We start from the raw sequence: 72,089 nt of genomic DNA, 5'->3' as shown, positions 1-72,089 counted from the left end.
CCCGCGTGAAGATTTAGACAGGGCTTACGCGCCCCGCCTGGGAGTCCAGATCAAAAAATAAGTTTCAGAAATGACAGTTTAGGTCCCTGTTGTGGTTTAAGGCCATTTCCGACACGTTTAAGGCCCCTTAAGCCATCTTTAAGGCCCTAAAATGATGCCTAAACATTGAGGACATGAAACATGCTCAAAAATATGTCGGATGTTGGTTCTTTTGGCCGTACGATCGCGATGTTCTGTTAATTACGACGGAATGCGCATAAGCGCGAAAAACGATCCAAATGACGCGACGAAAGGATTTTTCTCATGCCAAACACTAAGGCATAATATAAGGATGCTTACATGAATTTTTGGATGTCCGGATGTATTCAGAACATAAGTTATGCGCGAAAGTGCAAACTTGTGCACTTTTTGACGCTTTTAGTCCCTGAATGACCCAAAAGTTTATTTTAGCACACCGAACACCTCAAAGCCTATTTCTAAGCTTTGTAAAGGATATTTAAGGTGTGTTTAACTTATGGTCATGTTACGGAATGTTTGTTACAGTTCAAATTGGCATACTTTCGCAGTTTGTCAAGTTTAGTCCCTGTAAGCGAATTAACTTGTTTTTACCATACCTAAGCCTTCAAAACTTATTTCTAAGTTATGTATAGGTTATTTAAGGTATGTTGAGTATATTTTGATGTTCCGGAGTATTTGTCGCATTAAACTGGTTATATTTACGCATCAGTGCGCGTATAACCTTCTAGAAAGCGATTTAGAGCCCGAAATCGAACAAGACTTGATATGTGCAAATGATACACATATTTGTACAAATCCCAAGTACGAAATACAATATCTCATTGGTTTGGTATTTGTTTGATGGTCGTAGTGACCCAGGTGTCACAATTAATAAGTTTATTCATGTTATTGGTTCTCAAAGATCCAGATAACAGTTCGCCCATAACCAAAGCAACCACCTTCTTCACTACAAAACAGAAATTCAAAAGAATGCAACAACTCTAATCATCATCATATTATTGTACTGTCAGTACTCCAACAAACAAATTGGTGAACTATACATCTGCAGAACAAAGAACTGATTATCAAAATTGTGTTCTATTCTATCACAGAGAAGAAGAAGAAAAGTGTACCAAGAAGAAGATGAAGAAATCGTTTGATGGTTGGGTTGATTGGCATCCAATATCTACATGCGGATTACATTCAATCACGATTCTTGAAAATATTTTCACAAAAACATCACAAACGATTCTTGAAGATGATGATCCAAATATCACAAATATTTTCACAAAAAACATGAAGATGATGAAGATGAAGAGATACAGATAAGATGATGATCCAAACAATATTTTCACAAAAACATCACAAATATCAAAAACATATACAAATAAGATGATGATCCAAACCTCTGTTTTGAAGATGAAGATGAAGATGAAGATGAAGATGATGAAGATGAAGATAATGATGATGATCGGTGTTGGGAATTGGGAGAAGAGATTTCGAGATCTTTTTGAGAAGTGTGATGGTTCTGATCATTCATATGTGATATTAAGAGTAGGTATAAAGGACATTTCACAATTGTCAAACAGTCAAACAGACGGAACACTGACGGAGGGACTCAAACTGTTATGAATTCATAAGCTCAGGGGCTCAAAAAACCAAAAAATGAATTTAGGGGCTCAGATTGATGTTTCACACAAACCACAGGGACGTAAATTGCATTTTTCTCTATGTTTAATATATTTAATATTAAGATATATATATTCAACCTATAAACCGTTTATGAAAATGTGATAAAAGTAATTGTTGCTTCAAAATGTAAAGAAAGAATCTTCCTATACTAATAAACGAAAATCTTTTGTACACGTGTCACTCTCTGGTGTCTCCTCCCTTTTAATAATAGTATTACATATTAATTTTATATACAAAATATAATATAATATTAATTAATATAGTTAGAGATAAACGTTTAAATTCAAATTTAATTAATAATTATCTATAACAAATATATATGTATCAAATAATATAATAAGTATAATATTATTTAATATAGTTAGAGATCAAACATATAATTTCAAATTTAATTAATAGTAAATTACTTTTTGAGTCCATATGTTTTAGTGGTTTTAACCAGTTGAATTCAAAACAAAAAAGTTTAACACTTTGAGTCTCTAACCGCACATTCACACGCTCTGTAAAAAATTTAAAAAACCTTTTGTAAGGTTGAGTTCTCTAAGAGCATTCACATCCACTCCATCATCTTTAACCCTTTAATTTAACAAAAAGTCACTACTTTTTAAAATTTACCTCCCATTTTAAAAAACCCTCTACATCCTATCCCTTATATTTATCTCTATATTCTTTTTTTATTAATTTTTTCTCTTTCTTTCATTTACAATCTTAACTACCCACTATTTTGACTCATCCGAAAGGGTCCAATGAATTAAGCAAAAGGATCAAACAATAATAAGAACCACGGTCAGGCGTGTTGAAAGTCATCCGAATTACATTGAGATGTATGAAAACATCCAAAATCGCTTCATTAGAAAACATTCAGATGTATGAAAGCATCTAAAATCGCTTCTTGAAAATTAAACCCAAAACATTAAATTAAACATGACTGGATCTTTATATATAATTATAATTATATCATAACTAAAAGTCTTGAAACTATGATCACAATATTTTTATTCCGTTCATATAGAATAATACTACTTGAAATTCACTATGATATTCACCACAGTTTATTTATTCTCACTTACAATAAAGAAAGACAAGATGTTTGCTAGCTAGATCAAGACAACAATATTCATTAACAAACAGCAACAACCCATTTTGACACACATTGAATAACCCATTGTTTTGTCTTGAACCCATTTTGGCCAATTATTTAACTCACCCAACAGACTTATGTTGCCACCTCTGCCAATCAGTAAGTGAGAATGCATGGGAAAAATACCTTTTTCTCAGCAGGTTTCTCAGGCAACCTCCTCTTCCCATTTGCTGTAATTGCTTCATTTGCATTATCTGAATATATTTTAACAGGGGCATCAACATTTGATTTCATATTAGTGTTGATGTCTTATTTAACAAAGGCATCATCAGCTCCAATCGTAAGAAAAAGTTCTTTTTTTTGCTAAAACTCCTCCTCGCTATCTGGCGGAGATGAAGGTCTCCCGTCATCAGCAGCAACCTCGTTGTTTATAACCTCCACCTCTGCGCTTTTCACCCCGGGTTGGCCAAAAAACTGCAGTTTTTCAGCAAAAAACGCAGGCAACATAAAAACAAGCAGCCGCAACTTGTCGTGTTGTACGTCCTCTTGTAAACCCACGCTCAACGGCTATCTACAATTATGAAGGAATCAAAAACTACCATTCTCAATAAGTGTATGCTAATATATATGATAAGCACAAACCTGGTAATACTTGGTAATCACTTGGCACTGGTCTGAGCAAGCATTCGGACAAACATGGTACTAGGTGGCCTGTTCAAAGATTCTGCACATTATAATATATATTCACTTGGAAAACAATAATGATCAAATCAAATATCATACCATCCATTTTCACTAACATCAGACTACAAACAACAGTTTAAGATAACAGTTTAAGATCAATACCAAATCATGCCAAGTTTGACCTATTTAACAGCCTACACAATGGATTTACACGTAACACCAAAAACACATAAGTATGAGGTTAGACAAAGCTACAAAATATGTGTAGTAATACTTCCTTTTAACACCAAAATATAGATGGTAATATTTCCGTGTAGCACCCCAAAAACGCGCTAATGTTCAGTTCAAAGATTTCCGTGGTTTCTTTATGTTGCTGAAAGTACTCAAAGATTTTTTCCCATAACTGAGAGTATTTCTGATCCGTTCCTTGAATGGCATCAAGGCTATGATTAAGCCAGGCGGAGACAAGTAGCTTGTCTTCTTCCGGGATGAAATTCACACCCCTTGTTGATTTCTTAACGCTGATTGGATTAGTGGGTAAGAGTGGAGAGTCTTCAAGGCTTACAATAGAGTTTCCATGAAGAAGGTTGGTGTAGTACATACCTTGGTCTTGTGAATCCATATTCAAAGCTACAATAGAATACAAAGATCATTTATTTAATGTTTATACTAGACTTAAAAAGCATATTTACTTGCAAATCAATACTAGTACCTATAGATAGAAAAGAACAAAACTGATTAAGTAATTAGAAAAAATCGCATTTTACCAAAAAAACCGAACCGAACCGTACACAACCCAACTAAAGGTAGCACAATATATACTTAACACATTCTCTGTGATAGTTTGTGAAAAAGTAAAGAAATAATATAGCTAATTAAGTAATTAGAAAAATTGCATGCAAAAACTATATAATTTTTGTAGCGGATACGTTTAGCACTAACTTGTATGATACATGAACCAACAATTAACAATTGTTATTTTGTTCTTATGGTACCATCTAATTATTTACAGCTAACATTTAATAGCATGAACATGGCAAGTTGGCAACATGCCCATTTTTAACTAGGTGCCGAAATGTAGCGCAGGGAAGCACATCGCCTGGACAAGCGCAGATTCAGACGATCATGCTCAGCTTCCGGAGTAAAATCGTCTGTTTTTGCCGGTGAAAGTGTTTCTCTCAGCACCTTGTGCCTTTTTAAACCAAGCAAACATTAGATAACACCAATCATACTCTATATTAGTTTTTCAAAAAGAAGAGAACTTTCAATTCCATCAATAGAGATTATCACAGCCTAAGTAGCAGAAGGATCATTCAAAACTAGATGGTCAATTTCAAATGCCAAACAACCTAACTAAGCAACTTTCATACATGAAATAGAAATTTAATATCTCTAAATCAAATCATAACAATTCAATCAGAAACACACATACATGAAACAATCGAATCATTAAGAGGTTAATTTCACAACAATACATGAGAATTTCAAACACATAATTTACAAAATACAATCAGCACATAAGTTTCATGATAAATTAAAACAGTGAAGTATATTAATTAAAATGAAAGAAAAGTGGTCACGGAATGAAAAGGAAGGAGGAGGAGATGAAATTACCTGTGCGAGAATAGGGAAAAGAAAGATGGGTTTCTCTCAGCCTGGTGTTTGCTTTCTTCAGTTCATTGTAATTCTTCTCAACAAAAGCCCTAATGAATTTGGGGTTAGGGCAAGATGAAATTGTAAACCATACCTGTGGAAAGGAAAGGAAAAGAATGAGCGCGGGAGAAGATGAGATAGGCGGGAGAAGATATGATATGGGCGGGAGTAGATGAGATGGGCGGGTGGTTGAAGATGAGGGGGCTACAGTAGCTTTTCATACATGAAAAGTTACTGTATAGTCTTTTTAGAATTTAGGGTTAGAGAGAAGAAATAGGGGATAGGATGGAGTGAACTTTTAGAAGATTTTTTTAAATTTTAGAGGTAGGGGTTGAGATGGTGGATTGGATGTGAATGCTCTAAGTTCTCACAACTCGTAGAAGTTTTCATTTTACCCTAACCATATATATTTGTTAAGATAAAATATATTATTTGGATATAAACAATAATTACTAATAAAGTATCAAATCACATGTACAAGTAACGAAAATATAACTGTTTTTTATTTTTACTAATTTATCTAAATAAGTCATTTAATTAATAAGGATTATATACAAGTTTATAATTTACATTTTTCGTCACTCAGTCCAACCCGTGTAATACACGGGGTTGTAAGCTAGTAGCTAATGAATATACATCAATATCAAATATTGTTGCTCGCAAGTTGAAACACATCATTCTACTTGGCTAACCATAAAGACAAGATAATCCATTTGTAGTCAAATGATAAGTTGTGGAAAACTAATTTCATAAAAGAAAAACATGCATAATAACAAAAACATTAGAGATGAACACTCGACTTTAATTTGGGTTTTGATTTTCATTTTCATTACTGATGGTGCTGACAAGACTATGGATGTTGTTGGGTCAGTTGGCGATGGTGCTCAAACCATTAAGCTCTAAAAAAATAGTAAATTCGGGATTCTAAGGTTTTTCTTTTTTTAAAAAGAGATTGTTTTTTCTTGCTATTCGAGTTCTCATCCAGGTTTGTTATTTGCATAAAAAAACATTAAAAGTCGCTTTGGAACGACGGAACGAAGCTTTGCGTATTAAAAGCATAACAAGACAAAATGAAAACCACCCACAGTTGCGAGAACCACTCTCCGTCAATCAGATAATGACAACTAAAAGGGTATTATAATCATTTAATCAAAACCATCAAATCATCTTTCTCACCTCATTAAAGTCCCATTTTAAAGTCATTTCAATTTCTCTCTTCACATTTAATCAAAACTATCAAATCATATATCTCTCCTCTTTAAAATTGTAAAAAAAAATTGTAAAAAAAAGGTTTAAAACCGTAAAAAAAGTTTTCGTAAAAAAGTTAAAAAAACGTGTGTGTAAAAAAAAATTTGTAAAAAAAAGTTTAAAAACGAGGGCGTAAAAAACGACGCGTAAAACCGGGCGTAAAAAAAACGACGCGTAAAACCGGGCGTAAAAACGGCGCGTAAAACCGTGCGTAAAAACGGCGCGTAAAATACGGGCGTAAAAAACGGCTCATAAAAAACGGCGCGTAAAAAACGACGAGTAAAAAATGGCTCGTAAAAACGGCGCATAAAAACGGCTCGTAAAAAAGTTTAAAACAACGCGTAAAAACGGGGCGCTAAAAAACGGTGCGTAAAACCGGGCGTAAAAAAACGACCCGTAAAACCGGGCGTAAAAACATCGCGTAAAACCGGGCGTAAAAAACGGCGCTAAAAAATGGGGCGTAAAAACGACACTTAAAAAAACTGTCTGGTAAAAACTTTTTCTGTAAAAAAATCCTGACAATTTTTTTTTTTTGTAAAAAAATCAGATTTTAAAATGTTTTTTTAATTAAAAAATCTGATTTTAATAAAAAACAATTAATTTAATAAGAAAAAAAAGTAATAAAAAACAATATATACAATAAGACAAAACAAACAAATTTACTAAACTGCCCTTTTAACCATTAAAATATTAAAAACATAATAAGACAAAAAGAATTTAATATTATTTTTATAACTTTTAATCTCATCCATCCATCTCCAAAGATCAATGGTTTGAAGTGGTTCTCTTAACTGGGGTGGTTTTCATTTTAACGGCCCTATATATATGTATATAGACACAAGTATATATTTTATCACACAGGAGAACGAGTATATATATTTTTACACATAAGAACTATGTTTTTTTGAGTAAACTGCCATTTGGTCCCTGTGGTTTGGGCAGTTTTGCCATTTTAGTCCAAATCTCAAACTTTTTAAATCTGGGTCCCTGTGGTTTCGTTTTTGTTGCCATTTTGGTCCAAAACTCAAAACCCCCCTTTTTTAACTGTTGAAAGCTGGTTGTTTTGTCTTTTTATGCAAGGGCATTTTTGTCCATCTCAATTTATATAAACTTTGTATTCTCTCTCTCTAACTATACACTGCAGACCCCATCTTCATCTTCATCTTAAATCCCTACCCTCCCCAAAATCACCCACTGAGATCATCTTCTCCAATGGGTTAATACACTAACACACATACATCCACATTAAAACACAATTCAACATACAGATCCAAAGCTACAAAACTTATTTTCAAACGAGATAGATCTGAAATAAGAGAACCGGAATAAGATAAGCGGAGAAAACGAAGACGGAGACGAAGAGAACGCAACCTACGAACGATAAGAACGCCCTTGATGTAGCTTAAAGCTCTCTCTCTAGAAATGTTGTTCAAAGTGGTGAAGCCAGAGAGAGAGCGGCGGTTATGGTGGTGGAGCGTTGAATCTGTTGTTCCGTTCGGGAATGGTGGTGCGAGATCTCCGATTTTGTGCTTCGTTGGGATTCGTTGCAGGGGATTCGTAAACACCCACAATCACCCAAAATCCATCTTCCATAAACACCCACAATCACCACCGATCGATCCCTGTGGTGCGAAGAAGCCGACGTGACGGACTTTGGGGTCGATGACGGTGCAGGATTGCCGACAGGGATCCATTGGTGGCAGAATGTGGTGGAGCTAGGGTTTAAAGGGTGGGGATGACGGTGGTGAGTGGAGATTTGTACGGTGAGGAGGTGGTGGTGGTGGTGGTGGTGGCGCTGGTGAGAAGGGAGAGGAGGTGGCGGTGGCGGTGGTGAAGTTCATGGTGGTGGTGGTGCTAGAGAGAGGAGAAAGTGGTGGTGGTGGTGAGAAGCAGGTATCAGTTTCTTTTAAAGAGAAAGAGGAAAAGGAGAGGGAGAGAGGGTGGGGGTGGGGTGGGTAGTTGGGCAAAATGACCAAAATGCCCCTGAGGAAAAGGACAAAAATCAGTTTTTTTTTAAATCTGATCTGATTTGAGTTTTGGACCAAAATGGCAACAAAAACGAAACCACAAGGACCCAGATTTAAAAAGTTTGAGATTTGGACTAAAATGGCAAAACTGCCCAAACCACAGGGACCAAAATGGCAGTTTACTCTTTAGACAAACTTCACAAAGTTATGTATACTATATATGTGGCTGCTTTGGATATAAAACCACTTATTTACCATCGGGTCATAACGTTAGCGAATCGATAGAGTTCGATCACACGTGAAACAACTTTACTCTAGCATTGGTTACTTATGATGTGCTAAATTATTAGGGATGTCTTGGTGAATATTTCCATGCTATGTCGGTTCGTGTCGTTGACACAATACTTTTGGATATAACACGCACCCTAAGGTGAGTTCATGGCCCCTACTCTTTTAAATGTTTTTAAAACAGAGGAGGAGAAAGCATGCGCTACATTACAGTAAAGTAATGTCACATTACGGTAAAGTAATTTCATAATGTCATGGTAAAGTAACGTTACAACTGTTAGGGTTTTTTTTGTTATAACTAGTAGGAATACCCGCGCTACGCTGCGGGGTTTCGGTCGATATCTATTTTGGTTCAGTATACCAACCGAAAGAATATGCTCAAAAGAATATCGCCACATGTTTTACATCGAATGAAAACCAATAAAATAAATTTAAATTGGACAGCAGGACGAATTGATTTTAAATTAATTGTAAATGACAACGTAAATATTATCTTAAATATAGCTCCAATGAAAAGAAACCTAAAACTAAAACATTAAACATAAAGAAAACTAAAAAATAAAAATAATAAAGTCCAGAAAAAAAATCTAGAAAGAAACAAAAAAGTTAATAGGATAAAAACACTATCCACAAAACTTGCTAATTGTAATTTGCATTAAAGCGTAGACCAACTGAAAACATACATAAAAATAAGCATGAAAACGCATTATATTTGACACATATTTCCGAAGAAAATTTACATCGAATCGTAAACCAACTTAAAGTTATACCGACGCGTGCATAAAAATAAGCACGTAAGAAAATAGTTACGGCGTGTTGTGTCGGTGTCGAAACGTAAAGTGACTTGAATTTTTAGCGTTTAATGAAAACGTATTATATTTTACTCGACGTGTTTCCGAACAAAATTTATGTCAAAACGTAGACCATTTAAACATATACATAAAAATAAGCATGAAAACGTATTCTATTTTAACCGGCTCTTTTATAGAAATTTTTTTTGCATTAAAACGTAAACCAACAGAAAATATACATAATAATAAGCATAAGGAATATTATTATATTTGACCCAGCTTATTAACGGGGAAAATTTATGTCTAAACGTAAATCAATTTAAATTTATAGAAACACGTACATAAAATAAGCATGTAAAACTTGATTACAAAATTTTTAGAAAGTTAAGAGGCTAAAATTGTTAACACTGAAAGTTAAAGGGATAAAAGTTTAAAGAAAAATAATAAAGAAAAAAAAGAAAAAATCAAAAAGCAAAAAAAAAATCTATTGTACATGTCCTTCGAAAATGTTAGGATATAGAATGTTATGGTCACAAAGTAGCATTTATCACATAAAGTCCTCACAAACCTCGGACCGTTAGTATTGGGTGGTAGGCGGGGGAATTTTGAGTAGTACTATTGGGCCCGACAAGCCCCACTCGAGCTAATCGCGCTAGCTAGACCGGTAATGGTCAACGGGTGTAGAATTGGCCTAACGTAGCGCCATGGTCAGTGATAGACCTGGCAGACAGAGGCAACAACAGTCAGCTTTGGTTTCGAATTCTTTCGTGATGTAACATAGGTTAGCTACCTACAAATATAACAAGTAACTGCTAAACACTACAATTGTATAAACCGCATTTTCTCATGAATGAGCAAACAGGAAAATTTTTAAACTCATATAGTGGTCGTTAATATGACTAATGGCTGAGATCCTGGTTTGCCACGCGCCTCGTGGTAGAACCCCGCATGTGAAATTTGAGGGTGTGACAAATAATCATATGAACAAGTCATGAATGAGCAAAGTCAAAAGCACAAATAGAATAAAGGAGAGTATTGCATGGTGTCATAGACAACCAAATATTACCGGTAGTAGGGTTACCTCCAGATGAACCTCCGGTTCCGCCGCTATGTTCGGTGCGGTTAGCCTCGTATTGGGCTATTGTTTGGGAACTACGCTCATTCAACTCTGCCTCGGTTGTCGGCAGTGGATTGGTATCGGTTCTTCTCCTAGGTGGCATTGTCCTCTGGTATAAGGTATCGAAAGAAGTTACATATATTTAATAATAAATATTGTCAACTATATATATAACGGTGTCAAGTATAGAACACCATAATATAATATATGCAACGTAGTCACATGATCATGAGTATATCTTTATATATACATAAATACACAACAATCCAGGTAAATCATGTCAACTCAACGAACAAGAGGTCACCACAACAAGATGACATCAACCACAATATCACAACCACATAAATAAAATATATAACGGTGTCGAGTATAGAACACCATAATATAATATAATATATGCAACATAGTCACATGATCGTGAGTATATCTGTAGATATACATAAATACACAACCATCCAGGTAAACATGTCAACTCAACGAACAAGAGGTCACCACAACAAGATGACATCAACCACAATATCACGACCACATAAATAAAATATAACATTGCGACATAAAGAAATACTAACTTTTATATATCATAACCAACTTGTTACATCTGATTGTGAAAGATAAAAGGACATAGGGCTACATCACCCTAGTCGTACACATTGTATAATTGATAAAAAGCAAAATCTTCTTTTGCATTGTTCCACCATAGTCCAAGTTGTCTTCGTAAGTCTTGATCTTCAAAACTCTTCGTCTTCCAAAAGTGGGTAGCCTTCCCAAAAAAATGCCTTATAACATACTACCGAGGCGAAGGGGACGGGGGTGGTGACAATGATAGTGGTGGTGGTGATGGTGGGGTGACGATGGTAGGGGTGGTAGTGGTGATGAAGGTGGTGGTGGGGCACGTGTAGCGGCCCTGACTGCGGCTAGCTCTATCTCAAGCTCTGTGATCCTACGGAAAAGTATGGTAATCTGTATCTTGGACGATCATTGTCTCTCCTTGTAACGCGCCAAAACCCGAACATTTAACTCACTAATGAGATTTCATGGAATATGAGATAAAATGTGACAAATATGTTATTTAACTTGGTCACAATACAAGTTAGATAATAGTAGTAAAGCTTTGTGACTAAACAATTACCACACTAAACTCAAGGGACTAAAGGTGACATGTCAAGAAAGCTAGATTAATAAAAATGAAATAAGAATTAAAACACACACACATCAAGTGTATGTGTGTGTGTTCAACGCCCAGAGCCAGATAAGAAGGGGAGACCCTTCTAATCACAGAAATCCAGCCAATTGAAGCCCTAATCGTGGCTGTTACTCATGCATGTCAATGATTTCTTGATCATCTAGGCCTATTAAAGCTTAAGGTAAGAAGAATTTAATAGTTTGATGATCTTGAATATGTTGGGTTTCAAGAAATTCCATGAGTTTATATGAAATTAGCATGATATTGAACTAAGATCACCATCTAGAACATTATGAATGCTTAAAATTGATTAAATCAATGTTGGGAGTGAAAACCCACTTAGAGTAGAATGAGTATGAGTTGTAAAGTGTGAAATTGGATGAGGGTATGTATGATGATTGTTTATATTGATAAATTGTTAGCTAGAACTGAATTAGAAGAGAAGTTATGTGTAATTCTATTGAATTTGATGTTCTTGATGATATTGATATGGATTGGTCGTGTTATGCAAATGATACTTGTACACTATGCTTAATTAATGGTACGCTACCAAGTGTATGATGAAATGCCTAAGTGATGATTTTTAGATGAATTGTGTATAATGATGGATGGAAATGTCTAGAATGTAATAATGAAGTGATAAACGATATGTTAACATGAGATATGCGTTTTGGTTGAAATACATATGGGTATTTAATTGATAAAAACAACTTTGATAAAAGGTATGCTTAGGAGTTGTACAACATCATATGTTGGTCTAGAGGCTTAATAGTAAATTGATATGGATGTGCACTAAAGGTAGAGGAATTTATTAGCAAAGAAGGATGTTAAGATTACGTTAAATTGTTAACTTGAATGTGCTTGACAATTGTAAGAATTATAAAAGTCATATGGTACGTAGTTAGATCAATATATGAATGTGTGATGACATGATAAATTATATGAGTTTGAAAAGATACGACTTTGAGTATATGCTTTATGTTTGTTAGAAATCGACTAATGAAAGTCAAATGTTGAGCATAGGATTAAAGTGATTCATGTTATGTGTGATCTTGTATGCTAACAAGGATATTAATGTATTGACATGTAAGGATAAATAACATGTCTACGGACTCAAGCGCGGAGGCTAACGGGTCAAAAGTAAGCATGGAACCTATGCTTGAACTTGGTCGCTTAAGGTAAGTGATTTCCGTAATCACTTCTTAGTTGTTTATGTAAAGTTATGTGTGACTTAATTAAGTATGATAATTGAGGTCAAATAGGAATGAGTTGTATGAAATCGATAAATTTCTCTAAGTAAATCAAATGGGTCAAGATGAGGTTTTATTGCATACCGGAAAGGTTGCATAAGTAACGACTTCGGTATGATAACCGGGTAATGGATAAAATTGTATGTAAGCATGCTAACCGAGAAACGGTGACGCGGGTTAATGGGCAAGAGGTTCGGTAGTAAATTATGAGTAAATGAATAAACAATTTCATAGATGGAAATTGTAATATTTAATGTTCAATTACGTAATAACGAACGAATTTAACGAATACCGGATATCGGGTGCGTAAACCCCAAGTACGACACTCCGGATAATGTAAAAGTATTATGGTCATAATGTTCATGTAAGTTTTAGGTTAAAAGGAATGAGTTATTTGATAAAAACATGAACGGGTCGAATAAATCGTAAATAAATAATAAGCCGATAGCGCGTAAGTTAAGAATTTCCTTAATCCAGATATGGGATTTCAAATTCACATGATAGAATGTCAAATTACGAGCATGTAGGAAGAAACGGAAGGTTAAACGGGTAAACGGTTCAAAAGTTATGCGCGTTTTAGTGCGTTCGGACGACAAAACGTATCTGCAGAAAAATGGAGAAACCAGGGGCCGTCGCCGACGGCATGTTTGGCTGTCGCCGACGCCATGTGTAAATGTCGTTTTTCTCCGACGCCCTAATACACTGTCTACGCGATGTTGGCCGACGCGAGGAAGCGCACGGTCGTGCGCTTGGCCGCATGATTCCGAGTAAATCATTGCACTGGCTTGTGCACTGCTAGTGCTCCCGACGTCGTAGGTTCCGCACGGTCATACGTTTGGGACGCACGACCATGCAACAGCTGCAAGTTCATCCGAATGTGCAGAATTCATCCGAAATCAGTCCCGTAACCTATAAGGAGTCCCAAAATGTATTCTAAACTCATTGTAGAGTGTTTATGAGATGCAATGAGCGTGTACGCAAGCATAAAATGGAATGAAATAAGTATAGAGGCATATGTAAGTATAAGTATGGATTTACCTACATGATTAGTGAAAGGGAATCCATGGGCAAACGCGTCTAGGAATGTATGTATGTGAGTAGGTATGTATGTATGTAGTTATGTATGTATGTATGTATGTATGTATGTATGTATGTGTGTAGGTATGTATGTAAGTACGTATGTGAAGACATAATCATGTATGTATGTAAGTAGATGCGTATGTAAGCAAGTAAAGGTATGTATGTATGTACGTAGTTATGTATGTATTGTATACGTGGTTTCAATACAATTAAGTATTGACGTTATTAACAATGTGCCTCGAGAATGAAATGTAATGCAGGTACAAGATTGAAGCCTCACCGGGGAATAGATACACGGATGAAATGCTTAAAGTTAGAAAGATAACGGGATGGAAAGTATATGTGGATAGAACGTAACAAGACTACATGATTAAGAATCTTGTTTGTATATAATGTATGCTAATGTTGTGTCACACCCCGATTTCCACGTGTATCACCGGTGGGGGATTATCGTGACGTAGTTGGCAACAATATAGTCAAACCACAATATATAAATGCACAGCGGAAGCATAAAGATAAATATAATTCAACCATTTACTGTAATATCAAATGTATCACAAGTAGTTGAATAGTATCCACAGGAGGGATCAAAAATAAATAAAAATATTGTTCAACAGATAGACATCAAGCTTGCGAGACTTCTTAAGATGCTAAGGAGCTAATGCCAGCCGACTATGTGTAGTACCTGCACTTAATCTTTTTAGGAAAATACGTCAGTTTACACTGGTAAATACATTCAACCGACACTTTTGAAAAATGTTTATTAAAATTGATTTGAATGCACGAGGCACAAACGCTTTTATAACTTGGGAGAATTATTTAAAATTATAATCTTGTGAACGAATTACATGTTCCTTCTATGCGTTCAGTAGCCCGGATCCTGTCCGGGTTAAAGATCAATAGACACACCACATTTGCGTAAAACCGAGGTGGGTAAACCATCGGCTACGTCTTTTAATAATATAGACATAATACCGGGTGTACGCCTACACCCGACTGTCAAGGTCGTGGCCATTTCTTCGAATGATGCCAAGGATATCCGAGACATGGTCATTAACCCCCCAAAGGCTTTTAAGTAACAAGACTGTTTAAATGAGCCGATCAAATTTAATACCCACTCAGCGTGGAGGATTTGATGCTCAATCAAGCGGTATATTATATACCGTAACCCAAGCCCGTATAAGGGAAAATAAGTTAAAAGTATTTACCTTTGCAATGTATATTCCTTAATCAATTAAATCACCGATATCTTTTACTGGGGCTCCTTATTCTGGAACGAAGGTTTTAAAATAACCTATTAGAATCCTAACGGGTCTTTATATTAGTCGTAGCCTAGACCGGTTAGTTTCGAGGGATAGGTACGGTTTAATCGCGTGAAAGGCGAAAACCGAGAATGGAATGTGATTCTGACCCAACAAGTTCGGAGACTTGTTTTATATGGGTTTAATATTCACACTCTGGATTTTGGGGTCAAAATGATATGGTTTGACCCGTATCGGCTAATCTATGTAAACTAGTTACATAAGCCGAACCGTGCGCGCAATAGGCGCAACGGTTAACCGTAGGAGTCCTACACTGTTTTCCTAAGTCAATATACTTTAAAGAGGTTGTGGTATCAGTAGGATACCTTCCATAATGCCCGTAACGAGTTTTAGTCCATTATACGCCCCGTAGGGGTTTTCCGGTCATTTTAAAGACTTTTAAAGGGATTTCTGAGTTCTACAGGAAACCTGAGTTTCCCGATCAGTTTGATAAGTCTAAAATATCTTATTTATTATTTAAAATCAGTAGCAACTGGAATCGGGTCAAAAGACCTTGTAGAACTCAAGTTTTGGCCGAAAAGGGCATATTCGGTATTTACCGAACCGTAGCCATAACCGCAGGTTATGAGCAGGTTAAAATTAATTAAAAATCTTTAAAAATCCCAAAATATTATTTTACTACAGCGGGTAAAAGTTTTGGTGACGAAATCTTGGTTTAGGTGGGCGTTATGCTAATTGCGCCGTTTATTACAAAAGTTTCTTATAAATGCGCTATTTAGCATAACTCCCATTCTAGACCTCGGATTGGCGTGAAATTTTAGGGACATGCTTAGAAGTTAGTAAGCAAGGTTATGGTCCCTTCACGTGTCCGAAATACTCGTTTTATTTTAAAAAGGGCGTTACGGTCAACTTTTAAGTAATTAACGGAAATGCGTAAAAGACTCGGATAAACAACGAACCGGTCACAGAGGGTGATACCATCACGTGACCTGGACCTAAGAGAGTTCTAAGGCATATCTACATTGCACTAACACGGGTCAGAACTGAAGTCAAAGCAAAAGTCAAACTTTTGCGACATTCGGCTCCGAACCGGGTCCATATAGCAAATGGTCGAATCAAACGAGTTTAGACAAGTTTATATACTTAATATCATGTTTTATGATCATCAAAACAGGTTTCATAGCATATACATTACAGATTATGTACAAAATTGCAAAATGACTTTCTGTTGACTTTTTAAGTGCACGTTTGACTCGACATTTGACATAGTTAGAGTGGTGATCAGGGGGAACCCTTTTAGAGGTTTATTACCCACCTAAATACCAACACATAACTACTTTTGATTCGAGAATTCACTGGACCATTCGTGATTTATCGCAAAGTCAATCGTTAGTTACGACGGATTGACTTTTAGGCTAAACTAAGCAAAAACAAAGCCATTGAAGGTTTGGCATACTTACAGAGACTTGATGTAAGACTTAGAATGATAGAGTAAAGCTTGAGAGCTCCAAGAATGATCAGTAGTTGAGTTTTGAGGTGTGTTCTAATAGTGAACTATGTATGCCTATTTATAGTACCCAACACGCCTCTAGATCATTACAACACACACTACAAATGAGTATGGATGATGGGCAGGTGGCCTAGAGTGCTATGGGTCGAGTAGGGGGTGCCCATGCCTCACTTATTGCTTAAATGATCGTTCACAAGTTCAAAAGGCATGCAAGTCCAAACTTTCTGCATCTGGGCGTCTCACGCGGCCCGCATGAAGGAATCATGCATCTTGGTCGCGGGCCGCCTGAGTTCTAATATCAGACGCGTACAAATAAAAGGCTCGCGGCCCGCGTTAACTTACTCCAAATCTTAACGCGGCCCGCGTGGGGTCAGATTTTTCAGGATTTTTAAATCTTTTGTAATCATTACTAGAATCTGGTAATTAATAACGAAATCTTCTGTAATTATTAACCTGGCCTTTCGGGTTTGAAGGGGTAACTTTGCGATTTGGCCCTCGATTATTTACAACTAAGGACCTCGTGTTATTTACCTGTATTGTAAGTCCCCGGTTATCTTTGTTAATTATTCGGAAAACCTTAACTTTCATTGTTGACGCTTTTAACCCTTCTCGTACGAATTTGATCATAACTTTCTCGTTTTGAAACAGAACTTCGCGGAATTTATATAGTATATTCTAGTGAGTGTATTTTACTGTTACAAAGCCTCGGGTACGTCAAAGGGTCACTCAGAGGTATAATTAAACATGTTGACACAGTTAACCCCTGCAGCTTGTAATCTCTCACTTTCTTCCGCGTTTCGCTTCCGTACGATCCATGATTTATTCGTTTGAAGGTACGAGCACCATTTAGGGTTACTATACAGTATACTTACCCTTGTTTGACATTTATAACCCTCGAATTTATATACTTTCAAGGTTTGTCAACATTAGTCCTTTATTAAATATAAAACGCCACGTGTAAACTTAAGACACGTGTCAATACATTATTGGACACAAAATTTCGAGGTGTTACATGTTGCGAATGTATGTGGTGGGTGCAGGTTGTACGAATCACAGATTATCATCACGAGGAGTAGCGATCAAAGACCGAGTCACAAGATAGATTGTACAGAATGCTTGAGTATGTAATTTGATAAACATAAGTTATGCTTTTATTTTATTAAACGAGTACAAAGAATGCATATATTGTAAAAGAGTTATTTTAAAATGAACTTTCAAGTAAGTCAAAACGTTTATAATGAAAGAAATTTTATGGTACGTATTTCCGCTGCGTCTTTTCAGTTAAAGCGTGTTAGGGTCTTATACTCCTCCATGGTAGCTGGAGGAAAGTGCGATGGATGGTAGGGATCAGATGGGCTCATGCCTGGTGGGCTCATGCCTGGTGGTGGAATCCAAGCGTGTATCCTAGGGTAGAAAGAAGTGTGTCTTGTGGTATGGGAAGGTCCGACAACATATGGATCCTTTATGAAGGTAATGTAGCCCACTCGCAACATCCATGATGATGTTGCGGCGTTTTTCCAGTCAAGAATGGAACTCTTAGATGAATCTTCATGAATCCTCAAGATGTAGCCATCAGTATCAATATTCAACACAACAAAATATAATTCGTTAAACTAAAATTAGAGAATGAGAAACAAGACACTAAAATGTAAATGCACAGTATGAGAAACATCACGAACCGAATTGAAACTTATGTTCCAAGGAGTCTTACGCTTCCAAAGAACCAACGATCTTCAGTTTTCAATCAGAAATCTTCACATATATATCACATGCCCTAAACTGGCTAAAACCGTAAAATATCCCAAAAACACAAAACTATGGAACTTGCAAGATGCAAAGCTAACACTCTCGTACCCAAGAAGTCTTACGCTTCTCCACAAACTTCAAGCTCTCATCTATATGCACATCTGTGTGTGGGATCACTAATGATTCATCAGCGAAGCACTTCTTTAGATTGCAGATGTGGAACACATTATGAATTCCATTGAGCTCTTCTGGTAAGTTCAATTGATAGGCAACTGACCCGACACGTTCGATAACCTCGAAAGGTCCTATGTATCTCGGGCTCAGTTTACCCTTCTTACCGAAACGCATCACCCCCTTCCAGGGTGATACTTTTAGTAGCACTTTTTCACCTACCTCGAAGTGAAAATCCTTACGCTTCGGATCAGCGTAGCTTTTCTGCCTATCTCGGGCAGCCTTGAGGCGTTCCCGAATCTGGACAATCTTGTCCGTTGTTTCGAAAACTATCTCTGGTCCTGATAATTGGACCTCTCCCACTTCCGCCCAACAAACAGGCGATCTACACTTCCTACCGTATAATGCCTCGAAAGGCGCAGCCTTTATGCTGGTATGGTAGTTATTGTTGTAGGAGAATTCGATTAGGGGTAGGTTCTTATCCCAGCTACCACCTAAATCGATAGCACATGCTCGCAGCATGTCTTCTAACGTTTGAATGGTACGCTCACTCTGGCCGTCTGTCTGAGGATGGTAAGCCGTACTAAAGTTCAAACGTGTGCCCAAAGATTGTTGGAAACTCTTCCAGAAATGAGACGTGGATCTAGTATCTCGATCAGAGATAATAGACACAGGTATGCCATGTAGGGCGACAATCTTATCAACGTATAACTGGGCCAATGTATCGGAGCTATAAGTCTCCTTGATGGGTAAGAAATGAGCTGACTTAGTCAGTCGATCAACTATAACCCATATTGTGTCATTTCCTTTGCTCGTTTTTGGTAACTTGGTGATAAAATCCATAGTTACACACTCCCATTTCCATTCAGGAAGTTCAGGCTGTTGTAGCAAGCCAGATGGCTTTTGATGCTCAGCCTTGACTTGCGCACAAGTTAAGCATTTGGCTACATAGGCGGCTACAGACTTTTTCAAGCCTATCCACCAATAGTTTGCCTTTAAATCCTGATACATTTTGTCTGCTCTGGGATGGACAGAATATTTGGAACTATGGGCTTCCTGGAGGATAACATCTCGTAGTCCTCCATAAATAGGAACCCATATCCGCCCATTCAATCTCAAAAGACCATCCTTGTGAAGAGTTAACTGCTCCTCAGTTACTCCCAACTTTTCCTTAGGATAATTAGCTTCTAACACAACCTCTCGTTGTGCAGCTAATATCCTTTCAATCAAGTTATTCCTTACTTCCATCCTCCTCGCATTGATTCGGATGGGTTCCATCCTTTCTTTCCGGCTCAGGGCATCAGCGACTACATTCGCCTTGCCGGGATGGTACTTGATCTCACAATCATAATCATTCAAGGTCTCCATCCAACGGCGTTGCCTCATGTTTAGCTCCTTCTGATTGAACAAATGTTGAAGGCTTTTGTGATCTGAATAGATCACAAACTTGATTCCATATAGATAATGCCTCCACAGTTTTAGTGCGAATACAACGGCACCCAGCTTCGGTGCCTTCCGGCAGCGTCAACACAGGAGCGTTGCTCAGCCTTTGTTTCAAAATATCAAAGGATTCTTGCTGCTTAGGGCCCCAAATAAACTTTTCCTTCTTCTTGGTTAGAGAAGTTAAGGGCGCAGCAATCCTTGAGAAATTCTCAATGAATCTTCTGTAGTATCCTGCCAATCCCAGGAAACTACGGATCTCTGTGGGCGTCTTTGGCTCTTGCCAATTCATGACCGCCTCTACCTTAGCGGGATCCACCTGGATACCACGCTCGCTTACGACGCGTCCAAGAAATTGGACTTCTCGTAGCCAGAATTCACATTTAGAGAATTTGGCATAGAGTTTCTCACGATGCAGCAATTCGAGAATACATCGTAGGTGTTTCTCATGGTCGGCTTTATTCCTTGAATAGATAAGAATGTCGTCGATGAATACGATGACAAATTTGTCCAAGTACGGCTTACAAACGCGATTCATGAGATCCATGAACGCAGTCGGTGCATTTGTGAGCCCAAAAGGCATCACTAGGAACTCGTAGTGACCGTAGCGAGTCCTAAATGCTGTTTTATGCACGTCTTCATCTCTGACCTTCAGCTGATGGTAGCCCGACCTTAAGTCGATCTTCGAGAAATAGCTAGCCCCTTGCAATTGATCGAACAAATCGTCGATTCTTGGCAATGGGTATCTATTCTTTATCGTGACTTTATTAAGTTCACGATAATCGATGCACAGAAGCATCGATCCGTCCTTTTTCTTTACAAATAGGACAGGTGCTCCCCAGGGAGATGAACTCGGTTTAATGAATCCTTTTGCCAACAGTTCATCTAGCTGGGTCCTCAATTCCTTCATTTCAGTCGGTGCTAGTCTGTAGGGTGCTCTAGCAATAGGAGCTGCTCCAGGGATGATATCTATTCTGAATTCCGCCTGCCTATCTGGTGGCAACCCAGGTAGGTCTTCGGGGAAAACTTCTGGATACTCCGAAATGACAGGAATGTCTTCTATCCTTGATTTGGGCTCTTCAATAATCACTTGTGCCATGTAGATGACACAGCCTCTTTTTAAACACCTTGAAGCTTTGAGCATAGATACGTTCTCGGGCAATCCATACTGCGTATCCCCTCGAATGGTGAGTGATTCACCATTCGGGGTCTTTAGCACAATTTGTTTTCTATTGCAGACGATCTGGGCCTGGTTGTGAGATAACCAGTCCATGCCCAGAACGATGTCAAAACCAGCTAGATTAAAGGGAAGTAGAGATAGAGGAAAAGAATGGTTCTTAATGGATATAATACATCCATCTAATATAGTGGAGACGGTTTCTACTGTGCCGTCTGCTAGCTCTACCTCGTATTTCACATTTAGGGTTTTGACAGGCATATTCAACAGTTTGCAAAATTTTTGGTCTACGAAGGATTTGTCAGCGCCTGAGTCAAAAAGTACTCTTGCAAATATATTATTCACGAGAAAAGTGCCTGTGATTACGTTGTCGTCTTGCAGGGCTTCCTTCACATCCATTTTGAAGACTCTAGCGTTATTCTTTTTGGTTTCTTCAGTCTTCTTGGCGAACTTGGGGCAGTTGCTCTTGATGTGCCCCTTCTCACTACAGTTGTAGCAGGTCGCGTCTTTAATCTTCTTACAATCCACAGTCTTGTGGTCTTTGGACTTGCACAGTCCACAAGTATGTGTCTTTGACTGGGACTGTGAGTTCGGCCCAAACCTGCATTTCCCAAAGTGGAATTTTTGGCAGTTCTTGCACTTGGGCTTCTCTCCGGTTTGTTGCCCTTCTTTTCTCGCCTCTTTTCCTCTCTTGCCATCACCGTTCCCACGGTGCTTCTTTCCCAACCTTCGCGAGGTATCATCCTCACGCTTCCTCTTTTCGGCCTCTTTGTTCCTCTGCGATCTCAGTCGGACCGCGTCCATCGTGAGGGACAAAGAGAGGTCAGTCACGGACCTGAAGGTCATTGGCCGAGAGGCCTTCACACTAGCCTTTATCGCGGGTTCTAACCCCCCGATAAAACGAGCAATCCTCCTTGGTTCCGGGGTTACTAGATATGGAACCAAGCGAGACATCGTATTGAAGCTCGTCAAGTAGGCCTGGCAGTCCAGATTTGTCATCACCAATGACACAAAATCGGACTCTATTTTCTCCACCTCATGCTGAGGGCAGTAGTTTTCCTTGATGAGAGAAACGAATTCCTCCCACGTCATGCTGTAAAGCACAGCTTTTCCCGAGGCCTGAACCAGCGCCCTCCACCAAGCTAGGGCCTCGCCCTGAAATGATTGCGACACAAACTTCACTACATCCCTTTCTGCGCAACCACTGATGTCCACCACTATGTCCATCTCATCCAACCATGTCATACATTCGACGGCACCCTTCTCCCCCGTAAAGTCTCGGGGTTTACAAGATACGAAGTACTTGTATGTGCAGCCCCTGGCACGGGAAGCATCAGTATACTCCCGTTCGCGACGAACACTATTTTCGTTTGACGAGTGGTTGTCGTCGTCTTTCTTGGGCTTGGACGAGTGGTTATCGTCGTCCTTCTTAGGTTTGGATAGTGGTTTGCTATGGGTTTTTGAGTGTGTCTTTGGCTTTGATGGTGGTTTGGACACTATTCTGCTTCGGGATTCTGTATATTGTCGATCCAGAGCTGCTTGCACAGCGTTGTCGACAAGAGCCTTGAGTTGAGCGCCCGTTAGATTTATTTGGGCATTATCATAATCATCTTCATTTGTATGACTACTTCCTTCATTAGGATTCGCCATAGTAGCTTGTATCTGCTGCAGAAGATAATGAAAATTCTGTTTAGGAGCTTATCATTGAATTGTCTTTTATGGAAATTCATTAACCATGGTAACGAAGACCATATCCGGTTAATTTGTTACTCACTTTTTATTTAGGATTTGAATATGCTTATCCTAATTACAATTAATATTGCTAGTGGCATAAAAGCCTAGTCGCTAGGACGTTATTATAATATTAGCCGAGATTACAAGGAATCAAGGTATGAAGGTTTGAACCGTAGTCCTTTTACTCCTTCTGACAGGGAGTCCTAAACCACCACTGTCTTTTGCCTTATCATGACAATATGTTTGGCCCGTAGGCACTACATCGCTTATGGATGTTTAACAAGTGATCATCTTTATTGATGATTTAACCCATGATTTATTATATCATTAATTTGGGCTTTGGAATCCTTTAAAGGATTCTTGTATAAGAATGACGTGTGCGACTTTAACGAATCACATCTGTCATGATTTGTTGACATGCTTACAGAGGTTAACAGGGAATCAGAATCTTTTAATTAGGTCTTACCATATTGGCCGGATCTTAAAAGACACCTGGCTAGGTTTCACTCTAAGATTCTTTATTTTGGCAGATCAAATTAAATGGTTTTGATTTATTTCATATATAGTAATCACAAAATGAAATTCATAACATAACATCCCAAAATTTTAATACGATTACACACCGCCCTAAACGGGACTTTTAAATAGTACATACCTACATAGAGGTTTAAAGTAAGTGACAAGTACACGCAGGGACTAATACAAGATAAGTGTCCATGCAAGGACTAAAAGATAAGTCCACGTAGGGACTGAAATACGATAAATGTCCACGCAGGGACTTCTTTTAAAATAAACATTACATTAGAACATACATAAGGACTAATGGTCACGTTTCTTCTTCTTGCCCTTCAGTAGGTTTGCTAAGCCCTTGAGGAATCCTCGGTGGCTCTTACGTTCTTCCTCGAATTCTCTCTCCACACGGCTCAAACGGTGGAGTATTTCTTCTTGTTCGGGAGGAGAGAAACGTGGTTGTGGCGCCTGTTGCGGAACTCGAGATCTGGGAGGTGCTGGGTACCCATGAGCTGAGTAGTCCGGTACTCCCATGTTCCCATGAGCTCCGTCGGGATAGCGTGCATTATACCTAGCCGCTACCACATATGGGTCGCGCTCATAGTTGTAGTTGTAATGTGCTTGCGATGACGGTTCGAACGGGTTGTAAGCCGTTGGACCCGTGTAAGCAGGTATTGGGTGGTCATACCCAAATGGTGGCGAAGTTGGTGCAGCTGGTGCGGAGTTCGCCTCCTGTACAGGACTTGAAGGTCCTTCTTCTTGTAGTGGCGGGTAGTGGCTACTAATAGAGTGTCGAGGGGTGCTGAAGTGGAAATCCCCTCCTCCTCGTGTGGACATACGGGCATTTGTCCTCCTACGCCTTGGCGGATCAGGCATTACTGGCTGTACCGGTGGCGGAGGTGGTGGCGTAACTGCCACGAAATGTGGATCCTCGGAGGGATCTCGCGGATGTTGCGGCTGTTGTGATGTCTGTGGCGTGTGGTACCACTCGTGTTGATTAAACAACGCCATGAAGCTATCTGGTCCCTGATAGGGTGTACCATGAAAGGATGACCAATCAGAGATTTCTATTGGATGCGTGGGCGTACCACGAGCAGGTTCTGTCGGGTCAGTATCCTCGTCCATATGATCTTCGGAGAAGTGGTCTTGTGGTCCTAACGGAACAAAGCCTGAAGGTTCCTGGATGTAGTCAGCTGGATTAAACTGACCTCTGAAGTATGGAGTAGGGTCGTCAAAATTTCGGTGCGATACCGAACGTTGTAGAGGTATGAAGGAGGGTTGCGGGTTGTTGGGGTCATTTTCTGAATTTGGCCCGAATGAGTGCCGGTATGATGGCGTCGAGCTATGCGAGGTGGAATGCCTCGCAGGTTCATAAAGGTCTCTTCGCCTTTGCGGTTCTTCACTCCTTGTGGTCGAAGGAGCTCGCGTATTTGAAGGTCCGGCTTCGTGATCGTGATGAGTAACGATCTCTCCTCTGCCTCTTCTTCCCCTTCCTCTTCCTCGGAAAATCACTGGCGGCATATTTCCTGCTTTCAAAACTTTAAATAACAGTAATAAAAGAAAAAGACAACTTTGAATAACAATTCGAATTTGTCCTATGTTCTTGTCTAGACTCAAGTATGTGCAATTGTGTCACTGAGATTAAACACATTAGGATAGTGTTTAATTCACTCAATGTTGGCTCTGATACCAACCTGTCACACCCCGATTTCCACGTGTATCACCGGTGGGCTCGGTGGGGGATTATTGTGACGTAGTTGGCAACAATATAGTCAAACCACAATATATAAATGCACAGCGGAAGCATAAATATAAATATAATTCAACCATTTACTGTAATATCAAATGTATCACAAGTAGTTGAATACGATCCACAGGAGGGATCAAAAATAAATAAAAATATTGTTCAACAGATAGACATCAAGCTTGCGAGACTTCTTAAGATGCTAAGGAGCTAATGCCAGCTGATTACGTGTAGTACCTGCACTTAATCTTTTTAGGAAAATACGTCAGTTTACACTGGTAAATACATTCAACCGACACTTTTGAAAAATGTTTATTAAAATTGATTTGAATGCACGAGGCACAAACGCTTTTATAACTTGTGAGAATTATTTAAAATTATAATCTTGCGAACGAATTACATGTTCCTTCTATGCGTTCAGTAGCCCGGATCCTGTCCGGGTTAAAGATCAATAGACACACCACATTTGCGTAAAACCGAGGTGGGTAAACCATCGGCTACGTCTTTTAATAATATAGACATAATACCGGGTGTACGCCTACACCCGACTGTCAAGGTCGTGGCCATTTCTTCGAATGATGCCAAGGATATCCGGGACATGGTCATTAACCCCCCAAAGGCTTTTAAGTAACAAGACTGTTTAAATAAGCCGATCAAATTTAATACCCACTCAGCGTGGAGGATTTGATGCTCAATCAAGCGGTATATTATATACCGTAACCCAAGCCCGTATAAGGGAAAATAAGTTAAAAGTATTTACCTTTGCAATGTATATTCCTTAATCAATTAAATCACCGATATCTTTTACTGGGGCTCCTTATTCTGGAACGAAGGTTTTAAAATAACCTATTAGAATCCTAACGCGTCTTTATATTAGCCGTAGCCTAGACCGGTTAGTTTCGAGGGATAGGTACGGTTTAATCGCGTGAAAGGCGAAAACCGAGAATGGAATGTGATTCTGACCCAACAAGTTCGGAGACTTGTTTTATATGGGTTTAATATTCACACTCTGGATTTTGGGGTCAAAATGATATGGTTTGACCCGTATCGGCTAATCTATGTAAACTAGTTACATAAGCCGAACCGTGCGCGCAATAGGCGCAACGGTTAACCGTAGGAGTCCTACACTGTTTTCCTAAGTCAATATACTTTAAAGAGGTTGTGGTATCAGTAGGATACCTTCCATAATGCCCGTAACGAGTTTTAGTCCATTATACGCCCCGTAGGGGTTTTCCGATCATTTTAAAGACTTTTAAAGGGATTTCTGAGTTCTACAGGAAACCTGAGTTTCCCGATCAGTTTGATAAGTCTAAAATATCTTATTTATTATTTAAAATCAGTAGCAACTGGAATCGGGTCAAAAGACCTTGTAGAACTCAAGTTTTGGCCGAAAAGAGCATATTCGGTATTTACCGAACCGTAGCCATAACTGCAGGTTATGAGCAGGTTAAAATTAATTAAAAATCTTTAAAAATCCCAGAATATTATTTTACTACAGCGGGTAAAAGTTTTGGTGACGAAATCTTGGTTTAGGTGGGCGTTATGCTAATTGCGCCGTTTATTACAAAAGTTTCTTATAAATGCGCTATTTAGCATAACTCCCATTCTAGACCTCGGATTGGCGTGAAATTTTAGGGACATGCTTAGAACTTAGTAAGCAAGGTTATGGTCCCTTCACGTGTCCGAAATACTCGTTTTATTTTAAAAAGGGCGTTACGGTCAACTTTTAAGTAATTAACGGAAATGCGTAAAAGACTCGGATAAACAACGAACCGGTCACAGAGGGTGATACCATCACGTGACCTGGACCTAAGAGAGTCCTAAGGCATATCTACATTGCACTAACACGAGTGACTGAAGTCAAAGCAAAAGTCAAACTTTTGCGACATTCGGCTCCGAACCGGGTCCATATAGCAAATGGCCGAATCAAACGAGTTTAGACAAGTTTATATACTTAATATCATGTTTTATGATCATCAAAACAGGTTTCATAGCATATACATTACAGATTATGTACAAAATTGCAAAATGACTTTCTGTTGACTTTTTAAGTGCACGTTTGACTCGACATTTGACATAGTTAGAGTGGTGATCAGGGGGAACCATTTTAGAGGTTTATTACCCACCTAAATACCAACACATAACTACTTTTGATTCGAGAATTCACTGGACCATTCGTGATTTATCGCAAAGTCAATCGTTAGTTACGACGGATTGACTTTTAGGCTAAACTAAGCAAAAACAAAGCCATTGAAGGTTTGGCATACTTACAGAGACTTGATGTAAGACTTAGAATGATAGAGTAAAGCTTGAGAGCTCCAAGAATGATCAGTAGTTGAGTTTTGAGGTGTGTTCTAATAGTGAACTATGTATGCCTATTTATAGTACCCAACATGCCTCTAGATCATTACAACACACACTACAAATGAGTATGGATGATGGGCAGGTGGCCTAGAGTGCTATGGGTCGAGTAGGGGGTGCCCATGCCTCACTTATTGCTTAAATGATCGTTCACAAGTTCAAAAGGCATGCAAGTCCAAACTTTCTGCATCTGGGCGTCTCACGCGGCCCGCATGAAGGAATCATGCATCTTGGTCGCGGGCCGCCTGAGTTCTAATATCAGACGCGTACAAATAAAAGGCTCGCGGCCCGCGTTAACTTACTCCAAATCTTAACGCGGCCCGCGTGGGTTCAGATTTTTCAGGATTTTTAAATCTTTTGTAATCATTACTAGAATCTGGTAATTAATAACGAAATCTTCTGTAATTATTAACCTGGCCTTTCGGATTTGAAGGGGTAACTTTGCGATTTGGCCCTCGATTATTTACAACTAAGGACCTCGTGTTATTTACATGTATTGTAAGTCCCCGGTTATCTTTGTTAATTATTCGGAAAACTTTAACTTTCATTGTTGACGCTTTTAACCCTTCTCGTACGAATTTGATCATAACTTTCTCGTTTTGAAACGGAACTTCGCGGAATTTATATAGTATATTCTAGTGAGTGTATTTTACTGTTACAAAGCCTCGGGTATGTCAAAGGGTCACTCAGAGGTATAATTAAACATGTTGACACAGTTAACCCCCGCAGCTTGTAATCTCTCACTTTCTTCCGCGTTTCGCTTCCGTACGATCCATGATTTATTCGTTTGAAGGTACGAGCACCATTTAGGGTTACTATACAGTATACTTACCCTTGTTTGACATTTATAACCCTCGAATTTATATACTTTCAAGGTTTGTCAACATTAGTCCTTTATTAAATATAAAACGCCACGTGTAAACTTAAGACACGTGTCAATACATTATTGGACACAAAATTTCGAGGTGTTACATGTTGCGAATGTATGTGGTGGGTACAGGTTGTACGAATCACAGATTATCATCACGAGGAGTAGCGATCAAAGACCGAGTCACAAGATAGATTGTACAGAATGCTTGAGTATGTAATTTGATAAACATAAGTTATGCTTTTATTTTATTAAACGAGTACAAAGAATGCATATATTATAAAAGAGTTATTTTAAAATGAACTTTCAAGTAAGTCAAAACGTTTATAATGAAAGAAATTTTATGGTACGTATTTCCGCTGCGTCTTTTCAGTTAAAGCGTGTTAGGGTCTTATACTCCTCCATGGTAGCTGCAGGAAAGTGCGATGGATGATAGGGATCAGATGGGCTCATGCCTGGTGGGCTCATGCCTGGTGGTGGAATCCAAGCGTGTATCCTAGGGTAGAAAGAAGTGTGTCTTGTGGTATGGGAAGGTCCGACAACATATGGATCCTTTATGAAGGTAATGTAGCCCACTCGCAACATCCATGATGATGTTGCGGCGTTTTTCCAGTCAAGAATGGAACTCTTAGATGAATCTTCATGAATCCTCAAGATGTAGCCATCAGTATCAATATTCAACACAACAAAATATAATTCGTTAAACTAAAATTAGAGAATGAGAAACAAGACACTAAAATGTAAATGCACAGTATGAGAAACATCACGAACCGAATTGAAACTTATGTTCCAAGGAGTCTTACGCTTCCAAAGAACCAACGATCTTCAGTTTTCAATCAGAAATCTTCACATATATATCACATGCCCTAAACTGGCTAAAACCGTAAAATATCCCAAAAACACAAAACTATGGAACTTGCAAGATGCAAAGCTAACACTCCCGTACCCAAGCAAGTATGCCTTCATATATAAAAGTATTGTAAAGGACACATATAGTTCTAGATATTAAAGTCAACCCAAACCCATCATTTACCACACTCCATCGGCCATCACTCTTACCGTATCTCAATCTTTGAAATTTCAAGTTATATTAACTAATACTTAGATATAAAAATAAAAAGTAAATGAGAACAATCATAGATTACTGTTTTTCTTCTAGTACAACACCTTTTTTTGACTTTTTCTTCAACCTCCTTCTCTAAAGAAAATAACCAGGTCACCAGAAGGAGTTTGAACTCAGATCTTTCTTCACTATCCTCTCTTTTCTATTTTCTTTTAATGTTCGCTCTACAATAATACATTTAAAGGGTTAACTTGAAAACAAATCTCCGCCGGATACTTTATAAAAAATGGTTCGCCGGAGGGGTCAATTAACCCACCCCTAACTATATTAAGCATTACACTATCCCCGGATGTGTCAAAATTACCTATTCTGGCATCTCTCGTACTCCAATTTTCTTGAAAAATGTATCAGTTACCCATGTTTGCCCCCTAACTCCCCACCTTACTCCATATGAATTTTTAAACCGAACACTAAGTCAGTTGTTATCCCGTCCGAGAAAAATCCCTGTAACTACAACAACATGAGAACTTATTTGCTGAGGTTCTAGGATCACAAAGGGATCTTCAGCAGTTGCATATTGCTCTACACGGTCTTCAATGACATTATTTAAGCGACAACCCGCTATAATAGGATATTTTGGTCCATCAGGAGCAAAATTTCTTATTAAAGCTTGCCTTATTTCTCTTCGGTCTTCAATAATGGTCAAACTTAATAGCCCATGTTTTCTAAAATCTCTATCGGATACTTTATAAAAAAATGGTTCGCCAGAGGGGTCAAGTAACCACCCCTAATTATATTAAGCATTACACTACCCGTTAGAGGTGTCAAAATTACCTATTTCAGCATCTCTAGTACTCTAATCTTCTTGAAAAAGGCATCAGTTACCCATGCGTGCCCCCTAACTCCCCACCTTACTCCATATGAATTTTTAAACCGAACACTAAGTCGGTTGTTATCCCGCCCGAGAAAAATCTCTGTAATTACAACAGCATGAGAACTGATTTGCTAAGGTTCTGGGATCACAAAAGGATCTTCAGCAGTTGCATATTGCTCTACACGGACTTCCATGACATTATTCAACCGACAACCCGCTATAATAGGATATTTTGGCCCATCAGGAGCAAAACTTCTTATTAAAGCTTGCCTTATTTCTCTTCGGTCTTCAATAATGGTCAAACTTTGAAGCCCATGTTTTCTCCAATCTGATGGTAGGTCTGGATGTTGCTGATGCATGCGTAACCATTGCTGATGTCGCATGTTATAGAGTCCTTTAGAACTCGTTAAATAGTCTGGAAGGTTTGAAATATAGTAACAACGTTCGTTGATCAACTGTTGTAGGGACATAATCAAAGATCGATAATTCTTTGGGTCTCATATTCGGTAAATCATTGTCATAAAGTGGGCAGCCGCGTATGCCACACAATACGGAGTACCTTCTTGGTCCCATACTTCCGGAAATCTATCTATTGTGTGGGTGTATGGTCGTTCCCTATAAGATTAAATTGATTGTAGGGGATTCGACCCACCATGGTTTCAGTATAAGTGGGAGTAGAAGTCTGATAATATTTTTCATTCATCACTCCATGAACTGACCAAGCCTTTCCCCACTCACTACTCTCCGTATTGCATGCTTATATCAGATCAAGAACACCATACTCTTTAGGAGGATCCGGGATCACGAGACAGAGTTGGCTTCCTTTATGAAGGTAATGTAGCCCACTCGCAACATCCAGATGATGTGGCGGCGTGTGGCGGCGTTTTTCCCGGTCAAGAATGGAACTCTTAGATGAATCTGCATGAATCATCAAGATGTAGCCATCAATAACAATATTCAACACAACAAAATATAATTCATTAAACTAACATTACAGAATGAGAAACAAGACGCTAACATGTAAATGCACAGTATGAGAAACATCACGAACCGAATTGAAACTTATATTCCAAGGAGTCTTATGCTTCCAAATAACCAACGATCTTCAGTTTTCAATCAGAAATCTTCACATACATATCACATGCCCTAAGACTATCCACATCAAGGATGTTTGTAGGTGATTAGTGGAGGGCATTTGTGAGAGGGATTGATTAGTGGGTGTTGTAGAGGATGACATGGAGGGTGTTCATTCTTAAGGATTCTTGGGGAAGAATGGTGAAGAATGGGGGAATGGTGGGTCCTTTCTTTTTTTTTATTTAGTTTAAATTTAATAAAATAATTATAATAAGGTTGTTTGTGGGAAGGATATATATGTTATTGTTGTGGGTAAAAAGTGTTTGTGGTGAGAATAAGTGAAAAGCTGATGTGGCATGCTGATTAGGCTGTTTGTAGAAATGATAGCCTTTCACTAATACGGATAGTCTAACCCAGCTAAAACCATAAAATATCCCAAAAACACAAAACTATAGAACTTGCCAGATGCACATAATAATAAGAAACTTCATAATAAACCGAATCGAAACTTATGTTCTACGAAACCGTTTCGCATAACAAATCATAAATCGTTCCAATAAACAGCTTCAAAACGACCTGATCGATTAAATATCATCTCACAGTTACAGATCTGACAATACATCTAGAATAATGATGAACTTTCAACACATACGAACGACATTGTAAGAGTTTTAGGTATTTTGGCATCAGATCAGAGTAGATGTGTATAGATTCAGTGAAGTTAGGTTAGATGCGATACCTTTTACTGTGAAATGAGTTCTTCTTTAAGCTGAAGGATTTCACCTTTTTAGTGGTGGAGAAATACTTTGAATCGTGTCCGCTCATCTCTGCTGCCGGTGATCGGAGTCAATGACGGCAATTTGACGGAGCAAAAGATTGGGTGAGGGAGGTTTGAAGGGGGAAGGTGTGGAAGACTGAAAATGGAAGATTGGGTGTTTTGAAAAGGTTTAACAGTTCTATTTCATGCTTTGCCGAGTTGTTTCATGCTTTCTATGTAGTAGTTATTTTTATTCCTCTAATTATATACACATACATTCAAATATTCAATACGGTATTTATTTTCAACTGGGTAGAAAACGACAGCTCCATGCCAACAGAAAGCGTCAATCCCATTTTTTTTAATCTCACATCTCACCATTTTTGTCTAATAGTGAGTTTGTATATTTGTTTATTTTAATATAATAGTATGTTAAAATCCCGTGTGTTTATTTTTAATTTCCTCTTTGATTCCGAAACGTACTTTGCAACATGCTTTTTTTTCTACGTTTTCATATATTTTATATGCTTTAATGGGGTACAATGTTACCGGCTCATGAAAATTTATTTTTATAATTTTGGATCATGTAAAACACGTGTTAATATCCTTTTGGACATACTTTTTATAGTTGCTATACTAAGTGCTAGTAGCGTACCAAACCGAACCGATATTGACCGAAACCCCACAGCGTAGTGTGTCACACCCTCAATTTCCACATGCGGGGTATCACCGCGAGTCGTGCGACTGACCGAATCATGCCACCAATCATATTAAACAATTAAGATAATTTAAAGTAAAACCAACATTTCGAATCCGGTTTGTGACATCACATTTAAACTCTTAAAATAAAGTTAAAGTATTTAGCGGAAGCATTTAATACAAAGTCTATGAATAGTTTAAAACATAAGTTCAAATAAGAATCCAACAACGGATTTTAGATGACACTCACTTCCTTGAGCAGACTTCAACGCAGCACCTACGGACCTGCAAGGCGAACAGTGGATGTCTGCGGCCTGTTGAGGATTTGGGCTCCTTTAGTGTGCAGCCCACTTGGAGTGTGCGGCCCACTAAGAATGTGGCCCAAGACGTAATAGTGTGCGGCCCACATAGGGGTGTGTCGCCTACTGACAAGTGTGCATTCGTGCATAGATGGTGCAGTACACTGTGCAATAGAGTTTGTACGAAGAGATTGTGCGGCCAGGGATGTTTGTGATAAGGTTTTAAATAATGTTTTATAACTAGTGGTTTCCGCCCGCGCTTCGCAACGGGGGAAGACCGGTTGTTAATAAAACTTAAACGAAAAAGTATGCGCAATCGTAGTCATTAGATGGATTTCCACCCTAAGAATTAAGAACAAAACAAAGAATCATAGAAAACTCAAAACAAATTAAAATCCTAAGAACTTAAGAATCCCTATGTGCGATGCAATGGGAATTTTGAACATGTATGTTTTAAGCGAACGTAAAGCTAAAGTTATCGAACTTGTGTTGGGGAATTTTCCTTTCATGTACTTTTTATACGTGACATTATGAAACTTGTGGTTTTGGTATTCAATTTTATGTCTTATTTCTTGTGATATAATGATGTAAAGAATAGTTTAAAACAAACGGAGTCATAAAAACATTATCTTTACTCTACTTACATGATGAATTTATATAATTATTATATTTATCTTTCTTGTGCCTAGCTGGTTAATAAAAAAAACCCATCTAGTGACTTGGCTACAAATGGCGTTTAGTTTTTGTGTGCCAAGTCTATAATTTAGTGGATCACATAAATATAAATAAAATAATGTTATGAAAAGTTCAAAACAGCTAAATTTCGGATTTCAATTGAATTATTAACTAAATTTGAATTTCTTGTACTGTATCCAAAACTCCCAAATCTCTCTTCCATATCTTACTTTTCAGTTTTCACAAACTACAAATTTTCTTTTCTACAAAACCATGACTTTCTTTTCTACAAAACTATGACTCCGCCACAGATAGCCATAACAACCATCACTCCGCCATCGTTAACCTTGTAGCCGTGGTGTACAGAGGTAGATGGGGAGCTCTCAACGCCAATATCTCCTCTCACCATCATACATCGTAGACCACCACATGGCACCGCCGTCTCTATCTTTAAGTCCACCGTTGGATTTCACGTGAAGGTTAAACAGTCTCTATTCTCTATATTCTGACGCTCTCTTTGACCATCATCTCAAACTTTAACCTCCCCTTGACCAACCATGGGTCACCGTGGCCACCGGATCTTTTCTTCTCTTTATTAACTATCCTTTCTTTTCTCTTTTCTCTTAATTTTCGCTCTTCAATAAAAAATTTAAGGGTTAACTTGAAAACAAATCTCCGTCGGATACTTTATAAAAAAATGGTTCGTCGGAGGGGTCAATTAACCCACACCTAATTATATTAAACATTACACTACCTTTAAATGTGTCAAAATTACCTATTCCGACATCTCTGGTACTCCAATCTTCTTGAAAAAGGCATCAGTTACCCGTGCTTGCCCCAGAACTCTCCTCCTTACTCCATATGAATTTTTAAACTGAACACTAAGTCGGTTATTATCCCGCCCGAGAAAAATCCATGTAATTACAACAGCATGAGAACTCATTTCTTCTTTTGTGCGGATTAATCCATCTGTCAGGATGTTAGCTAGTTCGTGTATCGTGTCTTATCGTGTCGTGTCTTATCGTGTACAGGTATACACGATATTCCAATCCTAGCCTTGACCATGTCTCGAGGCAGAATTGGCTTCTTTTATGAAGGTAATGTAGCCCACTCGCAACATATATGATGATGTTGCAACGTTTTTTCTCAATCACGAATGGAACTCTTAGATGGATCTGCTTGAATCATCAAGATGTAGCCATCAGTAACAATATTCAACACAACTAAATATAATTCGTTAAACTAACATTACAGAATGAGAAACAAGACGCTAACATGTAAGTGCACAGTATGAGAAACATCACGAACCGAATTGAAACTTATGTTCCAAGGAGTCTTACGCTTCCAAAGAACCAACGATCTTCAGTTTTCAATCAGAAATCTTCACATACAAATCACATGCCCTAACCCGGCTAAAACCGTAAAATATCCCAAAAACACAAAACTATGGAACTTGCTAGATGCAAAGCTAACAAGAAACTAGTAACAATTGTAAGAGTAGTAAGTTAGTAACTACTGACATGTATATGCACATAATAATAAGAAACTTCATAAACCGAATTGAAACTTATGATCTACGAAACCGTTTCGCATAACAAATCATAAATCGGTCCAATAAACAGCTTCAAAACAACCTGATCAACTAAATATCATCTCATAGTTACAGATCTGACAATACAACTAGCATAATGATGAACTTTCAACACAGATCAACACATACGAACGAAATTGTAAGAGTTTTAGGTATTTTCACATCAGATCAGAGTAGATGTGTATAGATTCAGTGAAGTTAGGTTTGAAGCGATACCTTGTACTATGAATTGAGTTCTTCTTTAAGCTCAGGGATTTCGCCTTTTTTAGTGGTGGAGAAATACTTTGAATCATGTCTGCTCATCTCTGCTTCCGGTGATCGGAGTCAACGACGGCGATTCGACGGAGCAAAAGATGGATTGCAACAGAGGGAGGTTTGAAGTTGAATAGGAAAACTGGAAATGGAGATTGGTGGAAATGGGTGTTTTGAAAAGGGGGAATGAACCTGACCCGGTTTGATTTGATGTGGTTTAGAGTATTCTCATTCAATCCATTAAATTATACATACATTCCACTAAAAAACAATTTCTATATCAATATATTTTCATTAAAAACAAATACTTTTTCTCTTTCCTTTTCAATTAAATAATATTATCATTACATTTTTCTCTCTCCTTCACTCACAACCACTTTTAATATATATTAAAAAAATTATACTGGGTGAACAGTGTCCCCCCAAATATACAGATGAACAGTAACATTTTCTCTCTCATCCACTCACAACCATTTTTTATACCCTTTATAATATAAAAACTACCCCTCACATATTTTGATGGTTTGGATGAGAATGCTCTTAGTTCGGTTTTCGGCTTAGATTGAAATTAAAATTCGGATTTGGGATTTTTGAAAATGGTTTCTTTCGGTTTTTTCAGTTTTCATGAAGGGTTTGGTTCTGTTTAGATTTTGCTATTTGGGCTTGAAATTTTTAGGTCTACATGTTTCTGATTATTACATTTTTTTTTAACGGCAAATTTTGGATCACGGACGGACCACTGGAGTATCATCGTGCCACCAGCAGAACCACCCGATCATATCCATGTCTACTATGCAATAATGTCTATACACCAATTCAGGAGGAAACCCAATAAATCTGGGAAAACCCCTTTGTGGAAATCGAACCCATGACCAAATGGTCATAAGCCTTATCCCACCCTCAAGATACCACTAGGCTATAATGCCATAGGTTGATTATTACATATTTAGACTTAATTTTTTGGCCTAACCATTTGTTAATTTCTTATAATAAGTTACTTACGTTTGAAAATAAAAACTATAATCCATAATTTTAATACCAAAAGTTAAGTAATATAATTTTTTTTTTTGTTATTCAGTTCTGTTTGTTTTTTTTGGTTTTTAGAAAATTAAAAACGAAACCATCGATTTTTGTACGGTTTTGTTATTTCGGTTTTGTTATTAAGATTTCTTTAGTTTCATTTCGGTTTGGTCTTTTCAGTATTCTGCTCACCCCTAGCAAATTATAAAATCTTTTAGGTTATTTGTGGACAACCTGAAATATCTTTTATATTTTAAATTGGTTGAAAATAGTGTTCAGTTGCATAAATCAGTTCTTCTCTGTTAGTTTAATTAACAAAATATGTACATGTTCAATTAGTTTGTTTATAAAATAAAATATATGTTGAGTATCTGGTTACATGTCAAAAAGTGGCAATTTTTAGTTTAATTATTAAACTTGAAATTTGAGTAAAAAAATAGAATAATCAAAATATAATCGAAATATTTGAACGAATTGAGAAACCAATTATTCAATTATGTTTGCTTTGTTTTATATATAACCAGTTTATATGATAACCAAAACAAAAAAAATGAAATATTTGCATTGAAACGTATAATCTTCTTAAAATCTTTCAGTTCATTAATCAATTCTTAAAACCGTTGATGTGTTTGATAGAATTACAAACTTAGTTATAAACATTTTAAAACTTTGAGCCTTATTAATTGGGCTTAATCAGCTATTAGTAATACGATGAGCTTGCACATCATTGTATGGACCCAACCTCCATGCGAATTTTACACTTAACTATTAAGGCGTTATGAGCTAAACCTAGTGGTGCACAAAAAATACCGAACCGAAAAATAACCTAGAATCGGGTATTGTAATAACCGGGTTTTTAAAACCCGAACCTGAACCTACCCGTAGGGTAGGGATCAGGTATGCATAATGTCATCAGAACCCGAACCCGTAACCGGGTTTTTTCGTACCCGTATTCTACCCAGTTTTTAAGAATACCTGGAATACCCGGAACCGGGTTTAACGAATACCCGCAACCGGGTTTACAGAATACCCGTAACCGGGTTTTAAAAAACCCGGACCAGGTTTTAAAATATGTTCATATTTAACAAAAAAAAAAACAAAAAGTTGGAAAAAAATGCCCACAAGATTCGCTACACACGTTATGTTGCTTATTTCACTAACCGGGTTTTCAAATACCCGGTAGGGTTTTGTCAATACCTTATGCGAATTTTTCAATACCCGACCCATACCTGAACCCTACTCGAGCCATACCCGAACCCTACTTGAACCCGGAAATAGGGTATTATAAAACCTGACCCGAATCCGGGTACATAAGGTATGGAATTCCTAGCCATAACCCGGACCCGAACCCGACCCGGGTACTCTCAATACCCGAAAATTAAAAACCCGGTCGTACCCGAACCCGGTTCCAGGTATTCAAAAAAACCCAATTTGTGCTCCTCTAGCTAAACCTTTCATTTTGTAATTTTATTAGTTATGCACGTGACGGGTTTTAACGTTTAGAAATAGATGCCATTTGGGGTGAGGAGTGAAATCGTGATGGGCTTCATTGATTAGCGGATAAAATGTCTATTTTTAAAAGATTGGAGCAAAACCGTTAAAATGACCAAACTACAGGGAAAAAAATGGAAGTTTACTCAAATAATTATATGTTTTATTCTCATTCTCGCCTAACACGTGAATTTTACACTTAATTATTAAGGCTTTCCATCATTCTCGCCCATTTTAGGATCGTACATTTTTGGATGAGAGGAGTAATGATAAGCCTGGTAAACTCGATGGGTTGAACGGGTTTGCGTGTTAGGTCAAAACTGGCTCGGGTCACAAAATGTTCGTGTTAGAACAATCTTTTTATATGTAACGTGAATCACCTTTTTTAACTAACTTTAAATGTCAGTATTGCTATGATAAAAATCTACAACCCCTATGCCTAAGTTATTTGATAAACTTTTAGCACTTTGAAAATAAAATTAGGAGCGTATTTATCATAAAACTCAAAATTCATTTTCTTAGTTAGGCATTATATTTTTATAAAAGATAACAATCCCGAAATCTTTTTCGCTTAATTAGAAACCCATTTTATAAATCAGTACCCCACTTGTTAACTTTTTACTATTTACCATTTACCCTATCCAAAATTTTAATTACCTCTCTATACTCATGCACGGTTGATCTGTGACCAACCACCAACCAACCGGCGAACAAGTGAAGATGAAATTGCGTAATCAGATGGATGATAAAAATATGTACGATTTTGCATTTTATACATAGAAAACAAGTACTTAGAAGAATGTTTAGATCACAAAATTAATGTATCGTTTTCAAAAAGATAAAAGTAAAGAACAACTATAAAAAGTAATGTTTTTTTATTCATTTTCTAATTACATTGTATTTTGTATATGCCTTATAAGGCTGGACGGTATGGTCCGTCCTCAGCCCCGTCCTCCCTCGGCGACGCCCGGCACACCACGCCGCCCCCCTCCGTCCCGTCCCCATTGTCCGAATTCAGACGTTTGCGACGGAGCAAACAGGTGGGCCCCCTTTCTTTCTTCTCGACGTCCTCTCCGTCACCCCATGCCCCCCCCCCCCCCCCCCGCATCTTCATCCCGTCCAGCCTAATGACAATGTAACTATATTACATGGTTTCTAATGAAACTGGTTTTTATTTATGTAACCAGACACCTGAATCGAAAATTTTGACTTTACGTTAAAAGACACAATATCATAAAAGATAATCAACCCGTTGAAAAAAAAGTCAAAACTCCATCCCTACCTCTTTTCAATTCCATCATTTTTTATACACATCGATACTTACAAATCATAATTTTATTACAAGTATTATGCATTTTGTCAAGTAGTGATTTGCCCACATAAGAGCATGAATTCATGGTCCTAGGATTATCTAAAAAAAACAAATAAAGAAGCCCAAAGGGCCAGCCTCAATGCTTAAAGCCCACCAATATAAGAGATTCAAATGGAAATGAGTTTTTCCCTATCAAGGAATAAATTTAAGATCCAACTTGTTAAAAATAACATAAAGGTTATATTTTTTAACTTTGCAATTTAATATCTTATATTTCGTGTACTGGTATTCTAATAATATGTTATGTTTTTTGTGTTTCATATTGGGCTGGGAGTTGGAGTGGGCTTATTACATAATTGGGCTTGTAGCTGTCATGATCCAGAAACACGGCAGCACTGGATATAAACACAAGGTGCAGATTTTTGGAATTCATTCAGTGATATTTTCGAGACATATCTTCAGGCATCTCCAGAACTTTCTTTCTCTCTCTAAGTGAATTAGGGTTTGTTATTGTAAAAGTTTCAATTCGTTGTTTATCGAAGCTTATAACATAAATCCGGTTGTAGTTCATTAGAGATTATCACCTTGATAATCTCTCTGTGAGTGAGAGTGTCTGGTTTGAAAGTTCTGTTCGTGTATCTTGTTCAAAGATTCTTGTTCCAGATTCGTTCTTGAGATAATAAACTTCGATTTAAGTTTTTTTGTGTTCTATTGTTTGAGATACCTGTATAGTTGACATGGTATCGGAGCTTTAAACGGCTCTTGGGTTTATCGGTGCGTTTCGTGTCTCCGATTGGGTTTCCGCTGAGGGATCTTTGATCAGTTTGTCTTCTTCTTGGTGAATCTGGGTAGTGTTCTTGTTGCTGGTCCCAGTTTCTTGAAAACCTTTCTGTCTTGGAGTTCGTGTTGGTCGAGATACTGAAACCCCTAGATCTAGGGTTGGGGATTTATCTGTGTCTTGGTGAACGGTTCATTTGCCGACATCAGATCTAGTTGCTGGAAAGGATTATTGGAAGCTGCCGCTCTGATTAGGGTTCAATCCTTGAAGATTGTAAAACCCTAATCAGATTTGGAGGAACCCTGACTTGGGTTCATCTTCTTGGTGAGATCTTTCCTTGTTATAATTTTTTTTTCTGTTTTCTGCATTTAGGCATTCTTGTTGCCGGGGTAGTTGGACCGGTTTGATTGATTGGGACACAGGAAGGGTACATCCTGTTGCATTTAGGCATTCTTATTGTTGCTGATATTTTTCTGTGGTTCTTATTTGCTGTTTGTTATATTCTCTTGTTGTCTATCTCTGGTTGCTAGATTGTGTCTAGGTCAAAGGCTCCCTTGATAAGACTTGCAGAGGCACCTTTGAGTGATGAACCTCTGATCTGGTCCCTGTCAAGGTTTCGCCCTAGTTATTTTTTTGATTTTATTGTGTGGTAGTTCTGTACTCTTGTTGATTGTTACCTGATTTTGTGTTTACAATGGTTGATGGACCTGTTGTTACAAGTGGTGGTTCTAGTGATCCACCACCTGAGACACTTGTGAGTAAACTTGATGCAAGTGACCCTTTGTACTTGCATCCGTCAGACTCTAGTAATTTGACAATTGTGTCTGTGAAATTAAAGGGATCTGAGAACTACACGGTATGGTCTAATGCAATGCAGTTAGCATTACAAGTAAAAAATAAATGGGGTTTTATTGACCAAACTTGTATAAAATCTGAGAATAATAATGTTTTGGCTAGACAATGGGACAGATGCAATTCTATTGTTCTTACATGGATCTTAAACTCTATTAGTGAAGAATTGTATATGGGTCAGGTTTTTTCAAAACTTGCTAGTGATGCGTGGACAGATTTAAAAGAGACGTATAATAAAATAGATGGGTCGGTTGTGTATGACTTGTATCCGAAAATTAATAATTTCACTCAAAATGGTTTAAGTGTTTCTGAATATTATCATAAATTGAATGTTATGCGGAGACAATTAGATCAAATCTTGCAACTGCCTACTTGTTCTTGTGATGCTGCAAAAGATTTCAATAATTTTAATCATATGATTAAGCTAATGCAGTTTTTAATGGGTCTTGATGGGATTTATCAAAGTGTTAGAACAAATTTGTTAATGAAAGAAACCTTGCCTACTGTTAAGGAGGCATTTGCTATTGTTTCTAGGGAAGAATCCCATAGAAACTCTAGCAATGGTGCAAAAAAGGCACAGACCATGGCTTTTGTTTCTAAAGTGAATCAACCTACTGAATTTAAGAAAACTAATAAGGTTTCAAATCAGAATTTGAAATGTTCACATTGTAATAAAATAGGTCATTCTGTGGATAAGTGTTTTGAAATTATTGGTTATCCATCTTGGATGAAACCACCAAGAAACAGTCAGGCCAAGAAAGCAGTTGCAAGTAATAGTAGTTCAGTCGAGTCGTCTGATAATTCTGTTAATTCTTTGACTAGTGATCAAATAGCAAGGCTTCTTAGTCTGTTAGGGGATAAGCCTAGTGGGCAACCTAGTGGGCCTCTACAAAGCTGCAATGTTTCAGGTGGTGGTTTGTTCTGTGCTAGTTTATTTTCTAAACCAGTGTTTTGTTTTAGTAGTGGGTCTGATTGTGGACATACTATGGGTTGGATTGTTGATTCAGGTGCGAATCAACATATGATCAAAGATGAATGGTATCTAATTGATTTTATAGATGTATCCGAGTTTAAAATAACAGTTAAACATCCTAATGGTACAAATGCTTTAGTAACAAAAATTGGATCTGTAAAACTTGTTAATAATGTGATTCTTAAGGATGTGTTTGTCGTTCCTGAATACAACATAAACCTTATTTCTGTTCACAAATTAGCTAGAGACAATAAAATGTTAGTTGTTTTTGATGAAAGTAGTTGTTATGTTTAGGACTTGTCAACCAAGAAAGTCCTGGTGACTGGTAATCAAATGGATGGATTGTATTTTTGTGGCAGTTCTTGCATGGTAGATAAGGTGTGTTATAGTTCTAGTACTTATTATAGTCTTTGGCATGCTAGATTGGGACATCCATCTGACCATGCCATAAAAGTGTTTAAAAATAAGTTGAACTTAGGAATTTCAGATTCTATGCTTCCTTGTGAGATTTGTCAAAGAGCCAAACAACACAGGGAACCTTTCCCTTTAAGTAATCATAAGTCTAAAAGTTTAGGGGATCTTGTACACTTAGATGTATGGGGTCCTTACAAGGTTGCTAGTAGGGAAGGGCATAAGTTTTTTCTAACAATTGTTGATGATTACTCAAGGGCTGTGTGGGTGTGTTTGATGAAGACCAAACATGAGGTTTTTGAAAATGTGGTTGATTTTGTAAGTGTGGTTAAAACTCAGTTTAAAAGAAATATAAAATGTTTTCGAAGTGATAACGGAACTGAGTTTATAAATAACCAAATGAGCTTATTTTGCAGACAAAAAGGTATACTTCATCAAACATCTTGTACATACACACCCCAACAGAATGGGATAGTCGAAAGGAAGCATAGACATTTGTTGAATGTTGCGAGAGCATTATTGTTCCAAAGTTGTTTACCTATTAGATTTTGGTCAGAATGTGTGTTAACTGCTGCTTATTTAATTAATAGGACTCCATCTTCGGTGCTAGGAGGTAGAACTCCCTATGAGTTGGTGTATGGATTTGAACCTTTCCTAAATCACTTAAAGTTGTTTGGCTGTTTGTGTTTTTGTACTGTGTTAAATGATAGTGATAAACTCAGCAGTCGTGCTGAGAAATGTGTTTTCATTGGGTATTCTAATGAGAAAAAGGGGTATAAAATGTACAGTTTAGACAATAAAACTGTATTTTATTCCAGAGATGTTAAGTTTTTTGAAACTGTATTTCCTTTTAAAGATAGAAACGTTTCAACAAGTTAATGAGAATGTTTTCAGTGATATAAACAATTTGAATTTTTTTGACACATTTGAGAACACAGATGTTCAACAACTTAAAACTCCCAATGATGAAGGAAAGGAACCAAATGAGATAGGGACACATGAATCGTCTGATTTAGATGATAAGGATACTGATACTGTTGGCAGGGCTTCTAGGAAGCAGTCCAGTGTGAGGAAACATGTCTCTAATAGAGATGATTCTGTGATACCTGTTTCTGAAGAACAAAACATTTCTGAGGGAAATACGAGTGAGGAATTAGGTAACCAAAGCCAACTCAGGAGATCTACGAGGAGTTCTACTTTACCTAGGAATCTTTGCGACTTCATAGTTGAAGGTAAAGTCAAATATGGTTTAGAAAGAGTAGTAAACTACTCTTGTTTGTCATTAGAGCATAAGTGTTTTATTTCAGTTTTAGATAAAAGCTATGAGCCAAAGAATTTTAGTGAGGCTTGTAATGATCCGATTGGATATCTGCCATGAATGAAGAAATTGAAGCTCTTCATCGGAATGATACATGGGATCTTGTAGACCTGCCTCCTGGTAGGTCTGTTGTAGGTTGTAAGTGGATATATAAAATCAAATACAAGTCTACTGGGGAAATAGAAAGGTATAAAGCCAGACTTGTGGCTAAAGGTTATAGCCGAAAACAAGGAATAGATTTTGATGAAACGTTTTCACCAGTTGTTAAACTGGTTACAGTTAGATGTATAATATCTATTGCTGTTGAACGTGGTTGGAAGTTGTTTCAATTGGATGTCAATAATGCTTTCCTTTATGGTCAATTGCATGAAGATGTGTACATGGCCTTACCTGATGGTTACTTTTCCAAAGATGAAAAAAGGGTGTGTAAACTTAAAAAATCGCTATACGGATTAAAACAAGCACCTAGAATGTGGAATGAAAAATTGGTAACTGTGTTGTGTGAATTAGGATTCATTCAAAGTAAATGCGATTAGTCCTTGTTTTACAAAGTTAGTCAAGAGGTTGTTGTTTATTTACTTGTATATGTAGATGATATCGTGATCACTGGTAACTCTGTTAAGGAAATAGAGCTAGTTAAACAACGACTTAAAACCAAATTTTTAATTAAAGATTTGGGAGAGTTAAAATATTTCCTTGGGATAGAGGTGATTAAGTGCAATAAAGGAGTGTGTTTGTCACAACGGAAATATTGTTTAGAGTTATTGGCTGAGTATGGCATGAGTGCATGCAAACCAGTAAATAATTCAATTGAACAAAATAGTGTTGTTACAGAATTGTGCAAAAATAACATTGATATTGTGGATAGTATAACTGGGTATCAAAAACTAGTTGGCAAACTAATTTATCTTGCACATACTAGGCCAGATATATCATACACTGTTCACTATTTGAGTCAATACATGCATTGTCCGTCTAAAGGTCATTTAAAGGTTGCGTTTAGACTGTTGCGATATTTGAAACAATCTCCTGGTAAAGGAGTGTTGTTCAGTAAGGGGTCGTCGTTTGACTTAGTTACTTATGCAGACTCGGACTGGGCAAAATGTCTTGAGTCAAGGAGGTCGGTTACTGGGTTTTGTATATTTTTGGGGAACTCGTTAGTTTCGTGGAAAAGTAAAAAGCAAGCTACTGTATCTAGATCCTCAGCCGAAGCTGAATATCGATCTATGTGTGCAGCAGCGTGTGAGATTGTATGGCTAAAAAATCTGTTGCTTGAGTTAAATGTGTCAGTTAAGTTGCCAGTTCAGTTGTATTGTGATAACAATGCTGCTTTGTCCATAGCAGTTAATCCGGTGTTTCATGATCGGACTAAACACTTTGAAATCGATTTGTTTTTCTTGAGAGAGTTGATTTCAAAAGGTGTTATAAGTGTTGGAGGAATTCAGTCAGCAGACCAGCTAGCAGACTTGTTGACAAAAGGTCTTCTAGTAGGACAACACAGTGAGTTGTGTTCAAAAATGCGACTGTTTGATTTCTTTGGATATTAAATTGAGGCGGGGTGTTAAAAATAACATAAAGGTTATATTTTTTAACTTTGCAATTTAATATCTTATATTTCGTGTACTGGTATTCTAATAATATGTTATGTTTTTTGTGTTTCATATTGGGCTGTGAGTTGGAGTGGGCTTATTACATAATTGGGCTTGTAGCTGTCATGATCCAGAAACACGGCAGCACTGGATATAAACACAAGGTGCAGATTTTTTGGAATTCATTCAGTGATATTTTCGAGACATATCTTCAGGCATCTCCAGAACTTTCTTTCTCTCTCTAAGTGAATTAGAGTTTGTTATTGTAAAAGTTTCAATTCGTTGTTTATTGAAGCTTATAACATAAATCCGGTTGTAGTTCATTAGAGATTATCACTTTGATAATCTCTCTGTGAGTGAGAGTGTCTAGTTTGAAAGTTCTGTTCGTGTATCTTGTTCAATGATTCTTATTCCAGATTCGTTCTTGAGATAATAAACTTCGATTTAAGTTTTTTTGTGTTCTATTGTTTGAGATACCTGTATAGTTGACACAACTCTTAAGGCATATATCTTCCTTATAACCACATATTGAAAATAACCTTAGAACAAGCACTCTCTTCATAGTCACTTAACCTTATCCCTAGACGATTACCTTTCTATGTTACGGTTAGTTACCGCAATCACGTCTGCAGCCTTGTCATTGATAAATTACTAACAATGGTGAGTGCTAGAATTTGATCGGATGCCATTAATAAATTTATTGTTCTCCTATTAGACACCATATGACAATGCCACCTAGCCATACATTATTGGTCTATAATAACAAACCATTCATTCCTTAATGATATGGTCGGTCCTAAACGTCCTTATCTTTCATTAGAACTCATGGCCTACAACAACAACAAATTTTCATCTCTATACGCGGTATTCTAAGAAACCCTACTTCTTTCATTACTTAAAATGGCTAAGTTAAACAATGGAATGATTTATAAGGCCAAGCTCTTACAAATTATCGAACTGCTTTTTCTTTCCATTTTAGATACGATAGAGACATTGATTGGTCTACCCTCAACCTTTTCCCAAGTATACGAATATGAAATGATTTTTTTAACCTTTGGAATCTACCAATTTAAACTTGGATTTTGTAATGAAGAGGTAAGAAGAAAACAAATGTGATGAAACTTATGTTTGAAATATAATACAAAAGAAAAGAACATATAAAAGCATGAAAGGGACCATTTGTCATTTGTCATTGCCTTTTAGGCTGGTCAAACTTAATAATACAAATAAACTTTGATTGGTTTGGCTGGTTAATGGCTACTTTTCTAGTCCATTGTAGCTATTATTTCTTTCACAAAATTCTTTGTCTTTTTAAATCATTTTTATTATCTTAAAGCCTGTTTAATATTTTCCTATTACCTATTTACATAGGTTTTTGCTTATGTAGAATTTAAAATAATATATATACATAATATTTTTTTTAACAATTTTACAATTAAAAATAATTAGGGGACCAAAGGCTAGTTGGTCCAACGGTAACCCCATGGCCTTTTTTATAGGAGGTTGTAGGTTGAAGTCTCGCATGAGGCCCTGAAGTAAGTTGCTCCTGTTTGAACCAAAGAGTTTTGTTTTTTTTTTTTTTTTTTTTCAGTTATAGGTTTTCTCTTGGACAGGTGGATCAGGTCACAACGTTTTGTTTTCAAGCAGAAATATGATCTATTTGTTAGCGTGATCTCAAGTGTTCCGGTCTTTCATGTTTTAAGAAATAAATAAATAAACAGGGGGACTATATAATTAATTAGAAGAATGACACGTTGGCTTGACATGGAGACCACTTAAACCCTATATGATAGGAGCAACAACATTGGAGTGAGTGGGGACTAGTGTTTTGAGAATCCAGACAATTTTATTCATATCATAATAAATGGTGAAATGTTTTAAAATTTCTTTTAAGTTTTCGTAAAAGTAATAATTAGGTGATACAATAATTAAAATTGAAGGCACCGCCGCACCGGATTTTATATTACGTGTTATTTATACCAAATTCAACTAAAATAATGAAATAAATTGATAACTAGTAGATATAAACCTAACTAATTTTTTAGCTTTGAAGCTTAATGCCAAACTACCAATCTTAATTACTCTACATTATAACTTTTTGAAGCATTCCACAAACAGATTATAGTTTATAGATATGATTAGATGTCCAATTGAGTCAAGCCAACTCCTAAGCTTGAATAGATCTTGGATGATATTTGACTCGATTCAGTTTAAGTTAAGGTAAGCAACCTTTGTCGACTTCTAATTCGAGTTCAATTATTAGCATGGGCGGATCTAGGGGGTTTTTTAGTGTCCCCACTCGGTTTGGAAAAAAATAGTGGAAACATTGTATGATGTGGAAATAATTAGGGAAAATTAGTGAAAATCTACCAAAAGGAACCCCCTGGAAAAAATTCTTGGAACCGTAACTGATTATTAGGGTTGTGTTATTTTTTATGTTAGCCTTTGTGTGTATTCACATGAGTACTTGTAATGTATAATCGAGGTATCTTGACCCAAGCACGGAATTATTCACTAGTTTGTCAACATCAAGCTTGAAGATCAAACCCAAAATGCAATTCATTCTTCATTCACCGCCTAATTCGTGATCAAAAGTTATTCAATCCTAACGAAATAGAAGTGAACACCTTTGACATACAATTTTACTAGTTCGAATATTACGTTTCGATTGAGTTTATTTATATCCATCATTATTTGGTTATCTAGGTTTCAAGATGCTCACTGAGATTTACTCATGTTGAATTTCATCCAACTTGAGATGGCTTCCTGAGATTTGTGAAAGATGTGTATACACTAAAATGTCTAGGATTAATGATATCTTATATAGATTTTTGATGAATCAATTACACTTTAATAAATCTAGTATTATACTATTCTATGATATATTGGTGGTACAAGGTTCCTTTCATTATACTCCGTAGTTTATATGGTACCCTCGTTAATTTCGAATTACTACGTTTAAGAATTTAAATGGGATAAGTATACCGCTAACCACTTATTATGAGGGTTTCTAGTCGGTCTTACCAGACTGGTTTTACATAATACATTTATACGTGTTAAAATGTCAGTTTTCTTTTGTATGCTTTTAAACGTTGGATAAAGTTAAGCATTTTCCTTATAAAACTCTAGGTGAAAAGATTCATTAGTTGTAGTATAATGAAATGCATTGCCAAATGCGTGTCTAGATCGTAGGCACTCCCATCTCTTGTATACAAAATGTTAATGAATGATAAGATACAATATTAGCAATAGGATAATATAATGTTACGAAAGGAATGTTTTGAAAACCAGACCATTTATCATTGCAACAAACCAGGTGTTCTATCGTTTCATTGGTTGGACTGCTCAAGCGAGATCTTCATCCTTGTCTCATTAAAGGTGTTCTAATCGGATGTGGGCAGTGGACGAGGATTTCATGTTTCTGTCAAGATCTAAACACCCTATTATTACCGTATCTTCACACTTGTTCCTTCTTGGTCCTATCCAAGTACCCAAAACAACCATGTTTAGACCATGTGTAGTGGAAGACATCCCACCTTTGGGCGTTTTGCACTATGTGGCAGTCCAGTCAACAATGGGGCATTATGAGACATTTTTCTAAAATGGTTGTAGTGGGGATGTGGGCATTGTGTGACATTATGTTAAAAGGGGTGTAAAAAATTAAATTAAAAAAACACCAAAAATACGTTATCGGACAAAGATTGGAAAGGTGTGTAGTTATTGGCCCAAAAAATTGAAGGAAGACGTGGATTTAAGAACGGCTGGGACCAAAAATTTGAAAAAAAACACCTAAGGGGCGGTATATGGGGCGTTTGGGGGCGTTGTTGAGAAAAAAACGCCCAAATTCACGTCCACCCCGGGTGGTCTTAGGCTATGTCCATTGGTGACCAAAGTTGGGTTGGTCACCAATAAGACAAAATTTGAGTAATTAATAAAATCAAAAATGAAATTAAAATTGGCAACCAAGTTGATGGAGCAACCTTGGTTGCAACCCAACCTAATTCCCCTATTAGTTTAATTACTCAAATAACTTATAATATTCAAACATTTAAAAAAAACTAAATACATGGTATTTCTTATTTTTTTTATTTTTTTTGTGAACATCTTGATATAAATTTTATTAGAAACCGAGTTCGTTAAAAAAACATATTTTTTAGGTTGGGATGGGTTGTGAATGTGTGTTAAAAATTGAGTAAGGTTGGGTTGTGTAGATAGAAGAGAAAGATATTAATTTTTTAATAAAAAGTTGGGTTGGGTTTGATCATCAATGGAGATAGTCTTAGTCACAAACCGGTTTTCTCGGTTCAACCGGATGCGTGAAAAAGCGTACAATTCATCCATCAATGGCCAACAGATTAGACCGCCTGGTCTAGTCTAGTTTCAGATAAACATTGTACATAAGGGTGAAGGGGGTGCACACCTAATAGGTGAGTGCACTCTCTTACGCCAAACCAATCCCCGTGTGCCACGTCAACTCCCCTCTTAAACTCCCCTAACACCCCCATTTGATGGCGCCACTCCCCTCTTAACTCCCCTTATTTTTTTATTCAAAAAAAAAAAAAAAAACAAAGAAAATGGTTTGATTGGCTGGAAATATGGGGCCCACCACCTTTCTCCCTCACCGCTCTCGTTGAACCACCACCGTTCTCCCTCACCGATTCGGGTCCCCGCAACGTTGGCGGCGGTGTTCCCGATCGGGGAAGGCGCTCACCGAAGGGGGTTACCGAGTACGCCCCGGACACCCTAATTCATAAGTAGGTATCAATTATAGTGTCAGAATTTCATTGAAGAATTATAATTTTATGGAACATGGAATTTTGAATAACCAAAAACATCTTTTATATTAATAACCTACAAAAAGGACATAATAGCCGACAAGTTTCTTCTACATGCTAGATACTTTTATCTGTTTTAAAATACATGTAATACTTTTTTTGTGTTTAACACTATGTAAAATAAGCTTCTTAAGTAAAAGTGTTTATAAATTTAAAAGTATCATTAACTCGCCAAATTATTAAAACAAGGAACCATGTTTTGTAGTTGTTGAACTATATGTGACATAAATTTAAATCATCAGTATTATTTTTCATTCTGGTATTCTTATGGACAATTATGAAGCTAATAGTTAACTTTAATATACTTTTGGCAAATTCTGGTATTCTTATGGACAATTATGAAGCTAATAATAAACAGGAACGACAAAATTTTTTCAAGAAGAAACCGAACGATTCAGATGATTATGGAAGAGATAAAGGATTCTTCGTTACAAGGTGTGAGGCAACGTTCAAAGCATAACACAATTTCAAAACAAGAATGGTGGGATTTCAGCTTTAATGTGTAGATAGTTTGTTGTTTCTGTTTTATCCTTTTTCTTTTCTGTTTCTGTTTTGTTATTGCTCCTGTATCAGCTTCTGGCTGAAAACGTTCGGCAAATTTTTGGTTTGAATGAAGTTTGCATTGGCTATTCAAAAAAAAAAAATGAAGAATATGAATCATTAAACTAAGGCCATGTGTTGTGGAGTTTTTATTGGGACATGAAAGCAGTCCACGAGGATAGAGAGGCGCTATATGCCGCTAGGGACGAGTAAGTGACACCCGGTATCGAATCGTATTGTATCGGGCTATTTTCGGGATCGGTATATTCGGTTTGGTACGAATCGTACGATACTGGTATTTTGGGTTAATTTACCTTTGGAATAATGTATTATATTTGAGCACTTTCAATACCGGTAGCCATTTTTTTACGATTTTCGAGATTAGTACTTTTGGTACCTGTACCGGTACGATACACAGTTCATCCTTACACAACGCCATAGAGGGGTGCAAAACAGGGCATGGGGGTACCAACATGAGACAAAAATCAGACGTGGGGGAGATTATTTGGTTTTTTATTTTTAAATTATTAATTAATATACAAACCAATCATTTATCTCCGTCTCATCATTTCTTTTTTTAATTATTTTACTTGTCCCATCACATTTAATATTCCCACAACACACACACCTTAGTGAAAGGTGAAACCGCCCCAACATATGTGGCGCCTATTGAAGATTCAAAAACGAGACCTTTACACTTACATAGCAACATTTTTCTTTTACATTTCGCCCCATCACAACACATAATTAATTGTTTCTGAATATTGGATAGAACCTTGGTGTTGTCGAGTTGGTCAAAACCGAATACCTATTTTTATTCTCGCATTACCTATAGATTAATATTTTTAAGACCATGTCGATCAATTGAATCGTAGAACATGTGCGGTTACCGGTTTAATTTTCAAAACATTAATTTATAATAATTACTCTAAAACGAAAAGCAATCACTTTAAAATTCAGAAAAAGGAAAACATTTTAAACAAATCAATCATTGTACATCTTGTGAAAAATGTTCCTTTTGTTCTTTCAACATTTCAATATTGTTTCAGTCAAAAGTGCATGTTTGGAATCATTATAAGTTGGGGTGCGAAAATGATATATTAAAATAAGGATTCTTTTGACAATCTTTCATAACCAATAATTTACCATTTACCACTAGAAAATAATTATTAACGTTTAAGCTTATACTTCAAAGCCTTTACAGTTTAGTGGCATATAAGGAGTGCGATAAGACTTTAGGACCAATAGGTCCTTGGTTCGATTTCCACAAGAGGTTTTTCTCATATTTATTGGGTTTCCTTCTGAATTAGTGTATATGCATTATGCCTAGTGGAGATGGATATGATCGGGTGCTTCCGCTCGTGGTACGATGATACTCCAGTGGCCCGCCAGTGATCCAAATTTGCCGTTCAAAACTGAAGCAACTTGGTCGATATGAAATGTATATCGGTTAGTTTATTTACTGTTTGGAACTTGAAATCACCATGTAAACTGAGCTAACGGTTTAATGTATATTTTGATTATTTTTTCTTTTACTTTAGGAATATACAATTATGTAAATGTGTCACATTCGTGAATCATGTTTATTATTTTTTAAAATCTAACACAAAATGCGTTTTCATAAAATTAAAATAATTGATACAGAACCAAACCATCAACTTGGCAAACTGCCCAGTCCGATCGACCAAACCAACCTTATCAGTTCGTTTTGTCTTTATTCGTAACTATAATGAGAAATTCGGTCTATGATTGTTGTTAAAGTTCTTAAATTGGACAATTAACACATTTAATTAGTATTAATCTAATCTAACTACTATAATAAAAGAAACCATCTTTCGGACACGTGTCATTAATTGAAAGTATCCTCAAATTTATACTTATCTTATACTAGGTTATCACCCGAGATTGCTTCCCAGACTTGAGAAAATTTTTAATATTAAAAACTATTATGATTTACACCTATATACTTCCTAAATGATTAATGGTCATCAAATTATCGTCACAACATATGGTCTACTTACACTAATATCATCAAAACAAATATATAAATTAAAGGTTGAAATATTTACGGCAGAAAAGATTAAACACCATGCATTCTATAACCTTATTTAGTGGATTAATCTATCTATACTTTCTATAAAAGAAGAAACCCAAGTGACATAAGAAAAGCTGAGGAGTCAGCTATAGAGCATGTTCAATAAGGCTTTTCTTATGTCATCAATGATGAGGTGGAAGCCAAATAAAGAGCATAGTGACATCATAATTCAAACCACTGCCTCACTTTAAAATTTCAAACGTGGCCCACATTCACCTTTTCAAAGGCCTGCCCACATATACAAAAGGGCAAACCACTGATGTTCATCCACACTTCAAACATCTGTCATCAAAACCTCTGTTGATATTCAAAATTCAAAATCCTAGCTCCAAATTCAAAATTCAAACCATATACATATATAACATAGATGAAATCTGGCCCCACTTTCAAACTCACTTTCTCTGAGCAATTGAACTCTGAACTCTCTCTTTCTCTAAAACCCACTTTCTCTTTCACTTTCAAGAATCGCAAAATTCAAGGTTCCATCTCACCTCTCATCTAAATTCAATGATTTTCGATCTATTTATGCATCTTTTTAAGTTTTGTAATCTGTAATTGATCTTAAATCCTTATTGTATTTTGAGTTGTGTGATTTTTCAAGCGATATTCAAACCCTAATCTGTTTAGAACTCAAGAATCAGTGGTTTTTAGGCGACTCTAAATATTGATTTTAATATGGCGGGCGTTGATTCCAGAAACCCTAATCTGTTTAGAACTCAAACCCAGATGCGTTCTTCACCGGCGATTCAAACCGTCGGAAAAAGTTCCAAGACGATGACCCATGGCCTCCACCACCGCCGTCGTAGAGTCTCCGGCCGCCGCCATGAACTCCGACAACATGTCAGTAATTACTTCCATCATCCTCATTAAATATGTGTTGAATTATCAAAATCAGATCTGTTATTAACCTCTTATACTGTTCATGTAGGGTGCTTGTGTTGGTGTATTTATCCAAGAAAATCTAGGAATTGTTGTTCAAATAAGTTACTGTCATTTGGAAATTTTGTTGTGAATTGTGTATTTATGTCTATGGCGGCTTTTATGATCATCATTTCTAACACAACCTATTTTTTTTCCTTTGGTACATCCAGATGTCGTACTCGAGGAGAGCAAGGTACTCTCCTTCTCCTTCGCCACCACACAAACAATACATCGGTCTGTATTAAGGTCTAGGTCCAGATCGAGATCCAAGAGTCGGTAATATTTCCTTTTAAATGTTCACACAACTTGAACACCATTTATTCTTTTTAGTCTCTATAATTTAGGCTCAGTTTATTGGTAACCACAGATTGGACAGAAGGCGAGTCCCTTAGAAATGTTCCTGTTGATATTAGTTTATTTTTAAGCTTGAAACTTGAAACCTCTGTTATAAAACGTGTACATGTCACCTTCTTTTTTAAGCTTGAAACTTGAAACCTCTGTTGTAAGGTTCTGTAACTATTGTTTAGCTTTTGATTGCCATCGTGACATTACATAATGTAGTCAATGAAAGTATTGACTTGAGCTATTATGTAGTTACGATATTTTAACTGTTTATTTTTTGCTTTCAGTTTTTTGAGTTGATTGTGCTTTTGTTTATTTTTTATTATAAATGGCAGGTTGTAAAAGCTAAAAGTGCCATAAGCAATAGGGTGTATATGTGCTCAAGGCATTAATGCACTGCATAAATACAAGTACAGTGGAGTTGATCACTCCAGAATTTCATCCACAGAACTGCTGTAAATAGGTTATCTGCGCAAAAAAGAAGTGTTCGTTCACAAAACAGCCGCAATACTGATCTGAAACACTGATCATTTGCAGATTTTTTTTGTCCATTCACTGCATAATTGTATATTCGCTACTGCAGAACTGTCCATCTGAAGAACGTTTGTTTGAATCAAATAAAATTCCATCCGTAGAATTTGGAGATGGGTAATCCATTTACAAAATGTAAAAACTGTCCATTCATCCAGTTTTTGTCCATTCCGCTGAAAGCAAAACATTGTCCATCTGCTATCTTGGTTATTCAGTGTTATTACAAGTTAATACGACCAAATCTGGATAACAAGTCAAAGTCCATTCGTTTGGAACGTGGCATATCCGTTGATTAACAAGTCCATCAGCAAAAAGTCAAAGTTTGTCCATCCGCATATTGTGATATCGGTCGAGTTATTTTAGATCTTTCTGTAAGTTTGCGTTCATTAATATTATGATATTATCGGATCATAATCATGTATTTGATAATCTAATTAGTGCAGGAGGGTCCTCAGACAACAAATCTTGAAAAAAGATGGATGGTTCATCCCAAAGTCCATGTTGACCAGGTTTGACTTAATCGATCTACCCAATCCCCTCAAATTCATCTTCTTATTGATATGATTTAGGGTAGTCTAACACACTATGTTTGTCTAATTGTTGTGCACACCAACTGTTTGTAGAAACTAGAGATTCTATCACGAAGAGAAGGAGCAGTGGTTATCTTTAAAAATTTATATGTAGATTCTTCCATAATAAGTGGGGTTGCTTATAAGCTACCACCAAGCCATATGAAGATGAGAACTAACAGCAGCTGAATTTTGCAGTAAGTGATGTCTTCATCTCCATATATCTCTAATTTACTCAACAGGTTTGTGTACGTGTGGGTGTGTAATTTCTGTAACAAGAGATTGTTCGTATTCTGTCATGTGATAGCGAGAGCATAATTATTGTGCATTGTACTGCGTGTGTTGATGAAAGTATGATGAGTTTATGAAGATTTATGCTGAATATTGAACATTCACTCCAGAATTTCATTTTCTTAAATAGATTCATTTGCTGAATATCGAACATTCAGCATAAAATTGCTTAAATAGATTCATTTGCTAAAAAGAAGCACAAGATTTCTGCTGATTTTGTCAGATGACCTTCGCTTCCATGTTATTCAGACCGCTGAAGAGCATTGAAGGCAAACTTTTGGTATTCCAATCAGGTAAGCTCCATGAATTTCTAATTAAATATATTTATTGGACGAGTAGTGACAAAGTCATATTGATCACATTATCCGTGTAATTAACATATACATATGACACTATATTGAGTGTGTATTCTGTTCTAATCATTGTTGAATATTTTAGTGTTACCTTCTGTTGGTATTGCGGCTCTTTCTGCTAGGGAAGCTGAAGGACGATCTAATATATCTGCAGGAGAAAAGGTAAATGTCGTTCAAAATTTAAGTACCTGCTTCTGTTGATTTTTCAGGTTTACCTCAAGTCTCAATGTGTGTTTGTTTTTAATTTTCAGGAACCCCACAAACTACTCCAACCAGTAGACAATACTTTAAAGACAATGGCTATTGAACTTGCTGAGTACCAGGTTGACCTTTCCTAACTTGCCTCCTTTTTACAGTATGTGTGTGTGTGTGTGTAGGGAAGAGCTCATGTGATAAGTCCTCCGAGTTGTGAGAACTCGTGAGAACCGCACTTCTTGTGTGAGTTTTTCAATGAATTTTTGCACAAAGGTAGAGTAACATCTAACTAAGACATCTGTAAAAAACCTGGAAAAAAATTACGAGCCGGCTTTTTCTCGACCTGTAAGTATCATCTATGGTGGCGTAATCACTGTAGCGATAAAGTTTTAGTGACTCCGCCTCATCGTAAAAAGTCCCCTATGATTTATTTGTTTTTTAAAAGGTAATTTGAAAAAAGTTTGAAAAAAATCTTTGGAAGTCGGTGTCACACCCCAACTGATGGCGGAATCATCGGGGCGCGACACTGAGCGAAACAGATTGTCCAGAAGTTTCCATAACAATTATAATTATCAATTACTTAAAACGACATGTCCCATACCACATCATAAAAGATAGTACAATTATTACAGAAAAAAATCTAGGCAAATAGTTGTGTTCCGACAACTCAAATTTTCAAAGTAGAGCAATTGTTTATCTGCTTCTAGAGACCCTTGATTTAGTTTGTACAGATAACTATTTGTTGGACTCTAGAGCCTTATTCTAGCCTCACTTTCCTAGCAGAAAAACATCCTAAACACCTGTCACATACGTTAAGATAAAGTCAATACACATAGTGTAAAGGCGAGTATACAAGTTTGATAATAACATATAGAGTTCGAAATAGTTTACGCATAACCAACACGTACACAGCGGAAAACGAAGCATGTTAGTTATCGACATGAACCTATCGATACCAATGACTGCGGGTTGACTGCCCGAGGCAGTTCGTAATACATGATCACCACTGTAATCCATGCAAATAATTGTCCTTAACAACCCCCGCATGAGCGGGTGCTGAGTCCAAACTATAGTACTATCATCGTTAAGGCAGGTAGACAGCATTCCATGTGTAAACATAACAAACAAGCATTCATTAAGTCAAGTATAACATGCGAAAACGGTTAGCATTTAAAAGTATTGCGTAGTGTGTTCGATTGTGATTTAGAATAAGTAACGTATGTAACACCCAAAAGTGCGAAAGCAAAAAGGGTTCGAGTATACTTGTAACACCTCGAAATTTTGTGTCCAATAATGTATTGACACATGTCGTAGGGTTACACGTGGTATTAAATACTAAATAAAGGACTAAAGTTGACAAACCTTGAAAGTATGAAAATTCGAGGGTTAAAAATGTCAACGAGGGGTAAATATACTGTATAGTAACCCTAATTGGTGCTCGTACCTTCAAACGAATGGATCATGGATCGTACGGAGCGAAATGCGAAAGAAAGTGAGAGATTACAAACTGCAGGGGTTAGAGGTGTCAACATGTTTAATTTATACCTCTGAGTGACCCTTTGATGAACCCGAGACTTTGTAACAGTAATATACGCTCACTAGAATGTACGATATAAATCTCGCAAAATTCCATTTTAAAACGAGAAAATTATGATCAATTTCGTATGCGAGGGGTCCAAAGCGTCAACAATAAAAGTTAAGGCTTTTCGGATAGTAATTAAACTAACCGGGGACTTAACGGCACGGGTATAAGTCATGAGGCCCTTAATCGTAAATAATCGAGGCCCTAATCGCAAAGTTACCCCTTCGGAACCGAAAGGTCAGGCTAATCATGGCAAAAGATTTGAAAATCTTGAAATTCAGGCCTCAGGTGGCCCGCATTAGCGAAACAAGGAAGTTCAGGCGGGCTGCGAGCCATCTGTTGATACGGTTAACATTAAGATTCAGGCGGCCCGCGTGAGCCTAGCCTGAACCTTAATGCGGGCCGCGTGACAGTCCCAGATGCAGTAAACTTGGACAGATTCACTGTTTGAGCTTGTAAACGATCTTGGATGCATTAATTGAAGCATGGGCGCCCCCTACATGTCCCCTAGCACTCAGGGACACCTGCTGATCATCCATGAGCAATTATAGGATGAGTTGTAATGATCTTGTGCATGAAATTTCACTATAAAAGGCAATGCATTGCACACAATTGAAACACACCTCAAACCTGCTCTCTTGATCATCTCTGGAGCTCTAAAGCATTCTTCTAACATCTCTAGTCGTGTACCAAGCTTCTGTAAGTATGCCCAACCCTTTGTGGCTTAGTTTTTGCATAGTTTAGCTTAAAAGTCAATCCGTCGTAATTAACGATTGACTTTGCGATAAATCACAAATGGTCCAGTGGTTTTTCGAATCAAAGGAAGTTATATGTTGGTAATCATGTGGGCTTTAAACCCCTAAAAGGGCACCCTCTGATTCCCGCTCTAACTAGTCCGAATGTCGAGTCAAACGTGCTTAGAAAAAGTCATCAGAAATGCTATTTTTCGATTTATGCATAATCAGTAATGTAGATGGTGTGTAACCTGTTTTAACACTTATAAAACATGATAATAAGTATATTAACTAGTCTAAGCTTGTTTGATCCGACCATTTACTGTTTTGACCCGGTTCGGAGTCGAAAGTCGCAAAGCTTTGACTTTTGCTTTGACTACAGTTCTGACCCGTTAAAGTATGATTTAGATATGCCTTATGACTCTCTTAGGACCAGGTTACATGATGGTATAACCCTCTGTGACCGGTTCGTTGTTTGTCCGAGTCTTTACACCTTTCCGTTAAATGCTTAAAAGTTGACCGTAACGCCCTTTTCAATTTAAAACGAGAAATTCGGACATGTGAAAGGACCATAACCTTAGTTACTGATTTCTAAACATGTCCCTAAAATTTCACGTCAATCCGAGGTCCAGAATAGGAGTTATGCTAAATAGCGCAAATTACGGAAACTTTAGTAATTAAATAGCGCAATTAGCATAACGCCTATCTAAACCCAGATTTCGACACCAAACCTTTTACACACTGATGTAAAATAATACTTTGGAAATTTTAAAGATTTTTAATAATTTTTAACCTGCCCATAACCTACGGTTATGACATCGGTTCGGTAATTACCGAAAATACCTTTTCAAGCATAACTTCAGTTCTACAAGGTCTTTTGACCCGATTCCAGTTGCTACTGATTTTAAATAATAAATAGAGTATTTTGAACTTCATAAACTGTTCGGAAAACTCAGATTTCCTGTAGAACTCAGAAACCTCTTTTATAAATCTTTAAAATGACCGAAATACCCCTACGGGGCATAAAATGGATTTAAACTCGTTACAGGCATTATGGAAGGTATTCTACTGATACCACAACCTCTTTAAAGCATATTGACCTAGGAAACCTGTGTAGGACTCTTACGGTTAACCGTTATGCCTTTTGCGCGCATGGTTCGGCTTATGTAACTAGTTTACATAAACTAGCCGAAACGAGTCAAACCTTATTGTTTTGACCTCAAAATCCAGAGTGTGGTTATTATACCCATATAAAACAAGTCTTCAAACTTGTTGGGTCCAAATCACATTCCATTCCTGGTTTTCGCCTTTCACGCGATTAAACCGTAATTATCCTTTGAAACTGACCGGTCTAAGCTAAGGCTAAATTAAAGACCCGTTAGGATTCTAGTAGGTTATTTTAAACCTTCGTTCCAGAATAGGAGACAGTAATAGATATTTGCAATTTATTAGATTAAGGATTAATACTTGCTCAGGTAAATACTTTTAACTTATTTTCCGTTATACGGGCTTGGGTTACGGTATATAAAATACCTCTTGATCGGGCATCAAATCTTCCATCGTTTGGTGGTTAATTGAATAATTTGATCGGCTCGTTTAAACAGTTTTGTTAACTTAAAAGCCTTTGGGGGGTTAATGACCATGTCCCGGATATCCCTGGCAACATTTTACGAAATGGCCACGACCTAAGCGCGGAGTGTAGGCGTACACTCGTCAGTGCGTAATTAGTTAATGTGGTGTGTCTATTGATCTTTAACCCGGTACGTCCGGGCTACTGAACGCATAAGGAACATGTAATTCGTTCACAAGATTATAAATTTAAATAATTCTCCCAAGTTATAAAGAGTTTGTGCCTTGTGCATTCAAATCAATTTTTATTAAACCATTTACAAAAAGTGTCGGTTGAATGTATTTACCAGTGTAAACTGACGTATTTTCCCAAAAAGATTAAATGCAGGTACTAGCGTAATTGGTTGGATATTTCTCCTTAGCATCAATAAAGAGTCTCGCAAGCTTAAGATGCCTACGTCTGTTGAACAATACTTTATGATTTTTATTTGATCCCCTGTGGATACATTTCGACTATTCGTAATATATTTGATATTACAAACGATGGTTGAAATATATTTATCTTTATGCTTCCGCTGTGCATTCATATAATTGTGTGGTTTGACTATATTGTTGCCAACTACGTCACGGTAATCCCCCACCGGGCCCACCGGTTAGACACGTGGAAATCGGGGTGTGACAATACTCACAATGGTTGATGGATTGAAGGGAGCGCTTAGAGAGTAAGGTTAGCCTGATCAGAACGATAGCATAACGATGAGAGACGCATAAAATGTTACAAGTGTTTGTGGGTCGGATAGCTGTTCGGTTGGATGGTTATCCGATCGGACAGCCAGTCGTGTGGGTGACAATCCGGTCGGACAGTTGTCCAGTTGGACGGTAGTCCGGGCGGATGTCTATTCGAGTGGATTATTTCTCCCTTTGAGAAGGATGTGTTTGTGTATGATGGTTTGACTTTTGAAGTTTTTGTTGTAGCATTTGAAAACATTGAAGTATCTCTACCTTTCAGGTTGGTCGATCGGTCGGTCGTCTGATCGGACAGCAATCCGTCAGGTTGATACTTCAGTAAGAACAAGTTCATAGCAGGTTGTCACTCGATCGGACGGCCGTCCAGTCGGGTGACATCCTTAGTGCACTGAACAAGTTGCAAATCGTTCAAGTGTTAAAGTCAAGTATCTCATGATCCGAAAAGTAATCCGGTCGGATGGTAGTCCGATCGGATAGCAATTCGTTCAATACTCTACTTCAGATAAAATTTGTCAAGCGTGGGACCCAATGTGTCAGCCGTTCGGATTGGCCAGCCGCTCGGATGGCTGTCCAGTCGGATACCTCTCCGCGCTGGTCATTTCGTTCATTTTTCACTTGGTCGTTTTGATCGTTTGTAGCTTTATCGAGATACTTTGACAACGTGCTAACCAACTAAACCCCATTTCGACCCCATTAACCTGACCGAACAGGAATCACCCAAGTTCAACCAGTTAACCGGTTCAAGACGGCTGTTCTCGATTAACCCGGAATCGGTGGTCTCGTGGATAGAATCCAGATCTTGAACCAACACAACACTAAGAACGAGTAGAGGTTAGAACAAGATTCGATTCTATCGGTTTTGAGCGTATTGAGTGTAAAAGAGTTGAAAGAAAGTTAGAAACCATCCTTTCAATCCTTTTTCACTGTGAAATAGTTTAGATATGTGCAGATCTTTGTTTATTTGTGTGGAAAATCGGTTAGATCTAGGTTGTTCTTGGTGAATTGAAGTCAAAACATGAAGTTCTTCAAGAACACATGATGAGTCAAAAACCCAATTAAACCTAGGTAGCTAGGGTAAGTCGGGTATCGAATCCACGAAGAGCATGTGGTCAGTATCGCACGACTTGTTCGACTAGTTAGACTATTTACAAAAATGTACAATGTGATTATGAAGATTGCTAATTTTTATATGTTTGTTTGATTTTTGAAAAGAACTCGGAGTGATCCGACAATTGGTATTATCTAAAACACTTGTGATTAACTAAGATTGCAACTAAATTACTAAATGATTAAAACAAGAAATTAGAGACAAGTTCCACACCCGGTTCGATTATTGCAAGACCTAGGGTTCCTACATGTTTTAACTTGATTCAATTGCATATAGTGATTAACGGATTACTATCACGAAGCTTAGGTGCCAATTGCTATCGACGTCATAGACAACAGACCGTAATGCACTTCGTTACCTCGGACATGTAAATCCTAACCTACGATAAGGCATAAGTGTACACATTTATTTCGCAAAGTCAAATTTTATAATCATTCGACAATTCACAAATTCAATTCAAATGCACGACAATTATCAAAAGGTTCAAATACTAAACAACTTGTCACAAAATCAAATCAAAATTCAATTGCATAAACCCTAGAATTCTTACAACAATCTACACCGGGGTGAAACCAACAAGACTAGCCGTTCATGGTCGAAGAGGCACGATCACTGGAGGATGAATACGAGTACAAAACCATAATCTTGAGTCTTGAAGGAGAGTTACGGGTTAGGGGTTAGGGTTTGGATGGTGGAGAATGGATGAAGATGAAGTGGTGGTTCCTTTTTTTTTCTTCAAATAAATGGGAGTTGAAGGTATAACAAAGTGTAACTCCCCCTTTTCCAAAATTGACTTTTTCTCTAAAAATCCCGTTTTTACCAATCGGCCAGTGTGTAGCAGATAATGAGACAATTTCTGGCCTTTCAAAACCTTATATTTTAATTCGTCTCGTCGAGCTACCCCAAATGCATATATTATAAGTCCCGAAACTCATTTTCTAGCTCAGGATAAACAGAAATGAAGTTTGGACTGTTTCTAGCGCAGAGTTCAGCTCAGTTTTGCCTCTTTTTCCATTTTCTTCAATTATGTTCTCTCTAGCATCCGTCCAAAGCTTCAGTAATTGTCCAAAATGCACCTTAAACCCGTTAATGCCTGCAAAACACAAACCATATCAAAGTAGTGTATTATAGAAAGTAATTTCATGTAATTAACCGAAATTAAAACCATTAAGCTAAGGAATTTTACCAACCCATCACGTCCCCACACTTGTTTTTTGCTTGCCCTCAAGCAAATCTGTTTTTCACTTTCACGTGGGTCGAACGAAAAACACACTCTCCATTCCCGAGACTAAGGTTAAGGTCTGTTGTCATGCACGGTTCAAACTTTTTACAATTTTCGACATATTTAGCAATAAATGATTAATCATGTAAAAATGGTTATCCAAGATTAACCCACCCTTGAAACTAATAAATCATGCACGTCCCTCACAATGTTCTCTCCACTCGGTATAAAATTGGCTAATAATTGATGCATTAGCGCTCTTGAAATAATCACTCAAACCGATTAGAACACGTACCTGCATAGGCTTGCAACTCGATCATTCTCCACCACCGAACACGAATACTAAGCACAAGTCAAAAGGTCTTTGTAAGTGTTGTAACGGGGCTAGGCTAAGGGTAGGAAATAGGATTTTTAAAGTGTCTAAGGTGATGAAAATCCGATTTTTTTTATTACAAACAACTATACTAGCAAACCAACTAAGCATAAACATCAACTATAAGGCAACAACTTCCGCCTTTTTATTCAACAACTACTAAATACATCTTTTTGTGTTTTTCTCAACGCTTTTTCATTCTTTTTTTAACAACGTTTTCTGAATTTTCTATTTTTTTTTGTAAATATAAAGCACAAATAGTCCTACAATCGGATTTTCATCACACGGGTTTTAAAATAAAAGGTTTAACGGATGTGGGCTAAATGGGTTGGTCAAACGAAAGGTTTAGGCTCAAAGTGGGTGACTAGGGGATTTATTTGGGTAAGGATAGATAAATGGTTTTAAAGGAAAAGGTTCACCTAATGCCTTAATCATTCTCGTGCTTGTACTCAGTCTATGGTCTCAAACGTATCAAAAGATGCAAGTTCTACAATACATGACTAATGGTCCACTCAAACAAAGAAACATGAATATGTAATTCTATGATGTAAAAGTGGCTCAAAACCTCACATATATAAAGGGTATGGTATGTGACATGCATAATGTACTAGTTTTTTAGGCGGATTATTCCCGAATAACCACCCGCTAAATACCCGTCATGCTAATTGTTTGAACTTGACCATGACAATAGACCAAATGGGTTATGCCATCCCTCGTTGACTTAGTTACTTGTGCTTTTTAGATCACTTCAAACAAAGACATTTTTGAAAAATTTTTGAAATTTTCCCCCATCCCCACACTTGAGGTAAACATTGTCCTCAATGTGTAGTGTTTAAATGAACGGGTCAAAATCGAAAAATTTTACTACTCCCCCATCCCCACACTTGAGGTGAACATTGTCCTCAATGTGTAAGAACTAGAGTTTTTAAAACGCACAAGGGATGTGACACGGCTAACCTCCCTAAAATTTCACCCCGAAAAATAAAATAACATTTACAATCCACTTATTTGCTAACTAAAAATCAAAAGTAAAAGGAAACGTATGCACCTGATTTTTGAGCTCATTCCTCGTGTGCTCTTCATCTTTCAACAAAGTGGTCGTCTCACGAACATAATGTACCTACAAATCTTAACCCTTGTGTAGAAGCATGCATCTCACAACCATTAAAATTTATTAGCTACCTAGTTCTACAACTTTTATGAAAATATTACCAAGTCATATGTTAATTCACTTTGATTTATGTGGAAAAATAATTTACAATAACAACAAACCTAACTCACTTTCGTAGGAATCACGGTTGCATTTAGCTTATGCAACAAGCCCTTTTAAACCACCCGATAGCTCGGGAGGACGAGTAGGTCTCGTGAGGGTTATATAGGGAACACACCCACAACGTTCATTTAACTAAGAAAAATAAAATAAAACGAAAATAATACAAACTCTACAACAATCATACCTGGTTTATCTCTCATGGTGGTCGAAGTGCACATTTGCCTACCGAGTTTCCAATATACGCTCGGTAATTAGCATGTCGAATTCATACTCTTTTTATTATATTCGGCATACATATTGTACAACTTTGGGGTCGTTTCTTGACGAATTGTCCAATGTCTTGCAACGCCACCCTTCGAATCCTTATACCCGAACCCGCATCCCCAACTTTTTAGGTTGGAGTGATAAGTATGGGAGAATGAAGGATATGAACATGGGCCTCTTTCGGATCCGACTCTTCTCGCGGTGTCATGTCTTCTGCTCGGTTCAAACATTCATCTTCTTGCTTCGGAAGATCTATAACCTCTTCCACCACATTACCATCAACCATTGTACCATTAGCCAACATCTCTTGGTCTCATCTAAGTTGAGCCAATTCTTCGACGAGTTGACCCACTTTCTTTGCCAAGGCTTCATTAGCTTTATCTTTCGCCTCAAGTTCCTTCTTTAGTTCCATCTTAATCTCTTGATTTGAAGTAATGATAGCATTCATGATTGCATCGAGCTTGGAACTTGTTGAATCTTGAGGTTCTTCAGATGCCGGTTGGGGGTATTCATAATAGTAGTCGTCATACTCCTCCTGGTAACTTGGGAAACGTGGCATCTTAGGTTCATAACTATCATAATCCCATTTTGGCTCATAATTGCTGTTGACATTTGACTGATGGTATCACTGATATGAAGGTGGCCTGTAACCGGACTTTATTTTTCCTTTCCAAAACACTGGATCTTTCCAAAACACTGGGCAATCTTCATGTATGTGAACTTTTCCACAACAAGGGCATGACTGGTAAGCTTCGATTTCTTGCTCTGGTGGTAGAGGTGGTCTAGTGTATGGATAATGTGAGGATGGACCATTGAAATCTTCAAAATCCGCCCTCCTATATTCAAACAATCCGCTGAGGTAGTCTTCCGGTTCCTTGTTGGCTTGAACTTTTTCGTAGAAAATAGAGCAATCCTCTAAATAGTGCTCTCCGCTTCCGCAACACTCACACGGATCATCATCTACCCAATTCATATTGAAAGATGGTACCTGTAAAACATGTACCTGCACAAACAAGCTCGACCACCCAAAGTAAAATCACGAATATACAAGAAAGAGAAACTAAATTGAAATCGAACAAGCAATGAAATACTAAGCGCACTAGCTCCCCGGCAACGACGCCATTTTGACGTGACCATGTCGTCCCGATCAGTAAAAAACCCAATTAAACCTAGGTAGCTAGGGTAAGTCGGGTATCGAATCCACGAAGAGCATGTGGTCAGTATCGCACGACTTGTTTGACTAGTTAGACTATTTACAAAAATGTACAATGTGATTATGAAGATTGCTAATTTTTATATGCTTGTTTGATTTTCGAAAAGAACTCGGAGTGACCCGACAATTGGTATTATCTAAAACACTTGTGATTAACTAAGATTGCAACTAAATTACTAAATGATTAAAACAAGAAATTAGAGACAAGTTCCACACCCGGTTCGATTATTGCAAGACCTAGGGTTCCTACATGTTTTAACTTGATTCAATTGCATATAGTGATTAACGGATTACTATCACGAAGCTTAGGTGCCAATTGCTATCGACGTCATAGACAACGGACCGTAATGCACTTCGTTACCTCGGACATGTAAATCCTAACCTATGATAAGGCATAAGTGCACACATTTATTTCGCAAAGTCAAATTTTATAATCATTCGACAATTCACAAATTCAATTCAAATGCACGACAATTATCAAAGGGTTCAAATACTAAACAACTTGTCACAAAATCAAATCAAAAGTCAATTTCATAAACCCTAGAATTCTTACAACAATCTACACCGGGGTGAAACCGACGAGACTAGCCGTTCTTGGTCGAAGAGGCACGATCACCGGAGGATGAATACGAGTACCGAACCATAATCTTGAGTCTTGAAGGAGAGTTGAGGGTTAGGGGTTAGGGTTTGGATGGTGGAGAATGGATGAAGATGAAGTGGTGGTTCCTTTTTTCTCTTGAAATAAATGGGAGTTGAAGGAATAACAAAGTGTAACTCCCCCTTTTCCAAAATTGACTTTTTCTCTAAAAAATCCCGTTTTTACCAATCAGCCAGTGTGTAGCAGATAATGAGACAATTTCTGGCCTTTCAAAACCTTATATTTTGATTCGTCTCATCGAGCTACCCCAAATGCATATATTATAAGTCCCGAAACTCATTTTCTAGCTCAGGATAAGCAGAAATGAAGTTTGGACTGTTTTTGGCGCAGAGTTCAACTCAGTTTTGCCTCTTTTTCCATTTTGTTCAATTATGTTCTCTCTAGCATCCGTCCAAAGGTTCAGTAATTGTCCAAAATGCACCTTAAACCTGTTAATGCCTGCAAAACACAAACCATATCAAAGTAGTGTATTATAGAAAGTAACTTCATGTAATTAACCGAAATTAAAACTATTAAGCTAAGGAATTTTACCAACCCATCAAAATGGTGGGTCGGTCGGACAGCATCAAACCCGGGTGACACACCGGTCGGATGGCATATCGACCGGATGGCAGCCCGGTCGGATGGCAATCTGGCCTGCTGGCATCTGGTCGAGTGTTCGACGCGATGATTTTTTGACGTTTCGATTTCGAGCGATGCGAATCCGATAGAATTTCCTATTCAAATTACTTTTAATCCTAATCACTCACATCTCGCGTTGTTTTTTCTTTACTAATTATCATAACTCTATTTCGACTGAGTTCGATTGCGTTTCTATTGCGATTTGATTGATTTCCACACATAACATAAATAAACATGCACAAGTAACACGTAAGGCACACACACACGTATAACAATCACCAAGTTGCGTATTTCGAATTGCGAGCGCGATTGCGATAAGCGATAACATATACGATAAATAGCGATAAGTATAGCGAATAAACTTCGATTATTTGCATGTACTCCACATAATACAACTAACGTACGTCAAATATTAGACTAATTACAGTCAAAGAAGTCAAAATAGGAATTGAGCAAGGAGTGACAGATCGCAATTAGCGATCTTTCCTTCCTTTGACTTCAATCTTGACTTTGATTTTGACTTTCGAAACACGGGGAGTTACAGTCGGGTTCTCACAACTCAAAATATAGGCCCTTGAAACCTCTGGTTGTTGTCAAACATGTATTTGGCAAAGGTCTGTTTTACATTTTAAAACCTCTGTTTGTTGTGAACAGATGTTAGAACGTAAAACAGTGGTTCATACATCTGTTGACTTTGGTTAACAGTTGGATGAAAACAGATGTTTGAAACCACTGTTTTGTTAAAACAGTGTTTTGTGAAGAAAATAGTGGTTGAAACGATTGTTGGGTTAAAACGGTAGTTTGAAACCACTGTTAGCTTAAACAGTGTTTTGAGACGTCTGTTAGGTTAAACAATGTTTTGAAACTACTGTTAGGTTAAACAGTGTTTGAAACGACTCTTTGCTTAAACAGTATTTTGAAACGACTCTTGACTTAAACAGTGTTTTGAAACGACTGTTAGGTTAAACAGTGGTTTCAAAACATTGTTTTAACGATGTTAGTGTTCGCCATTGAGAACCACAAAATCAACACCTTTCGTGCCAAAATCGATGATTCAAATGAAGCTTCTTTGAACATGTTTCGGTTATAGCATATGCCAGATAACCTTCAATGACTTTAACTTAGCGAAACTTATTATCTGATTATTTTGGATTCGAAATCAACATAATCTTTTTTTCATGTTTGGATGAACATATTATGCTTTTGACCTTCAGGTTACTGATACAGAGAAGAGCGAGAGGGAAAGATATGAAAGCCCAGATGACAAAAACCACCACTATTGTGCCAAGTGGAATTGCAGTTAGAGATCCGTAAAATATAGCAACTGTGTTGAGAACGAAGCCGATTCCAAAGCATAAAAATGGGAAAAGAGATGCGTTCAATGCAGTTGCATGAGTCACTTTTCAATAACTTCATTCCTTTCTTTTGATAATCAATGTGGTGTTGTTTAGATTGTGTAAATTTTGTTTTTAAGCAAGTACCAAGTGATAACATTGTTGTTATTTTTTTAGGCAGTTGCAATCGTAGTGCTTGGTCATTGTATTATACAGTTTATGTATATAAGAAAGTGAAAATAATTAACATTCACTCACTATTGAAACATTGTCTTTGTAAAATTGTAGGTATGATAGAAAATGAAAATCTATGTAAACAAGTTTTCATTATAACTAGTGTTATCCTTTTGTTACGCCATATGAAAACACTGATGTCTATCGCGCAACGCACGTAATCAAAAACACTATCTATTGGTTTAGCATGCCACTTTCCTTTCTTTATATACTAAATTTTTAATTAAACCTTAAAAAATGTATAATCATTCATCGTTTAATAAAATTTGGTATGCATGGTTTTCTAAAAAACGACCCGTGTTTGCACACGGGTCTTACCGCTAGTACTATATAATAAAAGAAACAATTTTTGGACACTTGTCATCATATTAAGCCATGTTTTATAGATAAGTATTATTTTAGTTTACTCTATTCTAATTAATTATATATAATTCTCCTACTAAATATTAGTTAGTTTAATTTTTTATGGATAATTATTATTTAGTTTAATCTCCTTCTCATTTACAATATTATTTATTTAACTAATAGTGTATATCACGATTTTGGCCCATGTGGTTATATCACTTTTACTCTTTTAGCCCAAAAAGAATTTTTAACATCTGAACCCCCATCGTTTTTTTTCTAATCTTTTTGGCTCCTAATGTCTTTTTTCTAACACTTTTGGCCCGTAACATTTAATGGATGGAGTTAGTGTTAGGTCCCAAAAGGGTTAAAAAAAAAGACGTTGGGGGCTCAGATGTTAAAAAATTCTTTTTTGGGTTAAAATGGTAAAAGTGATATAACCACAGGGGCCAAAATCGTAATTTACTCTAACTAATATTATTTATCATTTATACATTTACGGAGTTTTAAATAATGGGCTAAATTTATTGAGACTTCGTTAACAAATTTTGCTACAACAAAATAATCTATTTATATCAATCTAAATTTTTGTCTATACTATACTATATAATAAAACATTAATGTGTGACACATGTCATTCACTTCCAAACATATTTTATATTAATTAAATAAATAAATGAATGATGAGCTAATATTAAATTTTATCCTACTTTAAATTTCGAATACCATTCTTCTATTTTTCTAATAACCGAAATTGTAAATTGTTAATTTAAAACATTTTAAATAAAACAAATTATTTATCACGAAAACCAAACTTTGTATTAATATATTAAATATTTTTATTTTCACTGTACAAAATTACATTTACTAACTTTTTTATTATTTGTTATATAAAATTACATTTATTTAACTCGTGTAATAAATGAGATTTTTTAAAGATGTATTATTTTATTATTTGGTAAACAATATTACATTTATTCAATTCGTGTAATACATGTGGTTTTAAAGATATAATTTTTTTATTTGGTATATAAAATTACATTAAATCAACCCGTACAAAATGGTTTTATATATATAACTTTTTGTTATTTAATTTATAAAATTATATTTATTCAACCTGTGCAATAAATGAAGTTTTTAAAGATATAATGTTTTATTATTTAGTATATAAATTTATTTACTCAACCCGTGTAATACACGGGGTTATAACCTAGTTATATATATAAAAACCTCGAAACTATGCACAGAAAAGGGCAGGTCAACCCGACTGACCCAGTCATTTAGCCACATCTTGAAAACATTTTACATTACCAGAATATATTCTATAGTCATCGAAAATATAATCATATGAATAACCAAAAAACATATGTACACTACATCAAAATGCATTAAAAAACACCAACTACCCATGGAATTTGATTTGAACCAACGTTACCCAACATACTCTCAAAACACAAATTAAAAATAGAATCTAGAAAAAATTGGGAGGAAGATGGTTTTAATACTGGGCAAGTGAAGGTAGAGTTTTAGCATACAATGAGCATATTGGTTAGAGACTGATGCTTTATTTGACCCGCGAATATTATATCTTTCATAAACATTTTCACGGTTTTCTGACCACCATGTCTTTGCTTGGTGTTCGCCAAATCTCCTTCGGCTACAAATACAAAAACAATCTAGAGTGGTATTTTAATGCATAAAACCTCAGATCATTTCCCAAAACAACAACAACAACAACAACAACAATAATAATAATAATAATAATACCTGAAGCAAACTCATTTGCGATCTCTTGTTCCATCACGTAAAGCCACAAGTGCTATATATATTGGACTATATTGTGTGAGCCCACGGGCTCACTTTAGGTAGCTAGGGTTTCGTGGCATCTCTATATATGGTAATTGTTAATGAATGAATGAGGCAATCAAGTCTTTTACCATATCTTACATGGTATCAGAGCCCGCGCTCTATACCATTTCCGTCGCGCCACACAAAAATAATAAAATTCTAGCCGTCAACACTTGAGAAAAAACCCTAGACAGGGCAGCGTGCCGCAACGCCGCCCTGTCCGGTCGCATGTTTTTTTTGTTTTTGTTTCCGGTTTATTTTTCTTATTGTCGATTTCGGTTCCGGATTTTAGTGGTCTCACCGGGAGATTTTTTATTCCAATCTAACCCTTACATTAGTCGGATCACTTTTCTTTCGGTTTTCTCGTTTCGTCGTTCAATGTATCTTGCTGTAACTTGTTCATCTTCATAAATAATTTTTATCAATGCAACTTTCAAACATTATGTGTCATCGTTGCCATAGTTGCAGTCATGATCGTTGAACAAGACTTACACACAAAGCAAAACTGATTGTGAGCGAGTAGAGTCGCCGTTGCCAAAGTTTTTTTTAGTTTCCTCTAAATCTCAGGTTGCACCTTCCTATCCGATTGGATTTTCGTTTCGCCGAATTTGTTCGGTTCTGTTTCAGTTGGTTCCCGCAAACCAGCCCACTTTTTCATTACGATGAATCTGGATTAATATTTTGGCAAAATAAAGCAGCTCGCTAATTTTTTA

The 72,089-nt window shown here is 37.0% G+C and overlaps 4 long non-coding RNA genes across 4 annotated transcripts; 1 reads left to right on the top strand and 3 right to left on the bottom strand.

Moving 5' to 3' along the window:
- Positions 1–2,709: 2,709 nt before the first annotated feature.
- Positions 2,710–5,462, bottom strand: LOC110899564. The gene is made up of 3 exons (XR_002570350.2): positions 5,069–5,462; positions 3,413–4,084; positions 2,710–3,341 (listed from the first exon to the last, which is right to left on the bottom strand). It is a non-coding gene; the product is annotated as an uncharacterized LOC110899564 (long non-coding RNA).
- A 24,206-nt stretch (positions 5,463–29,668) lies between these two features.
- Positions 29,669–32,601, bottom strand: LOC110899563. Its single transcript, XR_002570349.2, has 2 exons — positions 32,305–32,601; positions 29,669–31,409 (listed from the first exon to the last, which is right to left on the bottom strand). It is a non-coding gene; the product is annotated as an uncharacterized LOC110899563 (long non-coding RNA).
- A 1,532-nt stretch (positions 32,602–34,133) lies between these two features.
- Positions 34,134–36,026, bottom strand: LOC110899562. The gene is made up of 2 exons (XR_002570348.2): positions 35,803–36,026; positions 34,134–35,170 (listed from the first exon to the last, which is right to left on the bottom strand). It is a non-coding gene; the product is annotated as an uncharacterized LOC110899562 (long non-coding RNA).
- Positions 36,027–55,910: 19,884 nt separating this feature from the next.
- Positions 55,911–56,384, top strand: LOC110903314. Its single transcript, XR_004876234.1, has 3 exons — positions 55,911–55,999; positions 56,145–56,221; positions 56,311–56,384. It is a non-coding gene; the product is annotated as an uncharacterized LOC110903314 (long non-coding RNA).
- The last annotated feature ends 15,705 nt before the right edge of the window (positions 56,385–72,089 follow it).

This window comes from Helianthus annuus, chromosome 13, assembly GCF_002127325.2.
Source record: "Helianthus annuus cultivar XRQ/B chromosome 13, HanXRQr2.0-SUNRISE, whole genome shotgun sequence".
Lineage (NCBI taxonomy): Eukaryota > Viridiplantae > Streptophyta > Magnoliopsida > Asterales > Asteraceae > Helianthus > Helianthus annuus.
Note: the sequence above shows the minus strand (reverse complement) of the source record. Positions and strands in the feature narration are given on the sequence as shown.